At 30.5% G+C, this 72,089-nt stretch overlaps 3 protein-coding genes across 4 annotated transcripts; 1 reads left to right on the top strand and 2 right to left on the bottom strand.

Annotated features, from left to right (window-relative positions):
* The first annotated feature begins 33,611 nt into the window (after positions 1-33,611).
* Positions 33,612-40,517, top strand: LOC124544126 (cytochrome P450 4g15). Of its 2 annotated transcripts, none has more exons than XM_047122574.1 (9): positions 33,612-33,742; positions 35,710-35,935; positions 36,209-36,412; positions 36,844-37,023; positions 38,678-38,874; positions 38,984-39,268; positions 39,348-39,585; positions 39,667-39,852; positions 39,936-40,517. In XM_047122574.1, the coding sequence occupies exons 2-9, from the start codon at positions 35,725-35,727 to the stop codon at positions 40,112-40,114; spliced, it is 1,680 nt and encodes a 559-aa protein (XP_046978530.1). In that variant the 5' UTR covers positions 33,612-33,742; positions 35,710-35,724; the 3' UTR covers positions 40,115-40,517. The 2 variants fall into 2 exon arrangements, with proteins under 2 accessions (XP_046978530.1, XP_046978531.1); XM_047122575.1 differs by lacking the exon at positions 33,612-33,742 and adding an exon at positions 33,875-33,893.
* A 1-nt stretch (position 40,518) lies between these two features.
* LOC124544127 lies at positions 40,519-48,524 on the bottom strand. The gene is made up of 10 exons (XM_047122576.1): positions 48,312-48,524; positions 47,995-48,206; positions 46,732-46,923; positions 46,265-46,332; positions 45,403-45,577; positions 44,859-45,036; positions 42,758-42,953; positions 42,428-42,557; positions 41,124-41,304; positions 40,519-40,674 (listed from the first exon to the last, which is right to left on the bottom strand). The coding sequence occupies exons 1-10, from the start codon at positions 48,443-48,445 to the stop codon at positions 40,563-40,565; spliced, it is 1,578 nt and encodes a 525-aa protein (XP_046978532.1). The 5' UTR covers positions 48,446-48,524; the 3' UTR covers positions 40,519-40,562.
* An 18,615-nt stretch (positions 48,525-67,139) lies between these two features.
* Positions 67,140-70,059, bottom strand: LOC124544411 (putative odorant receptor 92a). Its single transcript, XM_047122945.1, has 7 exons — positions 69,333-70,059; positions 69,038-69,239; positions 68,743-68,839; positions 68,157-68,261; positions 67,991-68,079; positions 67,834-67,900; positions 67,140-67,196 (listed from the first exon to the last, which is right to left on the bottom strand). Exons 1-7 carry the CDS (start codon positions 69,949-69,951, stop codon positions 67,140-67,142), a joined length of 1,236 nt encoding a protein of 411 aa, XP_046978901.1. The 5' UTR covers positions 69,952-70,059.
* Positions 70,060-72,089: the final 2,030 nt, after the last annotated feature.

Below are 72,089 nucleotides of genomic sequence, written 5' to 3'. Positions count from 1 at the left end.
CCGAATATTACAGCATTCTAAACCTGTTTTTTATTGAATATAATTAAAAAACTCTTAATTGAAGGTTTTGTGCAAGATTGTCTGGAGAAAACCATCAACATTCAAGTTACTTTGCCTTCAAACAATACTATACTGTATATAGTTACTTTTTACAACTGTGCCGCTTGAACTATGTTTGACCAACTGTATATTAAAGTACAAGGTATATGAGGATTTGGATGAAGTGGTTGCTGGCTCATTGACGGTTAATATGGTCGAATGGATCCACTTAACAACAGGGCTACAATCTTTATTTATTTATTTTACATGGAAGACAGAAATAAGCAAAGATTTTATTTCATTTTTTTTAAGTTTCTGTAAAATAATACCAAATATCCTTCAATAATTCATAAAAAAATCAATATATATATATAAAAATAATTAAAAACAATCTTAATGAAATCTGTTATGAATTTAACTGATTAATTCAGCTTTTTTATTTGTATCTTTTTGTTTTGACTTCTATGTACCAGTAAGAAAATTGGAATAATATTTATTATATTTAAAAACCTGATTGTATAAGCTCTAAATAACAAGAAATTATTATGTCCATCCTGCTCACGCTCGTATACTTTGTACGAGACAGAATATTGAAAATAATGCACCTAATACACGCGGTATGTTTAAGCACAAAAAAATTTAGTTTATTTGCGTTGAAATGAATACGTTCTTACACAGAAAAATAAAGTAGTGGCAATTTTTTTATTAAACTGTAACTTATTTACATCTTTAAAATTAAAAGCGAACCAATTACTTTTTCATACATAGATTCTTATTAATAAATTCTTGTAATTGTGCATGTTTACAACCACTTTAAAGAAGAAAATGTTAAAAAAAGTATTGACATAATAAATAAAGCGTGGTTTGAATAATAATGGTTGTGCCCGAGGTGTAGAGGCGGTACAAAAATTCCCGTGATGCACGTAAGTTGGCCAAAGTGAAATGACCGCTGGTGACCATTTCGGTAGTTGCGTCATTTAACGTGCGAGTTTTGAATTCGAATTAAAAGTTTCTTAAAACTAACTTAAATTTTAAATTAAGTGCTTCGATCGTTAAAGCCAAATAAGTTTAAGTACTAATCGTTTTATTAAAGATAATTTTAAATAAAATACTGACGTAACTATATTCGATTTTCAAACCCAAGTCATTTAATGACGCATACAATCTTATTTTACATAACTTTCTGGAAAGCATAATAAGAAAAAAGAGCAAATACTATTTTCTTATTTTTTAATTCGTACATGTGTTTTCAAATAAATATACCTTACAGGTGTAATTAGTTGTCATAAAATGTTCTATATTCAAAAACCGTGTTTCATGCAACCATCGCGTCCAAGTTCAACAAACAGCTTTAGTCGTGGACGAAGGATGGAGCGACCCACTTGTGGTTCCCTGACCTCCGCGGCAACCTAGCATAGCATTCTGCGTCTCTTTCACACTTTTTGGTGTTAGGATACTATCTCTTTCCACATCGGAATATTTTCGCACGCATATTTGGTAAAATAGCATCGCAGTAACAGAAAGACATTTAACAAGATTATATTATTGTTTTAGTTATTTGTCACGTGATTATATTTCGAAACGCATAAATAGGTGGATGGTGTCTACTGACATCAATTATTAAGCATGGCAAGATTAAAACGTTAAGATTATTTTGTCTATTAGGTCTTCATTTATTTTGTTCGTGTTGCATTTTGTTTTAAGTTAATTCAAGCTTATTAGTTTTGTTATAGGGTAATTGAGTACAATGTCTACGTTCTACAATATAGGTATATTCTATAATATTCATTTAGTACCTATCTCGGTCGTATGTATGTATATATGGTTATATATAATGCGTTTTTTATTTACTTTTCCATTTTTGACGATAAATTCTTTTGTAATTACTGAAAACAATATTCAATGACTATACATAAAAACTTTTCATTATAAATAAAATAGAGGATCGTGAGTGATATAGCGTTCTCTTTTACTTAAGGAATAGCAAGACAGTTTTATATTTTTATAAAATACTTAATTAACATTTAGTTATTGTAACATACAACTTGGCATTGCATCCAATTCTGTGAATTTTATGCACGACAAATAACAGTACAGAATACCCCATGTATTCTGTACCGTATTATCTTGTATATAGTTATGTAATAAACCGTTACAGAATATATGCATTAAAGACTGCAATAAAAATGTTGAATTAATATAAAATGATTCGGCATTTCATAGCTTTAAATAATCACAAGTATAGAAAACTAGTTTGACTCTTAATAAATGTGCTTTTGAAAAGCGTTTTAGACCAACTATTTTTATATATATCTACCTGTGTAATATTCCGTATCAATGCTATGTCATCTAATTTGACTGGGTCGAATATATACTTACATATTTTAGTACATATATTTTTATCTTCATATTAAAATAAGGGTCATTGATCTCAATTTAAATTAAATACACAGGATAAATAAATTGAAATGACAAGTAAATTTTATAGTGACGGATAAATATGTAATAAAGTAAGATTTTAGTTACGAGATATTAAACCGGAATACCACTCAAGAACGAAGTGCATCATAAGAAAGTCATCCGCTTCGTAACAAATGAATTATGTTATTTTAGGTTAATGATCATTGCGTTTAATAAACTAAAAACCTCAAAATATCGGTTTTAAATATAAATAAAAGATATTTCGGTTCATGAAGTGGTAACAGTACCTTCATCGAAGATCGAACACCGCTTATGTAACTAAAAGCGAATGTGACAACAAAGGACGGTGTGATTTCCATGACACAACACAACGGTAACTGAGCAAGCACGGCGAAGATCCGAAAGAGCATAACTTTACCATATAAAGAAGGACACGAGCGAGCTGAATTTCATTTTCTAAAACTCGATTACACGAGGTGACGCAAGGCGGGCTGGAGGTCGGCTAACGGCGACAGAGGCCTCGAAAACGAAAGGAGTTCGAAACTGAAATTGAAGGGAGCAATCCCGTTATCCTGCCGGACTGTTGAGATGGAAAGCTCCCGTTAAAGAGGCGTCATGAGCTCCGAACATGCAACTATGACTCATGGGATAGATTCCACGACGCCCCTTGATCGCTAACAATAGTTGATTGTACATTCAGTACTTAGCAGTTCTCATTCTTCGTTCCTAGAATGACACTGTATTTTATAAATATATTCTATTTTGCTTTGCAATATACACACGCAACTTATATTTATATTTATTATTGTTAAAAACTATGATAACTATAAACTTTTTAACACGATAAAAGTAATGCCAACATTAATTACGTAACTTATTATTTTATTAATGACCTTAATGTGTTTTAGAATAATCTGCAAACCTTTATTAAAGGCAAAAATAATACAATTATAAATCGTGGAAAAAATAAGTCGTGGAAGTTAATTAATTGATTATATTGACTAGAAATTCTCATTAAATTTATATTTGAAATACTTATTGTGAAAAATACAGGAAATATCATTTTATAACTCTTATTTAGTATCATTAAATGTTTATACGTATTTGATTAATGTGAAGTTGTTAAAGGGCTCCGTGTAGCATTTTAGCTGCATAGTTTATGACTCTTAAAAGGAAATGAAAAATGCCGTGTCTAGTTAATCCTGTCTAGGTACGTCCGCAATGTCCTACTTCTAGGTAACGGTAGTCTCTTGTAGTGTAGTACTTTTTCCTAGGGTTCCTAGGACATAGAACATAATTATGAAATAGTCATTTCTTTTTATAATACAATAATGTTTGTCATATTAAAGAATTTTATAATTTATGTGAAGCATGAGACGTGATAATCAGTAGATTATCTAGTCAGTGGACTTAAATCAATGTATAATGAATTTGAATTGAGGTGATTGGGATTTGGGACCGAAATGGTACACTGAGCTCTATTCCTTATAAATCCATGAGCTTAATCTACTTCTGCGTGTTACCTAATTATTTCACATAAAGTCTTAGAACTACTATACCTTACCTTATTTATAAAACTGATGTGTTATCATTTACTGTGTTTGTTTATATAAAGTTAATGCATAAGACTACTACTTATGTTTGATGACAAACATTTAGCTATACAGGACCCTTCTGACTGTCCTTGCTTGAGTTTTTTAAGATGTTTATATTTGTAAGGAATTTACAGACAGCAACTACAATATTTATTATTGTATATATTTTCACTGCCGATATAATTCTAAATTAGTCTATTCTGAATATGCTATATCTAAACCTTATCAAAATGAGAGGAAGCCTTAGCCCAGTGTTTGGACGAGTACAGGCTGTTACTTTACTGTACTATAAATAATATTCCTATTAATTCACTACAAACGTTCTAGTTTTAAGGAACAAAATATTTAATAATCCATTAACACGTACAAATAATATTATAATAATAAGTAACGTAACTCAAATAATAAAATGTTTATAGTTCATTTATAATAATGCGCCTATAATATTATTATAGCATTTTTCTTTCTTACTACATTGCTCATACCATTTTAATAATGCTTTGTAATTTGTTTTTTCGTTATATTTTTATGTATTAATAATAATATATTAATTAAAGTAAAAAAAAAAGTAAAGTAAAGTAACAGCCTGTAAATTCCCACTGCTGGGCTAAAGGCCTCCTCTCCCTTTAAGGAGAAGGTTTGGAACATATTCCACCACGCTGTTCCAATGCGGGTTGGTGGAATACACATGTGGCAGAATTTGTATGAAATTTGTCACATGCAGGTTTCCTCACGATGTTTTCCTTCACCGCTGAGCACGAGATGAATTATAAAGACAAATTAAGCACATGAATCAGCGGTGCTTGCCTGGGTTTGAACCCGCAATCATCGGTTAAGATGCACGCGTTCTAACCACTGGGCCATCTCTGCTCATTAATTATAATATTTATAACATATACATATTACTATAAATAAATTATATTTACGTCTATAAATTAAAGAAGCAAATAATTAATAATTATTTGTTTGTAGTGTTACAAATAAAGTGCCATCTATACATCAAATTATGTACTATTTCTTAATTGGCTGCTAACAGCTAGTGTCAATATATTGTGGTTTCGACCCAAGCAGTTCTCTTTAAGATAATAAGATGGCGCTAGTTACCTAAAATTTTATGTATTTAATTCAATTCTATTAGCCGGTTTCAAATATGTTATTAAATATAGAGGTATGCTCGATATGTTTTTATATCGCTTAATTTAGAATTAACATAAAAACCTTGTTTACAGTTAATGTCAAATTTAAATAGAAAGAAATATTATATATATATGAACGAGAATAATAATAATATATTTTAAGTATTAGCATATACCAAGTGTCACTGTTGAGGTTAATGTATTTGAAAATAAAATCGATGACTTAATAAGCTGCCTATAGTTTAAAATAAAGTAGGTACTGCGATTTCTAGGTGACACAATAAAAGTAAAACAAATTGTATATAACCATTTCTATTGGTTTCAAACTTTTATCTAGGGAAATGTGTTTTGATTTTATTTGGAGTGGCACTGACGCTTAGATGATAGTAGTACATATTCACGCATTACCTTCAAATAGTAAAAAGAGTTATTTTACACAATTTAAACACGAAGCCGAGTATAATACCTCACTATCTGTTATAATTTGTTTATTTTTATTTAATAGATTGGCGGAGGGGCACCTGATGCTGAGTCGACCCGGCACTGTTAACATAATAAATACACCACCGACCTATAAGGAGGAAGGCCTATGACCTAAGGAAAGCCTATTTCCTTTTTGGAAATTCTTATGTTATACTAAATTTTATCTTCAGTTTAGTGGTTTGGCCGTATCAGAATAGAACACAAACGGATCGAGTTAGTAGTAAATAATATCATTTTAAGCATAGCATCGATAATGAATATTGTATATTTAAAAGTGTACACATGTACTTCCATGAAGTATCAATAAAATTTATCTTTAATCGCAAAAAATGTTGAGTACTCCCAATACGACATACGGGCCCGGGCCAGGGCTTCCATTCTCGCAGAGCGCTGAATACTGATACATTCGCTTATGTTTTATTTTTTCTCTCCTATATGGATAGTCTTGCGCTATTACAATTTTCTCCTAGTACGTAATTAAGTTTTCCTCGTGGTTCACTACATCCATTTCAAGGTAAGGTTAATCATGTGAATAACTACGGAATTGTATCCGGCTTCTTTCGGATCAAAGAAGTACAGCCATATATTTATAATTCCATTCTCATCCTTGTTTAATTACATTTAATTATTTAATGTTTTTGATGTAGATTGCCGCCTTATTGAATTTCCGATTTACCTGAAGCTATAAAATGGTAGAAAATGTCTTCTAATTGTATGTCGTCCTTGTGTTCCCAGTTAATAAATGTAGATTATATAACCTAGCCGGGATAGGCATACACCTAATATATTTATTTAATATACTAGGTCTCGACTTATCACTGTTAGAATGAAGGTCTATATTGAAGGACAAATATACAAACATTTATTTCAATTTATAAAATATTAATAGCCATATAGCGTTAAGAATTCGACTAGTTTTATGTTACGTAACATAAAATTGTGTTACCAGTTAAATAAAAGTAAAATGACTGTAATGTAAATAAGTAACAATGTACCTAATGCTCACGATTAAAGCGAAATTTAAAATTCTAATGTAATTTATAATGGACACTATAAAGTAACATGATCTGATGTTTAATGTAGAATAGAAAAAATTAAACCTCATTTATTTTCTTGGCTATTTACTATAAAATTAATGAGTGTAGGCTATATATAGGTTATATATAGGTCGGTGCGGCAAATGCAACAGTTTTCTACTAGGTACTAGTAATAGCGAGAAGTGTAAACTATTATTTTTATTTATAAATAATAAACAGGATAACATAGATATACATTTGACAAAAAAAGTTAATGTCAAAGAAAAATCATAAAATCAAGTCTTATTTCAAAAAAATAATAGATTGTTAAATTAATAATTATACATCCAATTAATATAATATTAAAAGTCTAACATAATTACGTTTACATCCTGAAATATAATCACTTTTTTATAATATAAGCTAAATCTATGTATATTTATTTACAGAAACGTTCTTTTTGTAAAACATACCGAACTAAAAAAAATGAATTCACGATTCATACTTCGGAGGTTTTGAGTACATATATAGCACTTTTATTATTATTATATAAGTTGTTCCGCTTGCCAGTTTCAACCGTTTTAAATTTTAACTACTCACGTGGCAATATTATTTGACTAAATTAAATAGGACACAGATGTTTGCAAAATATTTATAATTTTACCTTTTATATGATATAGCAATTTATTTTTCAAATTATATAAATATTTGTCGCTTTCTTAATGTTCATGGGATATGGATATATTTTACACTTTAAGATCTGTCAGCAGTATTGAAAAGTTTATAAAAATATTATTTTGTTGTCATTTTAATTTCAATGGGTTTTCGTCACGATGCTTACCTGAAATGAACAAATAAAAGGTGTAGAGGACATACAGTGATATGTAGAGGTGGAATTTCTATTCCCTCGGCATTAAGATCCGATGGATGCCAATTTTATACGTGATGCTGGAAGAAATTTAGGCGCGAGATTAACGACTTTACATACTCTTCTAGGCACTTGTATGCACTGCCTTCCCTTAATTTAGAATGGTCCTGAGAAAATTTTAACATAAAAATCCAATCACCTATTTTTGTACCATCTATGTTTCAGCCTTAGGAACTGAAGCCTTATAATATACTGGCCATTATACGAAAAAGACAGCAGACAATACGATAGAACAGAACCATTAAAGTAAACAAATTGATTTAGAGAGGAAGGCTGAAATAAATTATGGCTTTACTAGCTATTAATCAGAAATTGAAATATATGGACTTCGATAGCACGTTATGCTTTCACAGTAATTGAAATGTAAGGCAGTAATAAAAAAACAGAGATGTTCAGTAAGTTCACGATGGCGAACTGAATACGTTCAGACTCCTTATTCTATTTATAAATAAACTATTTTTAGAAATAATATAGCTACAGGTACAATTGAACAGGAAACTTCTTAAGCTATTTTAAGCTATTTCTGTGACAACTAAATGTCATTTTCAATAATTATTTTGCAATTAGCGCATCTCTCTCTTCTCTCTATAAGAAGCCTCAGGGAAAGATGTACGTGGAGTGCAGGAAATTCTATTCTATTTTTAAATTTATTTACATCCCGTTTTCTTTTTATAGTAGCATTAGACTTTTTTACACACGCGATGTCAGGGCCAGTGTTACGTACGGAGAAAAAAAATGGAAGTTATGATTTACTAGAATTAATTATTACAAAATTCATGCTAATTACCTTATTGAAATAACCTTTGATTTTTTTACTTAGCTGCAATTAATTAAAATTATTTTACGAGACTATTACACATTTTATTTTATACGTCCTCGGCTCAGCTCCTTCGTAACATTCGAAAACTTTTTAATAGCTAATTTAAATACTAAACACATATTCACAAACAATACTTGCTCAGTATAGAAGATATGCATGTAACATAAGGCATCTACCACTTAGGCTTTGTGACTGACTCGTTGATCTAGAGGCTAGATAATATAAACTCGCCGGAGTTCCTGCGTTTAAACCCAAGGTCTAAACGCAAGAACGACGCTTAGGCCTTTAAAAATATTTGGGTTTTCCTATCGCAAAATTCTCAGTAACAGCCCTGTGTCTGTAAGTTCAAACCTAGAATTAAGGTATTAAGAAGTACATAGGTACATTTCTGTACCTCACACAAATAGTAAGTAGTAACGCCGTGGGCAGTCCCGCTGAACTCTTTCCGATCGTATTGGATTTGCAGTACCATCCGCTTGCAACAACAGCCTGTAAATTCCCATTGCTGGGCTAAAGGCCTCCTCTCCCTTTGAGGAGAAGGTTTGGAACATATTCCACCACACTGTTCCAATGCGGGTTGGTGGAATACACATGTGGCAGAATTTCTATGAAATTTGTTACACGCAGGTTTCCTCACGATGTTTTCCTTCACCGCTGAGCACGAGATGAATTATAAAGAGAAATTAAGCACACGAATCAGCGGTGCTTGCCTGGGTTTGAACCCGCAATCATCAGTTAAGATGCACGCGTTCTAACCACTGGGCCATCTCGACTCACCATCCGCTTATGAGAGTTGATCTGTATTCGGTACATATTTGTGAACTATAAAATTTCCTACGTAATTGGAAGATTTTTTTCTTTGAGATTTGCTGTCGTGGTTGAAATGGGTCAAGATGATATCATAGTTTTCTTCACGGAAAAGGGATGGTAAAATGATGTGCATTGTTTTTGTAGGGTCATTTTGTGTTTTTAATATTTTAGTGACCACTTGTAGTGACAAGTTTAAGAAAACAAACCGACTGAATTAAAACAAACGAATACACTGACGATGGGATTAATAATATTTAATAATATCTACATATTACAATTGCTCCTGGCATAAAACAGGTAAGCAGAGAATACCGATGAAAAATAAAAACGGATTATTTTTAAAGCAAACAGGATCCTCCTGTAGATTTACTGATAGTACTGTGGTTGTTGTCAAGGCTAGGCTATGCATTCCTTTGAAGTACCACCTTTGACAATAAGGTTGACACCCATAGCTCATGAAGATTTGTAGTCACAATAGATACCATAGCATTAGAAATGCATCGGGTAACATTAATAAGAGATTAATTCAATAAAACAAGATATGCTTGAAAATTGGGTATAATTTAGAATAAAATCGGCTAACTTTTTATTACCAACGTTATGCACCGAGTTCCGTGTTTTATTTCTTACACACTCTTGTCAAATACGGGTTTGAACCGGCAATCGGTTAAAATAAAAAACAGTTAGAAAAACCTGTATTTTTTAATACTTATATTTAATCTTACGTACATTCTTATTCTAATATTAAATTTGTACGTTTTGTAAGGATTATTGACGTATTAATTGAAAAAGTCTCTGTAATCTTTAGTAAACGTATGTTCTTTTAGGTATATTAATCTATTAATTTGAATTTATAAATAACACTGATTACAAATTAGTATAGCTGATAAAATGTAAAATGATTTATATATAAAATGATTTATTTTAAGTTAAACTATTAAACATAAAAAATAAATGTAAAACATAATAATAATGAACAATTTGTGTAAGTAGTTAACGTATTATCACTTGAAAATATGTTAATATAAATCGAGAGCATCCATCGCAAAGCATCACTTGGAATTCGCACTAATCGACGGCGAAGAATTGAATTTCAGGATCAAATTCCACGCAACGATCCAAGCATCGAGGGCTGAAAGTAGGGTAAATAAACACAATCATTTACGCCGTTACAATATAAATAGAGATGACAAAATTTAATCAAAACGACAAGTCACTACGAATACAAACAGTAAAACTAGGTATAAATGACGTCACATTTTATGAACTTGAGATCCTGATCTGCATGTGAAGGTACCTCACCTGAAAATACTTTGGGCGCAGGACCAATAGCTGTACATGCTTAAATATTTTTTGGCAAAACATAAGCTATTTGTCAAAATTTATATTTTGCCAATAAATATAGACATGGAATATTTAGTATCGTATTTTGGCCTTGCCGATTTGGTAATGCTTTTGAAGCTTTTATAAATACTAATAATTATTTTTCCTTATAATTTAACGACTAAGTATAGTTTAAAAAACCCAAAAAAACATTAAATCAAGAATCAGCAAACTTTATTATTCTTACAGGTATATTTTTTTATATGATTTTTTTGTTTGTTTTGAAACGTGTTCTTTAACAAAAAGTAAAACTGAAAGAAAACGAATTAACATTGTACAATCCAACAAAAAAGAAAAATTAAAATATCAGTTTTAGGTTATTTCTATACTGAAGTTTTCAAAAGCGATATTTCTATCACTAGAGATTTTTAGACCATTTACCGACACACGTCTGACGTGTGGACCGAACGGCGTCGTTAGTAATAACTGCGGGACAATTCTACTAATTTATAAAGTTACAATACGTTTCCGAATCTGTTCCAATTTAACCTCGACGGAACCACGTCTGGATCGTTATGTCAGTGAAATTTCTATACGACAATCTTTTGATGTTTTAGCAGATTAAAAAACATGTATTATTCAAATAAAAATAGCATTTCATAACTGTCATTTTTGTTTTCTACAACAGAATATTGCTATTTTTAGTTCCTTTTTTCATTTTTTTTGCAGCAAAAATTTATGATTCTTAAGTTAAGTCTGAAGCATTCATAACTAAAAGCACTTTTAAAATATTCATATTTTAAAAGCGCTTATAAATAACACTTTCAATTAATTTTAAGCGGAACCAATGAAAGCAGTACTCAGGGAGAGTTTCCGACTACGTTTGACGACATGACTAAGAAACAACGTTTATTTGCTTCTCTATATATCTAAAGTTGTTGTAGTATAAATCCGAAATAATAAACACAACGCCTTACAATGTTGTAACATACAAATTGTTATTCATAATTTTCGCTCATGTTTGGTTTACTTAAAATTAACGTTTTTTGCTAAAGCTTCCAATTAAATTTTTATTTTACAGGATACGGGTACTTTGTAAAAAACTTATAAATATATGTTGGCACTGAAGCGCAACAGACGTATCGCGAGCATTATTCCAATTAAATGTTAATTTCTGATTCCTCTCGAACTCAGTGCTCTTTTAAATAAAATAGTATATGAAAACGCTTTTTTTTCTGTATTTTGCAGGCGCGGTTTCTATATAAGACATTGTTTACGAATAATAATAGTATACGAAGAAATTCGGCAACTCTTTTCTTCGTCGCCCTTCCGAGAAATGGAATCTGTACTGGCATATAAGTTCCCTTCCTCTTATTTTTTTCTTTATAGGTTCCTTTAAGCTAGGCGTGACAAGGCATTTTGACTGCGACTCCAGTCCAGACCAGCGATGTTCAGTCACTCCCTGACTGTACTGGCCATCTTCGCGTTTGGACGCCACAACCACTTACAATCAGATGCAGAGTAATAACTGCTCACTAGGGTGGATCAGAGGCAATCCTCAATTGGTTTTTTAGTGATTGAGCGAACCATAAAATATATAATAAATGGCCTTATATTATATATTTTATGGTACACAGTATAGATATGAAACATGCTCATATCTCATATACATATCTCATGTTGAGATGGAAAGTGTTTTACGGTTTTTAAATTTCCCAATACAGCAAATAGACCGTCAGCAGCAATAGAATGTCTCTATAAAATACAAATGATTAATCTGTGTGAATTGACTTTGATAAATAAAAAAAAAACATGTATACTTTTTAAACGCAGATAATTTCCTTTTTTCAAAATTGATTGTGAAATTAGAATATTACATAGTATATAATACATTACATAGAATATTATAATGGTATGTATCACGTGGTAGCAGATACACATTTTTATTAGATTTTGATAAACATGATGATGTGTGTTGTTCGATGAACCCTTACAAGTGCAAAGATACATAAAGAACTTGCGTTTGTATGACGCATACGGTGAATAATGTATTTTCAATAAGTGAATGCCTTTATATAGCACGTTTTTTGCTCACTTATTACGGGTTGCCTGTACACTGACGATAGGAAAGTTTTTCATAATTATATTCCATAGAGGTTTTGTTTCTTTTGTTGATTATCTTTAATCCCAAACGAGAAACACTTATTTATAATTCAATAACGGACGCAGACTACATTATGCGCAAACATTTTAAGGAAAAAATACGTCTGACGTATGGCGTTTCTTAAGACCGATTGCTTAACCCTTATTAAAAGTAACTATAAAATCTTTCGTCAGAAACTGTAATTTTTTCTTGTAATCATGGGTCTTGTGGCTAATTATTAGATCGCATGTCCCGAATTCAAACTTCAGGTCGGGCTGATAAGTTATTGGATTTATCGAGAAATTCTTAGTAAAACCCGGAGTCTGTTAGTTTAAATGTGCACGTGTTAGGTTCTTGCCTCGAAAATCATGTAAAATATTTGATCCTGAGTCTGTACTCTTTCCGGTACAATGACTCCGGATTTACCATTCCATCGAAATTATTGTTGTTGTTGTTGTATGCACTTGATAGTTGGCTAGTCTCGTTTCATATTTGCTTATGTATCATTGTTAATATAAGCAGTAGACAAAATAAAGAGGAGATAATAGTTAATCGACGTTATTTTTAGATAGCACAATTAAACCAAGGGTAACCTGATATTTTATCACAAAATATATAAGGCCTTTTAAGAGCTTATAGATGAGGCAAAATTACCAATTATCTCTGTATCAAATATGTGTCAAATTACAAAAGGTAATAATAGCACTCTATTGCCTTTTTCTATAATATTATAATTACTACACGAATGTTCTTGAAGTTTTACTAAATTAGCGAATGACGCAATTCTTGAACTTTATGATTACTAACTTTATTGTATAGTAATTAAAATATTCCACGTTTTATACTTAGATGATTATTTTATTTATGGCTCAATAATAGCCCTAAAATATTATCATCACAACTTTTTCATTTTACTCAAAATTTAAATTTGATAATATTTTTACAAAACACCAGTATATCTAACTGTTATAACCTGTTAGTAAATAATATAATAAATCATTATATTTATTTTTTTAAGTATTTTATCGTTCACACATGCGAGACATAGTCGGCTACCATAACTAAATATTATATATGTATTGTATATTATTATTTTATCTACCTAAAGGTAGTATTGAGAGCCAGTATCTTTCAATTCCATTTTACGCACATTGATTATATTATAAATCAATACATATACTTATTTCACACTGTAATAATTGACGTTATTAAAATATACATACATGTATGTAAATAAATATTATATACAATATTGTATGCATTGTTTATGTGAATATAATATTTTGATGTATATTTATGTGTGTTACTATGTTTGTTTGTGATCATATTTTCTTCACTTATTAATTATTTAAACGCAATATTAATTACTGCTCAAAACTATAATTAACTAGGTAAACGTATTATGTGAATTAATTTCGATAACCATTTAAATAGTTATACATATTCAATACTGTCTTACGTAAATTGTCAAAAAATAGTTTTATTTGTCGTTTAATTGGAGCATAAAAAATGAGTAGTGATTTTCCAAGTAAACAAGGTTCCACTAACACTGTTCATTAATAAATGCAATCTACTACCGAGTAGGTACCGGTTTTCCTTGCAAACTTGAACTCTTCGTCCTCACACAAGATACACAAGTTGATCATAATTTGCCTACACAGATACTCGTCTATATAACCAGATCATTTACACATTATTATTGAGTCATTTTATGTATCTCGATGTGATATTAAACATTCAATAAATTCGTTATTTTAATTTTATTTAGCCCAAGAAATACAAAGTAACTTTAATGTTTGTTAAATTTTTATAAGTCTAACGTTTTGTGGTTTCAGATGTATGTCAATTTCACATATTTGATAGCACGGCGTCGTAGTAGCTCTAGACGCTACAAAAACCATTTTCAAATTACGCGAAGGCTTCTCATTGAGGTCATCGTACACAAATCCCAAACTGAAGGTTAATCCTGGTGGTATTCTCTTGCACCTTGATAACGATAGATTGTTAAATTTAATTTGTTCTAAGTCCGGGACTAATTTATAAAGTTTTATATAAACGGGTTCTAGGGTCAAGTTATGAAATGGTATGTGTTGAGTCGTCACTAATCCTCGCTTGAAATCAATTCGATATGGATTTGGATATGATACCAGCAACCTTTCACAGACGTAGGATGCTGTTTTCTTCAACGGACTAGAAAAGTACTTGGAAATTTCTATAAATCGTTCGACTTCTGATTTCAAGGCTGCATTGCTTTGGGATTTTTTTTGTTCGTCTTCTATGAAGTCAGATCTGGTTTTCGTCTGAAATGTCGTCGAATGGTGAGCTTCCTCTTCAGCAAACAGTTGATCCGTTATAGTATTGATAGGAATAGTAGTTGGATGTTGTTTACTCAAATAATTTCGACGCATTTTTAGCAATTATTTATGTTATAGTTTTATTTTTATTAACGTCATTGTCATCAAAGAGAATGTAATCACAACAATCAAATAAAATTTAATCTATGTGTCTCAAAATATAATACAGTCGAATTAAACAATTTCAAATAAATCAGTACATTTGAGTCGCTTTTCTGTTAAAATATTTTTTATTTAATTATAGTTGGTATTTTTTCCATATTTAATGTTAATAATTGAATACAAAATAACACTACTAAGGCTGCGTTCTTGCACGTGTCGATAAGTTTTTGCATCGTTGAATGATTGACTCTCTAGTGATGTAAATGGAAAAGCCATATTCCATTTTGATACGATATATATCGACGAATTAATATTTTAAAACGAGTCCGTAATCATGTACCGTCATAGCTGCAAAAATTAGCTACGCGTTTTAGCTCTTCTGAAAACCTAAAATATTATGCCCGTTACCTGTAACAAGTGAGTCTTACCTTTAAAAAATATGGCATATAGTTATGTTACCCACATTTAATTGGGGCCATTCGTAATAAGTCGACTATTATATAGTATAATCAAATTCTGATGTCCTCCTGACCGATTGCGGTCACAACGGTCATTGTCGTTGGAGACTAGGCTCAGGAAACATTATAGAACACGTGTGCGAGCATGACGTGAGCTCTTCGCTTTCCAAGTTGAGCACGCTTCCTGCGCTGCGTCTATACAGTGCGATGTCCCGGTCTTCGATTGTCTATTGACTACGCTATCTCGACTCTCAAAACTATCCATTATTGAAAGCGATATTACTTTTTAGTAAAGTAATTAATTATTGAAAATTATCTTCTATTTTCTTTGAGAATTCTAAACAATGTAAATGAAAATTTATGTAAGTTCATGACACTTACTATAAATCACATTTCTAAAGAGCAAGTGATTTTATATATATATTTTTTTAATTATATTATACCTTAAAATGTTAACATATCTCAGATGCATAATTTGATGAAGACTTTTATGTCTCGTCACGGAACGTTTTTCCAACAAAAACAGTGTGAATAATATTTTCACATCCACGCTTGAAATAATTTGAGAGAGATTTTGTTCAGTGTATCTGACAAGCTAGTATGCACGCTGAAATGTTGGTGCTGCTATGTCCGTAATAGAATGTGCTTCGGGTAACACCCATGACGTATGTACAAAAAAACTCGTAACTTCATTCGCTTGCTCAATGCATATCCCTCGTTTGACGTTACACTGGTCATCTCTCGGGAAACTTTTGACGCTGTCTTTAATTACGCATTCAAATGCAAACCGTGCGAAATGCGTAAATGGCCGCGCGTCCACTTTCGCGCGTCATCACACGAGTGTGGAGCCTGCATTAAATGATGTCTCGTATAAGACATTAATTACATGTAACTTTTTATATCTTAAATTATTTATGCCAATTAAACTAAAGTCGGTACTTTGTACTTCGTTATAAAAACGATAAAATTCTGAATTTGTTTTAAAGTTATAATTTCAAAATATTGTTTATAATTATTATGTTATACATTTGTTATTTAGACGGAAGCGTAAATGATGGTCACCTCCGTCCATAGACATAAGTGCTGTAAAGTATATTAATCATTCTATATCGCGTATGCGCTGCCAACCTTGTGGACCAAGATTTTATGTTTCTCATGTTTGACTTTACCTTATGACTGACTCATTGACTCACTGACTCACTCACCCTTCAACCCGTACACAACAATACTAACTGTTGCATTTGGGCGGTAGAATATCTCATGACTTGGTGTTAATTACTTACACAGACTTGCATAAAGCCTGGGTAGGCTTTATTCAAGTATATTTAGTAATATGAGTTTCAGTTAAAAAAAAATCAAAATTAAACAAAAATCTGTTCCTATGGTGGTAGCATAGCAACATTACATTTCAGTGTATTATATTGTTTATGTATTCTTATGACATGGGCAGTAATTTTAACCTACATAAAAATAAGACCTCTTTGACACAATTTGGAATCTTAATCCTTATCAATACGATATATTGTTCTCGAATAAAAATATTCATAAAATACCATATTAAAAATGTAAAATTTAATATAAGCAATTTATCTCTGCTTTTCAATCTATTTCGTAACTCAAGTGTTTATCTTACATACAATAAAACAGTCAGTAGTTACGGTCAATGATTTTAAAAAGCAATAAAATTAAATGAAAAGTAACATTAATATTCCCTTTTAATTGTGTTGCACTATAATTATTATAGTCAAAATCAAAAATCTTTATTCAATATAGAAGTCTTACTCTTGTTTATTGATAGTAAAAAATCTATGGCATGGAAATTAATATCGCTGACCTGAAAAAGAACTGGCGTAAGAAACTCAGCGGAAAAGAAGAGTTATCGTATTATAATACAAAGTGCTTTGTTCCATTCGTGATGCGTTCGAAAAGTCATATGGAGATGCACTCGTTAAAATAATATATACGATTTATAGATATTGAGATTAATATTTTAAGAGTAAATAGAGATCTAATAAATCTAAAATTGCTAACCCTCGACAAGATTTTTCAGATGTGGTTTCAACAACAACAATAACAACAACAGCCTGTAAATTCCCACTGCTGGCCTAAAGGCCTCCTCTCCCTTTGAGAAGAAGGTTTGTAACATATTCCACCACGCGTTCTAACCACTGGGCCATCTCGACTTGTGGTTTCAGTTTTAAGTCGAAATAAATTGTTGTTCAAAAATATAAAATACTTAATATTTTTTTCGATTAAAAAAAAAATCACGGAATAACCTCGAATTATATACTTTTTTGTTACTACTTGTAATTAAGTGGGCTATGGACGTAAAAACTGGAATAATTATATTTTTCGATTTAAGAAAATCACGGAAAATTCTCTTTTTACAACATTATTATTTTGTTTATACTAGTAACTCTATACGTTAAAGACTTTTGAGAAAATATGTTTTAAAATAAAAAAATAAAAATCTTTCAAAATAAAATTTTCGCAAATGACCATAATTTTCTTGTTTCTTCGGTTTTCGGTTGCAATCGTTCTGTTCTGATAAGATGAGCACAAAAGAAGACTGCGCTTCTCCATAATTTGCTCGAGAAATAAAAAAAAAAATAACAAAAGGGACATCGAAATGCAATAATCGTTCGACAGACGTCTGTTAAATGGAAACAGAAATGAAATTTATAAATTTTATCTGGTATGTTTGGTAGAGCTTTGTGCGAGCCCGTTAGGGTTTGTACAGCCCTCTCTGATTTTACCGCGACTGCAATTAGTATTATACACATATATATACGTATACAACATAGGTATAAGCTTATAATACAAATAAATAATAATGATTCTGGCTTTGTCATTGACATACAAATATGCTATTTTCCAGCCGTAGTTATCTAAGAAATCATTCGAACATTGTGCATTAATTATTTAATTCTATGATATTATAAGCATCTTGCGCAAAACAATAAAGCTATACTATAAAAAAGGACTATCTCGTCAATCAATTGCGTATGGGCTGTTTTAATAGAAATTTAGTAAAAGCTAGATGGAGTGTGAGTATGTTACCCTCTTTTTACGCGCTTCCCCCACGTGATGGAACCTGGGAGGGGGACTCCCCGGTTCCCTGGACTCCGAGTGCGCCCAGGTCCGCCGGTGTTACCCATTAAAAAACCAGCGGTATCCTCTCCGTCTTTCGGCGGGCGCCACGGGATCGCTTGCGCATGCTACCGTGACGGGAGTATGTTACCTTAGCAATATGAATATATTATATATTGTGCGGCTATATTTAATTATTTTTTAACGTAAACTGACATCAACCCGATCCGGTCAACTTGGATTACATGAATTGTTACAGGCTAACAAATATGTTTCCGATACAAGAATAACAATTTTTATTGTGTATAATTTAGACGAAAATCCTGCATTTAAACATTTAAATTAGGCATACCCTTGTATTGGGCAATAATGTATTAATTTGAATTTATTTATCTTTGTTAATCTTAACCTTCTACCAATTGTATCCAGATTAAAAAAAATGTACTTCGTTCGTAAATTTAAATAATGTTTAATCAATTTTAAATATATAGGGTTTAGCTTTATTTAGGTTACTAAACAATAAATATTTCACGGATCTTGGCAACTTACACATTTGTAATTTACTAAACGAATTAATCAGTACTTTCAAGTGCATTATTCATCTATAGTGTTTTTTTAAAGTTTAACTGGGCTATTAGGAACTTAAAGTTTAAACTTAAAGCTCAAAGATAATTTTCGCTGAGTTTTAGCTCGATCTGTTGCCATTTCATATATTATATTAGACTAGCAAACCGGCCACGTGTTATTGTTCTCGATATACAATGAATGATATGGTATGATAATGTTAAGCTATTAACATTCCTCGAAACAGACTGAATATAATGGTACAAATTTCATATCAAAATATATAGAGGGTTTTACTTGATGTACAATAAAAAAAAACAGCTTCATATATATTTACAAAAAGCTAAATTTCATTTTAGAGATTAACGTAAGACGTTATTTAGACGATGCCTTTTGAGATTTTCAGGTCTGTAATACATACATAGGTCACATACACGGCCAGTTACATTCTTTGACGACTTGAAATTTAGATAGTTAGTTAAGATATTAATTTCTATTTCTAATCTTTACTGCTTTCAATATTATAAGTTAACAAATATAAATTATACGTACTATATGTAAAAAACAATTTTATTATTCTACAAAAATATACTGACGTTTTTTATGTAAGATGTTACTCGTAATCGGCCTTGATTAAATATATTTAATTCGAGGTTTTTAAACGTTATTATAACAACTGAATCACATTGTATGAATTAATATCATAGTTACTTACGTGTATTAATATAAGTAGGTACATTATTGTTTAAATAATAAAACAATCGGATAACTGGTATGTATTGAATAAAAAGCGAATCTACAGCAAAAAAATAAACAAATTTAGACAGCGACTATAAATTTTGCTTTGGCTTAATAATGTTTATAATTAAAATTCGCCCATAGTGAAATATTCCACGGCTAGTTGACGTCATAAGTGGAAACATACCAGTTATTTTTTTAACCTCAAAGATTATCTCAGTTTTTGCATTGTTTTTTTATCCTCGACTATTTCGACCTACTTTGTATAGTATTATAGAAAAATAAATTAATTTTCATTAAGTTGGCGCTTACAATGAAAAAAATCAATTCAATTATCACATTATATTATTTTGGAAGTGTATTAAATATAATAACATTCACAGTATATCTTCTTATAAATACAAGATGTGTGTTTGTATTGACAACACAATATTTATATTATATAATTAATATATTTCGTTAGTGATCGCGTAACTTTTGAACGATTTGATCGATTGAGGTCATGTTCGCGCTATTTGCTCGTATATATGTGTGTATGTTGCCTTCTCCTGATTGGTCAAAGCTAATCTGGGTACGTGCGGCGAGGCATGCCTCTATTGCGGCATTTGTTCGTAGTCAGCATCTTCTACATAATGATGGTGTTATCAATCACAGGAATGTAGATGGGTATTATATAGTGAACCAACAGGTACACAGAGTGTGAATTTAATACCAAGTTGGGCCGCAAATGGCTGTCGTGAAATGATGATGATTGCGGGTTCAAAACCAGGCAAGCACCGTTGTTTCATGTGCTTAATTTGTCTTTATTATTCATCTCGTGCTCAGCGGTGAAGGTAAACATCGTGAGGTCATAGAAATTCTGCCACATGTGTATTCCACCAACCCGCATTGGAACAGCATGGTGGAATATATTCCAAACCTTCTTCTCAAGGGGAGAGGAGGCGTTTAGCCCAGCAGTGGGAATTTACAGGCTGTTGTTGTTGTTGTTTGTTGAATAGATCCTGGTGTATTGCACGTGGCATACAGTCAAGCCTTCTCACTAAATTGCGCGAGCGTGTGTATAACCAAAATGTTTACTTCAATTTTTGACTACTTAGTCTAATACTGAATCGCGCATGACTGAGGCCTGAGACGCTTATCCAATCCATAGTGATTGTGAAATCAGTTTCACCAACGATGAAATTCGCTAGTGCCACTCATTATCCCTCCTCGAGCCATAGTTTTAAGCTAACAAAGAAATCATTAGTTAGTGAGGGGAGTAACAGATAGTGGTACAATCTATTTGAGAATATCTGACCGATAGCAGAATTCGCGAAAATTTATTTCTGCATTTTGTTTTATGAATGAACTTTGTCTTTTAGCCTGGCAAAATTCACAGTCTCCACACACTCGGGATTAAGGCTTATTTTCTCCACCAATGCAGGCATGATCCAGAGGACTTGTCTCACAAGATAGATTATGATGTTGTTGTGGATGTTATTGTTGTTTTTAAAACCTTGTACATGACATTGTACATGACAAATAAAATTAACAAAATATATAATATATTATGTGATACTAAATATAACAATAAGGAATGAACGTTTTACTAGGAGTCGGTATAAGCATTTAATGAACAATAAAATAGTAATTGCTAGTAAATTTGAATATATACCATTGTATATAAGACATTTAAATTTATGCATATTACAAACACAAAACATAACACAAGTTATGTTATAAAAATCAATAATTATTTCTGAAGCAAGATTTAATATGAAGTGAAAAAAATATTTAAAGCGTTATCGTTTATCATACGATAATTTGATGCCACCAGAATTTGTAAGCTTAAATAAGCTTACAAATTCTTGAATTTAATTTTTCAAAAAAGTTAACAAAATCGGGTAAATGAGTTAACCTGCCCTTTAAAGGTCAACCATTCATTTAATTAATTACGCAGAATAAAAAAGATTAAAGCAACATTGGAACGCTCTAAGATATTTTTTACGGAAAATGGTTCTATATATTTACATCTCCATTTTAAATTATTTTTTGTATTAAGTAAACAGTAGTAGGACTGTTGTTCTTCCTGTCTGCTCTGAAGGCCATTCTAGGTACGGATCTTGAGGATCTCTATAGCCGGGGTTTTTCCTCACCGGCTACCGCGTGTTGACGCGAAGGATTGCATTTAGGCCTGATAGGCCAGGGTCATATATGACCCAGTGGAAATAAACAGTGAATTTTAAGTCAATAAAAAAGTGCTATCCGGTTTATTTATTATATTGGAGCTTCAATAATATTGAAGCAAAACTTCCTTCGGAATATTTTTAATAATGCTTACTTGCAGTTGATTCACTATATGTTTACAGTATACAAATTTATGATATAGATATTTTCGAAAAAACGGCAATTTATTGTATAGACACGAGTAGGACAGGTAAATAAGAACATCTAGCTTCCTAATTCTCTAAGGTAATACATCTTTTCTGGGCCACGGAATTTTTTTCTATAAGATTCCACAATTATTAACATGACCTATAAAAATACACAGCTCAGTTCAAAAGAGCCTGGATAAGCAAGGCATATTACTCTATACAATATTATATTAAAGAGGGCGACTTACAATTTATTGATGTCTGGACAAGTTATACGTTATAATTTAAAGGGTGGCAAAAAGTCCTTAGTTTCTTGCCGGCCATAATCGGTAGAATCTCCAGTTTATCTATCTATCTTTTAGATGTCTTTACCTTTAATTTAACACTATGATATGGGGATAAAAGATAGTACATATACTCGTATAGGTTCGGCTTTATTCACTATTTGAAACATAGTAACATCTATTCGGGTTTTTGCTAACGAATTAAAGGCAAATTTTCTATTTATATTTGCCCTTTAAAAATATGACAATGTCTCCGAATATCGTTCCAGACTCAAGTGGCTTCATGTACGTCATTGCCGGAACCTGCATACGAAGAGTATGCAGGTTCCGGCAATGTTCTACTTTCTGAAAGCCATGTTAATAAACGCTGACAAAATTTTGGGAAATTGATCATTACGGATCATAAAATAATTTTTTCTTTACGATTCCTTTACGATCACAAAGTTAAAGAATCACCTTGTAGAAAATATAAAAAAAATCAATATCCAGGTATATTAAATATATGTGTGAAAATTATTACCTACGTAACAATCTAGACGAATTGAATTAATTTCCTTATATTGTAACATTTTAGTTTCTTAAAGTATTTTAGTACATAATGATAATTTGTAATATATTTTATTTAAATTTATGGATGTACTTAATAACAATAAAACATAAGCCAGGCTACGGGCAGCCTGGCTGCACAACACATCAAATATTTTACTCACAAGATTTCAGTGCTTCGTGTTTGTGGTAATAATAACAATAATTCCTCTCGACTTTTACAAACATTATCTTTTTATTAGTTTAAATGCGTCTTAATAATAAATACAAAGGAGACAGGAGCCCAAATGAGGTTGCTCTGTAATAAGTGTCTCCTGGTCTCCATTATTTTTATTATATAAATTTTATATTAGATACGAGAAACATCAAATATGACAAATATATTATCAAGTATTAAAAAACAGATAAAATAAGAAGAATGGGATCTCGTGAATTTGTGGTAATAACAATAATAATAGTGGTGGTGATAATAAAAACTCTAATACTCTAATACTTAACAATGTTCCATGGGATGGAACATGGAATATCCCACCGCACCATTCGAAAATAATAACACCGAATTTCACAATTAACATCTTTTTTTGATATCGATTATAGAAAACATGGATTATCAATATTTCTAGATGAAATTTTCGAATAATCGAAATTCTACTGTATTAACATTATTTTTGATATCAAAAGATAAGAAATAAGGATTACAATCGTGCATGATTAATATAATTGTTGAGTAAATAAACATATCTCATGAATACGGTATATTATTTCATTTATCCCGGAACCTAAAGTACTAGAATACCATTAACTAATTATTATCTCTCAATCACTCGACAAGTATTTATTTGTACGCAATAAAATAAAACGTGATTCTATGGTAGTTTCTTTATTAGAAATGTATGTGCATCTAATTAGTATAATGTATTGACGTGAAATAGTCGACGATGTAATGCTTTTTCCTTTCGTAAAAAATACATTTACTATTGAAAGTCACTCAATACATAAATTATTATTTAGGAAAAACTCGGATTAAAATTTTCGCGTCTTAACTCTTTCTATTTGTATCGGATTTCCCCTCATCGTATACCTAACTAGAGCTAATGAAAAGAGCGCACATTCTTGTATATTATAATATGCTCCGGGAAATTGACTTGTATTTTTTGACTAAAGGCCGCTGTGGCTGAATTCAATCATTATACGGTTAATATTTCTTACAGTGTCAGTTTTTATGAATTATTGTTACCATTTATCATTTGACTCCCTTGCCCATCAACCAATTTTAAGTTTATAAAAAAAGGAAAAAATATTTAGGAACATTTTTAGATTCAAATCATCAGTGGAATTTTCATTTATTCTCAACTCAGATACACACGCCGTTAGGTTTGATTAAACCAAACCGACGTGGGTGCTCGATTAGTATATTTTGCGTATGTACATAAATTATTCTTCAGACACAAAATTTATTTCACATTTATCAAAAAATATATTTGTAAGTCATGTAAAATAAAAATATCTGGTACAAAATAGCGTAACAAGAATCCGTCCGAACAATTACATTGCAAGTTAAATAAAAGGTTTAAATAAATAAATAAGACTCAGATAAACTCCATATGTTTAAAGAACAAAGAAGTATTCGATTTTCGTACAAAATACATATATATATATATATATATATATATATATATATATATATATATATATATAATTTATATTTATATCTGTAAGCGCATTAAACTCGTCCAAAAAAAGAGTAACTACTGAGTTTCTCGACGATTTTTCTTCGTAGAATTTTCATCCCAAAGCAGTGTCATCTTATGTATGTAAATATATATTTGTAAATTTCAAAATCAAAAGCACTTGAAATAGCCAACGTAAATAATGTATATTGTGATATTGTTACACAGCATAGTTATTCTACTCATAGATTAATTTAAGCGACCTTTATAAGTGTGTTATTAATACTTGTTTACATTTGAATTGTCTGTTTTTATGATAAAATTTCTCAGAAAGCTGAATTGTAATGGTAAATAAGTATCTAAATTCTGCTTCTAGAAGCTTCTAGAAGCAGTAAATAGACTATAAGAATATGTATGAGAGTTGTTTTTATATCTCACTAACCTATCTCATTTTTGAAAACTAATAGGTGATTCACACTGGTTTGATGGCCGTATGAATTTGTTATATCAAGGGGTCAATGTCATATTATATTTTCTGACATTTCACGATCGTGTTCCGTAGTGAGTTGCGAGTTTGTTCTTACAGAATAACTCAAAGGGTCATCAGTACAAACAAAACAAATATTTTTAAAATAATCTCAATTTAAATTGAATTTAGGAACAAATTAATTTCATATTTAATAATTACGAGTACGATTTTTTATCGTAGTTATATTACTTTTTCTGAATATTTATTATTATATAAAATATTGGAATTCCCACTTTTTATATCAACACACGTACTATTTGCGTGATATTCAAATAAATTTAAACCAGTTCTTAGTTCAAACAATTAATATACGAAGTTTGTGAATACTGATTGATTTATTAATAGTTAGTTAACGCACCATCGTACCCCATATTGAATGTTGTCTTGTCTTGTATTATTTTATGAGATTTTGGCTGAATTAAAAATATTCATGTATTAAATTGTTTTTTTATTATATTTTCAACGTTTGTTAAATGTAATAAAGTATTCTAAATATTTGTTGGGGAAAACGCGTTCTAGAGTGGAGACCGCGTCTCGGCAAACGTAGTGTAGGACGTCCTCAGTCACGGTGAAGTGACGATTTACGCAAGGCGGCAGGCAGGAGCTGGATGCGAGTAGCCGGAGAAAGACCACAGTGGCGTGCACTTGGAGAGGCCTATGTCCAGCAGTGGAAGGGAACGGGCTGATGATGATGATGATGATGACGATGATTCTAAAAATCCCAATTTGAAGGTTGTTACGTTAAATAAAAAGGAGACGTGACCACTGACCACCTTGTAATATCATTTTTTTTGAGTTCGTATAATATGTTTACAAGTAAAATGTAAATCACAATTATTTTAGTTATTCAACAAGCTTTCAATTCAATTTAAAATTAAAATGAAACAAAGTTAATTACAATAAATATAAAATAAATGTTTCAAATAAATACAATATTTAAATATTTAGAAACAGCTGACACGCGTCTAGCAACGCCGGTATGACGATGCTACTTAATTTAAAAACGTCTAGAGGTCTCTTATTAAATGGCGTTTAAAATAGTAAATAGCTATGTCAAATTTAAGAAATTTACGTGATACTTTCTCAATATTTAAAATCATAATTATATGAAATGAATTTAATATGTAGGTATCTATTACAACTGGTAGAGCTCGAAAACCAACTCTGTTAAGGTTTTTTGTCCCACTTCAACCAACTACAACAGAAAAGAAGTAAGGTCTTTTCAAATACTGTATATTTTATTAGAACAATGATTATTTAAAAATATTATTTACACCCATTTCCAGGATATATGCAATCTCATAATAACGTCTATGCGGTAGTCATTGTCATTTTTTACTAATGAGCTTACCTATAGATGACAATCATATACAAATTATTGTAAGAAGACAGAAATAGGACCGCAATCAACCTAAATTATATCCGGTATATTGTAATTCATCCCCAGAGGGACACAAGGTTTTAAGTTCTAGACTGACTCAGCCTTATTCTTAGCATCGTCTTTAAAAATCTTTTCTATTTGATTTGATGGTACTATTGTAAAAGGTGCTTGCATGTTGGTTTTAAAGTTTATCAACATATCTTTCCATTTGGAGGATTATTGAACATGAGTCTACTGACCATACCAACTAAAAAAATAAATTAAACATTTTTAATCACAGCGAAGAATGGTTACATTAACCGTTCCTTAACACCAGTTAGCTATAAACCTTCATATATATTCCTGCTACAGTTATACTGGCTCACTTATCTCTCAAGCCATCACAACAATACTAAGTATAGCTCTACCACCAACTAATTTATACATTATCGTGTACTATATGGCCCAGCATATAGAGACATCAATTGATTGAACCTCTCGAAAGATTGTCAGAAATATTTCCTATGTGAAAGCACTATGCACAGTTAATATATAACTAATCTAACGTAACGTATACCTTTGTCAAAAATTACTAGTTCTTCTCATTAAAATCTATAATCCATACCATTAATTGGATATACCGTAGCAACAAAAATTAAATATATACAATATGATGATCGAAGAAAAAAATTCATATATATGAAAATTAAATGGATGTAAAATATAATATATAGTGCAAAGATTAAAATTATCGTAATCTTTAAATAAATGTACAATTAAAATTGGGAAGCAAATCATTACTAACTCATATATTTTTAGCTTTATCAACAAAAAATTATATATAATGAAGTAATCTCTGCTGCCTCTAATTTTTAAATTAATATTTTAAAGTTTATAAAAACGTAATACATATTAATCATCTATATATGTTAGGGTCCTTGGATTATTTATATATTAAGAAAGAGTGATGATTTATAAATGACTAAAAAGAACGATTTATTTATTTTACTTGTATGCGTGCACTTAGCCAAGAGTTAACTTTTATTATTTTCAATGCGTTCAGTTTCGATAGTTTATCTAGACTTAATAATATTCGAAAGTTTAACAAATAGTCAAAATACGAGATTCAATGAATCTAATATAGAGTAATATGAGTTAGTATAAAAATATATATGGGTCATTGGATTTATTTAATTGTTAACAAAATACAAAAAAATATCCTGGTAACATCTTAACATAGTATAAAACAAAGTCGCTTACCGCGATATTTATTAATAGATAAAGTGATTCTAGAGGAAGGTTTTGGTGGACAATATAGTAAAGAAACAAGAAACAATTCGTGGTATAATCAGTATCAGCATTGCATGTGCATTGCTTGTGCAAAGCATGGGTGGGCCGCTAGTATTTATAAAAGTAAAAACGTTTTATATTCATACAATTCTTTCGACTATAATATTCACGAAATTATGTGTATCAAAATAGGTACGTGTTTATGACTACGTCCCGAATTGGTTTACGAGTAAAATTAGGTGGATGATATATTTTTAATAAATATTGTAATAAATTAAGCATCGGGTAAAGATTCGTATCCGCTTAGCCTGTCCAAGGACATCTTACTCCTCACGTTTCACTGCACTCCCCACTTTTTTTTTTCTTATAAGAAGTTTAAGCAAATATCATAAAAAAATACCGGTGTACATTGCCAAACAATATACGCTATTTTTTATTATTATACCAATTATAATATAATATTTACTGTTTGTAAAATTTATTGTACCCTCATCCTACAGAGGCTTGCTTCAAATGCGTATACTATTATTTCAGGTCGAAATATTCTTATTTTTTGTACAACATATACCCTGTATTACTTCTGTATAACACACAATAGAGAAAGAATTATTGACGACCTCCATGGACGAGTGGTGTTTGCACCGGTTTTCATGGGTACGCTACTCTGAGGTCCCGGGTTCGATTCCCGGCCGAGTCGATGTTGATTACCATTAGTTTTCTATATTGTCTTGGGTCTGGGTGTTTGTGGTACCGTCGTTACTTCTGATTTCCATAACACAAGTGCTTCAGCTACTTACATTGGGATCAGAGTAATTTATGTGATGTTGTCTCATTATTTTATTTATTTTTATTAGGTAATTACTTACTTCAAATTTTATTGATTTGGTATAGATTTAGTATAGGTAAGTATATATATCCGCTCTGGGTTTGATACCGCCTGTATCATCAATTTTCTCGCGGAATACACAGTATGGTACATTTATCGAAAATTATACAACATAATATAGATACTTTATATAGCTTATCAGTGCAGTCTGTATATAATGCCTGTAACTTAACTACAAACTTTAATTATAAATCGGATTAGTAGTTTTTGTGTAAATATACAAACAACTTACCTATTTTTTTTTAAATCTGAGTATGAGAGTAGATTTCCGCTCTCAGTAAACACGTGTAAGTAATATATTATAAGAATATGATACGTAAACAAGAGCTTAAATATTGAATACTATTGTTCTGTTCTCAAATACAAACTTTCGTTAATATTTTTAACTTCTATTTTCCCTTTATATAAGTAGAATATCCTTGTGGTAAAATGCTATTCTGAATTTTACCAATAAAAGCTATTTTTTGTATCATCATCCTCGTAGCTAAGTAGGTTTGCTCAGGATGTTTCCTTTACCGTCGAGCACAAAAACATTCATAAACATAAATTTCTCATGAAATCGTCGAAACAAAAAAACAAAACTCAAAACTGTAACAATAGATTTTATTATAGTATTTGGGTAGCCTTTATATGCTACACGTACGGTATGGGAAGGAGACAGGAAACCGGTTTTTTATAAAAATAAATTACACGTGTTTTTATTTTAATAAAAAGTATATACTTTTTACATACAAATTTACGTCACCTGTCATAAAAAATGAATTATTATCAAACTAAATACTGAACAGGTTTTGATATAGTACATCTTGAAGAGATCTACGTTTTTACGTTGAAATAGCAAAAAATATTTTGATAGAAAGGTATTCCTCCTTGCTAATTTGTATGGACGAAAGTTTGTGTGTATGTTTGGATGTTTATTAGTCTTTCACGGAAAACTCGACATGACCCTTGAAATTGCTCCGAACACCGAGAATAATAATTAGGTACGTAAAAATTGACATTGAAGCAATAATATTGAATTTCAAACAACATCAATAAATATATGCTAAGTTGAATAAAGTCATAATTGATGTTTAATATTAACAATGCTCGATTATTGTGTGATTTAAATTAATTCATATTTAGAAATTTACATTGAAACAAAATGAATCAAATCCATAATTCATCGAGATATTTCTACATATTATTTTTAAAGAAAAAAAAAACATACATAATAATAACTAATAAGATTAAATAAACAAGGATAAGTAACCTTTATAAAATAAAAGAATAGGAGGCTCTAGGTTTATTCTTGATTGCACCGACACATGCGGGTTTCCTTACAACGTTTTCCTTACAGCTGAGCACGAGATGAATTATAAACACTAATTGAGTACGTGAAAAATCAGTTATGCTCATCCGGATTTAAAGCATAACTCAATATTGAAAATCGATGATCTATGATCTGCTTGTATTTTCTTTGTCCGGGCCAAAACAGCTCAATGACCTAGACGCTTGCCTTTTTTTCAAGTCTATTTGAACAAGTAAAAATTGTAATTATTACCCTACGATATTTGAAATATGATAATTCTTGTTGGCAGGGCCTTGTGCAAGCCCGTCTTGGTAGGTACCAACCACTCATCACTTATTCTACCGCCAAATAATATTCCTCAGTATTGTTGTGTTCTGGTTTGAAGGGTGAGTGAGCCAATTTAACTACAGGCACAAGGGACATAACATCTTAGTTCCCAAGGTTGGTGGCACATTGACGATGTAAGGAATAGTTAATATTTCTTAGAGCGTCATTGTCTATGTGTGATGGTGACCACTTACCATCAGGTAGTCCATATGCTCGTCCGCCAACCTATACCAAAAAAAAATATTAACATCAACTGTTAGTAAATTAACAAATTATATATATTCTGAATGATTACAGATCACCCAAAATTCATCGAATATAATATTCTATACGACTAATAATAATACTCATAATACCATTACTAAATCGATTTAAACACGCATGAAGATCTGACGTTATATAATATTATATCGCGTTGTTTATTGTACCGAGAAACTAGAATTCCATAAGAGATTAATGTTGAATCAATTAACATACTTGCTAAGAACATAACAGCACTAATATGTTGATTTTAAATTGCTTTAAATCGGATTGAATCGGAAATAATTCGCAATAACTAACATGACTGTATTTTTTTAATTTTGAAAAAATACTAACTACTGTATTTCTTGCCGGTTTTTCTCGGTAGAATCTACTTTCTAAACTGGAGGTAGCTTCACTTAATTGTAAAATGGCGATTGAAAAGTGCTTGTAAAAGCCTGAATAAAGTTTATTTAAATTTGATTTGAATTATCTTCTGCAATTGACTAATGCTGAGATCTTTTTATCAATATTCGTGTATTTGCTAGACAGCTAACGTGTCTGGAAACCAAGTTAGTCAGTGGTCTTATGCTATATCTCTCTTGTGTCTTGTGTCGTGTCCGCGCGTCGTCATATAATATTGCAATGTCGGCTGACCGTCAAACACGTCACTTTCGCGTACCAATAGAGAATGCATCTGCACGGAGATATTGCACAAGTTTGTGCATGTTTCCTGTGCAATTTGTTTTTGAGTTTGATCTTGAAAATAGCGATTTTTTTCAACAAAATAAATACAAACAAAGGATAAACTTTTATTCGTGCTTTCACGTCAATCGATTTCCAAGTATAAATCTATAAAACTCATAAATATATTTATATACATTATACAATATAACATTCATTTTATCAGAAAAAAATTTTGTCACTTATTAGTGATAATTATTGAGATGTTATCTGCGATCTTGTAAATTTAACATTGAACTAAAAAATATACCGCAATGGTCTAGTATCATATCGATCTTGGCCTTTACATTTTGCTTGATTTGAGCCAAGACCGATTATTGATGTTCTAAGTAATGTATACGAATATATATCTAGTTAATTTATAATTAGGTCTTTTTTGAACTTTCTTTAGAATTATATTACATTATGAAAATAGCTGATCAAATTATCTACAACATTAATTTCGGCTGTGATGTCCTACACAACAGATTTGTCATAATTTAATAAAAATATAAAGCATCGAATAGTACGCAGTCATACAAATAACCATGTTTCTTATTCATGCGTATATTTGCGTGACCTAACTGAACTCGTACCTAACTTATAAATTTATGTTATATGTTTCATTATAATAAAATGGAATTCAAGAATTTCTATGATTTGCACATTAAAATCCACAAATAAAAAAAAAGCAATGGCAAATATATATCTTTATCATTACTTTAATTAAAATTATAGAGAATAATATCGTATAATTCTTCCCTTACGATCAGCTCTCCTGTAGTTATAGCCGCTTTAATAACACATAGCTACTTCTACCAAACATACTATTACTGTAACTACTACCTACTTCTTTCCTATCACATTAACGTAAATAGATTTATCCTTGCAAATAGTAAGATGCTAGAAACTACTCCTGGACATTTGGTTCTGGTAGAGCAGAAAAAAGTTTTTAATACCTATAAATATAGGTCATATTAAGATGTTGTAAGAGCAAGCTAAAGGAAATTTTAAGACACTTTAGGATGGCATTCGACTGTAGGCACTTGATAACAGTACTCAGTATTGTTGTATTCCGGTTTGAAGGATGAGTGAGCCAGTGTAACTACAGGCACAAAAGACATAACATCTTAGTTCCCAAGGTTGGTGGCACATTGACGATGTAAAGAATAGTTAATATTTCATACAGCGTCATTGTCTATGGGTGATGGTGACCACTTACCATCAGGTGGCCCATATGCTCGTCCGCCAACCTATACCATAAAAAAGTCACTGGTATTGTGGCTTTCCAGCCATTTGAAAGTAAAACCAATCTTACAAAAGTTGTCATCAGGCACGCGTAAAAAGACAGGATGCCTCCCAAAGGATTAATTTTTCCACCTTTTTTCAATCTACACGCATTCCAAATACTCCTGCCTACTCATGTAAGGTATTAAACTGGAAGGACAAATGATTAGATTAATGATTCTCTAGCCCTTCTTTTTAGCAGTTAACTCAATTAATTTTATACTAAAAACTCTTAACATTATTTCTTGTTTAGCTAAGTAAAACCTGTTTTTTTATTATTTAAAATATTCTAGTTCGAACGAATAAAACATAGATTAAAAAAAATATTATAGAACATGTATGGATTGACCTTGAAAACTCCTCAAGATCAGCAACAAGGTTAGTCTAACTATATAAATTATATTGAATTAATTAATATTATTCATTGCATTTTTGATATTATTTGTAATAATATGCTAATAGAAACTTTATTTTAAAATATGAACGAAACAATTAACTGTATAAAGTTAATAAAATCTTAGATGAAAATAACGTTGCATAGCCTCATTGTGAACAAGATTACTATATTTCATAAAATCGGAATGTGATATAGAGTAATTACAAAATCTTTCAAATCGATATCATTAAATTCCTTAATTTTTACTTTTTTTGTATGTGAATTATAAAATCGATATTGTGTTTTAGATATACGTTTAAATTCAATACATTATGAATCCGAGTTATTTTTTTGAGCTGATCCAAGCAAAAAGTTACAAACATTCGCATTCAAATAGAACAGATATTATGCCACAATGTCGTATTCGTGACGTCAAGCGCGTGTATATAGGTGGTTGCGCGGGAGTTTAGTAAATAGTCGGAACGCGTGATAGGCGCCCCTCAGAACTCAAAATAAATGACTTAGTAGTGAGGCCTTTGAGAGCCGGACATAAGTAAAGGTAGGGATTATAAAAAGTTTTATAAGTGTGATGTGTTAAAAATATAATTTTAATAGTCCTATTTAATGGATTTTGTTTCTATCTATAAAGGTGGTGGTTTTTTTTAATGTTTAATGTTTGGTTTGTATGACGACCAGATTCCCTCAATAAGGTAAAGAGTTTCATTAAATCTTTATTTTTTGATTTCATTAATTTTTTCCAATAAAATAGAGAGGCCATATAAATTTTCATACCAATAAATTATGAGCACCATTGAAAGTAAATTTTAAGAAAAAAAAAAATAAGATTCAGCCCCATGTGTCATAACTATCATTACTATGTTTTTTGTAATTTTAAAGTATTATATATTTTTGATTGTTATAATATAATACATGCATTTAAATAAAATACTTGTTGCTTGTATCTTAAAATAAACATTTTCTTAAAGAAAAACTTATTCAGCAATTAAATGATTACTTTTAATTAACAGATTTAAAATTTTGTGTTAAATATATATTTTTTAATTTACACTTGAAATAACACAACATTATTTCAATATCATTATTTTAAAATGGTCGTTATAGTTAATTATTAAACTAGTTAAAGTAAAAAAAATGCTTCCTCATAAAGTACCGATGTAATTATTTTGTTAGCTCATTAAGTTAGCCTAAATATACGATAAAACTAAAATTAAAACAAAATTATTACTCAAGAAATGCCAAAATTGTTCAATCTAATTTCAAATAAAAAGTCAGTGTAATTAATTATTTCGTTTTGTCGTAATAAGTTAAAAGAGACTGAATATTTTTATCGTATTAACTTTATATAGTAACTTTTAAAAATATAACAGGTTTCATGGCGAAGATTCAATACCAAAATTTTCCATTCGTATATAATGAAGCATAAATAATAGGTACGCTCGATCTAAGAAATGGATTATTTATTGAAATATTCTATAAGAGGTTGTAACCTCGAGAAAAATATTTAGAGGTATTTTGTTATGAATATAATTTAAATTGTTTTGAACCTTCATTTTCCTTATACACCTACGGTACGGCTTGCAGTAAGTCATGGAATCTTATCACGTTTTTCTTAGTTTTCTTATATCATTTAATGCGTATTTTCTCAACTAATAGAAGTTATTTTGTAATTGTTGTCATACATATTAATTTAGAATCGATTAAAGATTTATGAATATGTATTTGTTATGTGCCTCGTGTAATTTAAGGTACAAAGATTTTTTTTTCTATATGTTAACGTAATATATTTTAAGTCGCGTTAAGTTACGTCGCCTTATTTAACGCATATTTATAACCAAGGTTTCTTTTTTTCTCAAATATTTTAAAAATAAAGACAAGATTTAAAAGATTTCTTTTATAAATATATAATATTTATCAATTAAATACAATTATTATATTAGGTTATTTTACAAAAAGTTATAAAAATAGCTCTCAATAAAATGATGTGTAGCAATGCAAACTTTTATGTTTTTATCGACTAAGTATATATAATCGTATTACATTAAATATTGAAAATTAATATAATCTTATCCAAATTTTTATTATTCATGCTGTCATTTTGATTCGAAAATGAAGATACAGGAAAAACGTAATTAAATTTTTAAGAAATATACATAAATGTTGACGTACGTAAATGTGTGATAAGTAACATTATGAATAATTAATAAATAAATCAATCAAATATATTTTTGTTTTGGAGGTCAAAAATGTTCAAGATATTTATCGCTTAAATTTATTTGTTATTTGATGGATCATTAATTCCTTGAAAATTTAGGAAATTAAAACTATTGAATATTTTACATATGAATTAATTGTTGATATGTAAATTTAAAGATGATTTATTATGGACAGTATTAATTATATTTAATATTAACCAAAACTGTTTGCAATGTTACTTAACAATCATTTTACCTTATTTGTATACTATTTTATAACATAAAGGCTAACATATTACGTATATTTCATCAGAAAAACCATATCAAAATGAGTTACGCGGCTACTGAGACCGTCGCTAGTAGCAGCACGTGGGCAGCTACCAATCTTTTCTATGTACTGTTAGTACCTGCAATCCTTTTATGGTACGCGTACTGGCGCATGTCAAGAAGACATCTATATGAACTCGCAGAAAAGATCGCCGGACCAAAGGGCTACCCACTCATTGGAAATGCTCTGGAATTTACCGGAGGATCAGACGGTATGTGTAAAAATAGAAAATATTACATACAAAGTTTTGAAGTCGATTATTTTTTTGTAGAAAAGGTACAGCCACTCTTAGTTTTTTTTAGACTACGAGCCTATTTTAGAGCTACGAATATATCTCGTAACTATTTTCAAAAATTAAATACATACATGTATATTACAAAATTAAAATTAAAAATAATTATAATTTCATTTGGAAATTCTGATATACAAATCTTAAATTAAAGAAGGAAAAACAATGAAAGTAAATAATTAAAAAAATGTATAGATATCTTCAAACGTGTCGTCACGAGAGGAGATGAGTACAACGCAGAAAATGCTGTCAAGATCTGGATTGGACCCAGGCTCTTAGTGTTCCTGTTCGACCCTCGTGATGTTGAAGTCATCCTAAGCAGTCACGTGCACATTGACAAAGCCGAAGATTACAGATTCTTCGAGCCTTGGCTAGGAAACGGTCTGCTCATCAGTACTGGTAAGCATTACCATCAATTTCGCAAAAGTAGACGGTATTCACATATTATGTACATAATCCAAAAAGTATATAACCAAAAGAAGTTAATTGGTAAATACAAAATAGTTTTGCTTTATTCTAATAGCAGTAACCAAATAATAAAATTTGGAGTAAGGTCTTTGTATTTGTAACTTGAATACTGTTTTATAAATCTTTACCTACTTTTATAAAGAAATTACTCAGCGGAATAATATTTTTGCATAATTTCAAGAACTAAATATTGCGCAATAAATACAATACGTTAGCGAAATACAACTTTAAATACATAACTAGTAAAGATAGCCTACATTCTCAAACATTACGACGTCTCAATTGAATACTAATATAGCAGACACATTGAATGCTATTTTAAGCCTTATTACATTTGCTTGACTTTAGTGTTTTTATTTTAGGTCAGAAATGGCGTTCCCACCGAAAATTGATCGCTCCGACTTTCCACTTAAATGTACTTAAAAGCTTCATTGATCTTTTCAACGCCAACTCCAGAGCCGTCGTCAACAAACTGAAGAAAGAAACTGGAACCTTCGATTGCCACGATTACATGAGCGAATGTACCGTCGAAATCCTTCTTGGTAAGTATTGTATAAAAAAGTTCAGACTCAATAAAAATATAATACCAACGCATAAATAATTAATAGGAGCAGTAATGAAATGCAAATCGTTGCTAAAAGTCTAGTTTCAATGTCAATTTTTAATAACATTATAGACCTTGGCCGACTTTAAAAAATATAATAAAAATTATGTGTGAATATTTAGGCAAAATAAATAGAAGTCCTCTGCTCTATTCTAATTTCAAAAGTTATAATTTATGAAAAATGTATTTGAAAAAGGTCTCTCCGTCTTTTCTATTGCATGACTAATGAGCGGAAGCAAGGAAGTTGTTGACATCTAGTTTGCTACCTTCAACTTAGGCGTCGACTGACGTTACTAATAAGGTTTAATAATACTGCAGAAAATACTTCACGCCTATTTAAAGACAAGGCTGAATTGGATGCATTTATTAAATCTCGAGGTTTAAAGTATATTAATTACAGTATACATTCGTGATTTCCTTCTCACGGGCATTAGATAAACAAAATATTGAAACCGTCAAATCACTAGACACAAAATATTCTGGAAAGTATTTCTTAGCTTTTCAATCTCTACTTTCGCTTGTATTTTCAATAACAATACTTCGACGATTTATCGATTAGTTTAGAAAATTTTGTTAAAATTGAAATTTAAATAAATTCTTATTCTTTTAATATAGTGCAACGTTTATGCTTTTGTATTCACTGTATATAATAAATTCTTATCAAATAACGATTCTATTTTACAATAACATTTCACGTTTAATCTCACGTATCGAAAACACTCGTGTGGGTGCACGTTATCTTCGATGTTGATTACAAATGTATCAATAAAAATTAATGAAATTTCAATTTCATAGAAAACAATTTTGAATATAAACTATTCTACATAATTTTTGACACACGGCCACGTCATATTGATCTCTATCTCAAGGATCGGCTACGAAATGTGTGTGATATAAAAAACAATTTGTACGCCAAGTCACGTATACGAGTATCAACACTGACCGCCATGCTCCAACGAACTGTTCTTGAGAATTTACCCCACTCCATCACACGTTTTGCAAAACGAGGCAGAATTACCAGTCTATAAATTAATTATCCTTATACACAGGACTAAATGGTTGTTTAGAAAATCCTTCCGTTTCTTCGAATTATTATAATCGCTGAAACCAGTTTATTAAATTATTTTTACGTATACATTATTTTATCATAACGTATCTGTTTTACGAGGAAATCATTTCACATATTATAATCTTGTGTCGTATTGTCGTTAGTCTTATTCTTGTGCAAGATAAATCATTATCATTTAGAAAAACATCGATAATGCTACAATATAATCTGTGTGTTTCAAAATCGGCCTTACTGTGCAATGTATCGTACAAGTATATCAAGTAGTTTAAGTCACCATGATGACATAAGGAAAAGTTAGTACACATTAAGTGTCAAGTTTAGCGACCCCCCACAGCCACACGTAATGCTAATGGGCTATAATCACCATCTGTAGGCAGAGTATAATTGTCCATTACTATAATGATTACGAAAAATGAAATTTAATCAAGGACAATGGTATTACTTTTTAAATAGAAATATCGAACTGTTACTTAGGATTCACTTTGTTGTTTTGTAATTATAAGACTTAATTCTTTGTCGACAGAAACCGCTATGGGTGTCAACAAAAGTACCCAAGACCAGAGCGGATTTGAATATGCTATGGCAGTCATGAAGATGTGTGATATCTTGCACTTAAGACATACTAAAATTTGGCTAAGACCCGACCTGCTCTTCAATTTCACTCAGTACGCTAAGTTGCAGCACAAGCTTCTTGATGTCATTCACGGTTTGACCAAGAAGGTATACTTTTTTATTTTTTCCTGTTTTTTTTATGTATGTATAAGTGAAATATGACGTCATTAAAAATATTGTGGTTAAAAAATGACTTAATGTTTGTATCTAAATTTAGGTCATTAAAAGGAAGAAGGAAGAGTTCCAGTCTGGCAAAAAACCAACCATTGTAGAAAGCTCTGATGTTTCGGAGACTAAAGATGGCCTACCGTCAAAAGTAACATCTGTCGAGGGATTATCTTTCGGTCAATCCTCAGGACTTAAAGACGATTTAGACGTCGATGATGATGTTGGTCAGAAGAAACGTCTTGCTTTCCTTGACCTTCTCCTGGAAAGTGCTCAAGGTGGAGTTGTAATTACTGATGAAGAAATCAAGGAACAAGTAGACACTATCATGTTTGAGGTAAATATACAATACATTTCTATAAACAAATTCGTTTATTTTTATTCTCTGTAATTTTTAACATGACAAAATATTTTAGGGTCACGACACCACAGCTGCTGGCAGCAGTTTCTTCTTGTCCTTAATGGGAATTCACCAAGATATCCAAGACAAAGTTGTTGAGGAATTAGACCAAATTTTCGGTGACTCTGACCGCCCAGCCACCTTCCAAGATACTTTAGAGATGAAGTACTTGGAGAGGTGTCTAATGGAAACTCTTCGACTTTTCCCTCCAGTACCAATTATTGCTCGTCACTTGAAACAGGACGTCACTATGCGTAAGTTAATATAATCTTTTGTAAAAATACACTTAGGAAAATTATTATAATTAGGACTAAAACTATTTTTTTTATCTAAAGCATCTAATGGCAAGAAAATACCAGCGGGTGCCACAGTTGTTATTGCAACCTACAAACTACATCGTCGGGAAGACGTCTATCCTAATCCCTCTAAGTTCGACCCTGACAACTTCCTGCCAGAGCGCTCTGCTAACCGTCATTATTACGCTTTCGTGCCTTTCTCTGCTGGACCCAGAAGCTGCGTCGGTAAGATAATAAATTTAACATTATTAGTATACATTGTTTTTTTTTATTATTATATTGTTATTTTACTATATCTCGTATTATAGGTCGTAAATACGCCATGTTGAAGTTGAAGATCATCCTTTCAACCATCCTGAGAAACTTCCGAGTTCACTCCGACCTTAAAGAATCTGACTTCAAACTTCAAGCTGACATTATTTTGAAGCGCGCCGAAGGATTTAAAGTACGCTTGGAGCCCCGCAAGAGGATGGCAAAGGCATTCTAAACAACTGTACCAATACAGTACAAAAACCTGAATATTTATTGTAACTGTGTGCACATTTTTACAATATCTAGAGTTAACATTATGTGATACCAGTACTGACTAAATTATTTTTAATTTAATTACTAAGAATGATAATTTATCAAAGGTGGCAGAATTTATTCATGGGATCGAAGGAGGTACGACAAATGTAGTTTTATTTTGTTTTCCTTTAGCAATGATGTGTTGTTTTCTGGGCAAGCACAAATTCATCTTAGGCTGCATCAATACTTAGTATTGAGTGTGATTGTTATCAAGCGGAAGCCTATTGTCTACAAAAAGATTTATATGTTGTAAATAGTCAATTGCATTACATGTATATTACGAGGATAAAGATAAAGCAATAAATGATAAATAACAAAAAATATGCATTTTTTTATTATACAAATTAACAAAGTTACAAGAAAAACAATTAAGTCATACTACTTCGAAGTTTTCTTATATCTTCAACAGTGTCTATTCTACCGAATAATGTTTCAGCATCTGAAGTAGCCGTCATCAAATTTTTCTTATCAAGATGAATTCTAAAACAGATTTAAGAAAAATATTATTCACATGTTTTATAATAAATTAGCTTTCAGAAAATAAAAAAAAACACAATATACATATGTTAGTTATAGTAAATTATGTCCTTAACTTGAATGCAATCTGAAAAATATTGACGAAAAAATAAAACATTTGCCCTCTGCAAAGCCAAAAATATTTTACTATCGAAATGAATTTGCTAAATGTTTCAGCACAAGGCACCACTCGGTGGAACTTTTTTGCCACAAGTCTTATAGTTGGTATCAGAATTATTGATTAAACGTGAGGAATCATTCAAAATGTTTTAATAATGACTGCATAGGCAAAGACTGGCACGAGTTTAAGCCCATAAAATTTGTTTAAATTATATAAGCACGTTTTCTATTACTAGAACCCTTTCAGAAGTTATCATAAAATATAAGACAAACATTTTACATGTGATACATACTGCAATACATCCAATGGTGTCCGATTGTGTTCAGGGCAAATACATGGAACTAATTCGTGATGTTGCTTGGTAACCCACCAACCAGATCGAGACAATTTCCATTCGATCATTTTCAATTTTGCAACGGAACATTTACCTGACTCTCTTATCAAGTTAAAAAATGATGCCATTAATTCTTGTCCTAAAAAAGTTAAATCATAATTTATTGTACTTAAACGAAATCTTTATAAAAAATGATAAGTAGGTGTTGTTATTAATAAAGAGATACTTTGGTAATTCCATATTTTTTAAATATGGTTAAGTTATATTTTTTGGATTTGTAACATAAATATGATGAGCCAAGTGTGAATAATATGTCTAAATATTTTCGTCATTATTAATATTGAGGAAAAAAAGTAATTATTAAAATTTATTGTCTATCACATTTAAGCTTATTATCATAGTTTTAAATACAATTTAGCTCGACTACAAGGTTACATAATATACTATATAGGACTTTAGCCCAGGAAATAAAAAGAACATTGTATTATTATTAGAAACGGTCCTATCCAAAGTCCGAGTAACAACAGCTCATAATATTATTTAGCATCAGATATGAATTCGGTTGATTTTTTTTGTGGTTTTCTTTCCAATACTTCGTCATTAATGAACCAATTTTAATTGTTTTTTTTCGTTCCATTTAGGTATAAATTGGATTAATTAATTTGAAATTGGTTATTATTTCGTTAAAATTTTATACTATTGATATATAAAACCTTTTGTTATTTAACACATCGCAAAGTAAAATATATTTTTGACTTCTTAAATAACGCTAACTAATATCTTATCGTGTTTAAAAATAAAACACTCATTTAATTCTATTTAATATATAACTGGAAACAATTGTACGAGAAATACCTATATTATTCATTGATCAGAAATGATGATGAATGGTAGGAAATGAAATAATAAATATTTAATAGAATAATGAACATTAAATGACAAAAAGCATTGGAAATTGCAAATGATCATGTAAAGCAAGTGTTGATCTACGATTTAGATTTTTTTAATTTAAGACATTATAACTGATTATGTATAACTAGCGTCCCGCTCCGGCTTCGCAATTGCATTGCTGATACTAAATATACTACAGATTTTTTTACTATATTGTCTATGTATTATATACAAAAACCATCCTCTCGAATCACTCTATCTATTCCGCATCACAATCCGTTGCGTAATTTTAAAGATCTAAGCATACATAGGGACAGACAGCGGTAAGCGACTTAGTTTTATACTATGTAAAGATTATATAAAAGTTATACCAGCTGATATAGCCATCATCAATCTAGATTGTTCCGCTTCTTCTTCATAGATTTCTATGGTATCGGTTTTGTAAATAACATCCAACTCGCTAGACGTCTCTTTATCCTTTTTGGATACAGTTTGTTTTGGCTATAATTATTCGAACAACTCATAAGAAATTAAATTTTTAAAATACTGAACGAAATCTACTTCAAAATAAGGACTGACAAAATTAAAATAGTGTTAAATACACTCTTATGCGTAACCAAAATTATTACTCAATAAAATTTACAGAAACTTAGAACGCTACACGTAGACGATATATTTCTTTGTAAGCTAAAAAATCATACATTTTGCCAATTCAATCCCATAAAGCATTGAAACGCTTCAGTGAGATGTTGTGTGCCAAGTTCGGGTCTCTCCCGTCTCAGATGCAACTCTCCCAGAAGATGTAAGGCTCGACCTAGCTGTCTCCGAAGACCATGTTCCATTGCTAAGGCACCCATTTCTGTAAGTAGCTTAGCTGCCGCTTCGTGCTCGCCTAGTCTAATGAACGATAGAACAGTAAATTAATTAAAACATTCATGTATGTTAAATATGCACATGACCCATGATAAATATCGACATATTATATTGTTTTGTTCCACGTCAATTGAATAATATGCAGAATTCTAATTTAACAAATTTGCTTATAATAGAAATGAAAAAATAACATTAATTAACCTGTAGAACACTGTTATATATGGCTTTAGTTAATCTATTTAGTTTTAGTTACGTACATACTTAGCTATCTACTCAGTTTTACTAAGTCTCGATAGATTTTGGTGATAATGATGAGTTTTTTTTACATAAAAGACTATGAAGAGTAAAATTGTAAATAGTATTAAAAGTATCATAATTTAAATCACCCTGCTACTGGTAAGGAGACCTCCTTTTCGGAATGAGGATGAAGCTTATTCACTACGCTACTCTAATGTGGAAATGTCCATAGTAGGGCTTCCTCAGCTCAAACATTCAATATAAATCACGTCTTTATAGACTTATCCAAATAAGTATGAAAATATCTCTGAATAATTTTAGAGGAACAATTTACTCGTGTTTTTAAAACGTGATTTCATTATTCCTTATTCAATAATTACGCAATCGCTTTTAGTATATACTTATGATAATAATCTAATTATGTACATATTATTGCTCGTATTGCAAAAAATTAGACCAAAATAATACGTGACGCGCATTACCTCTGACACCGCATAGTTACCAAAGTAATATATTTTAGGGTATTTTTTTATACACTTCAAGCTAAGACTTCGATGGAGTTACCATGAATCGAAATATTATTAAAACGATTTCTATTGGATTTAAAATATTGTAATGATTTAAACATATCGATTGTTATATTATTATTATAGTTATTCAGTCACTTTGAATAAGTCATTCAATTTAGTAATTATTTTAGATAAAAAATATTGTTATACGTTGCCCAAAAAGTATTATTTATTTATTGCCAAACAGTAACACAATCTTTATTTTAGGTTCGCAAATTAAGAACAAAATTTTCCAGTGGCAGCGACTTCTTCATTCGAAATATACTTTATTCAAGTAGGTAACCTTTACAAGTACTTTTGAATAGTCATTTAACAACTATATTAGTTGAAGCTACCATTGCCTCGGAATGTGTCTTTGTTGCGCAGCTTTCCTTTGTTTTATTGGTATTCGTGGGATATTGGATTCCTCATCTGGTGTGGATAATATACGGTGAATGTATTTTGGTGACGTAATTAGGATGACCTAATTACGTCACCAAAATACACTCACCATCCAAAAATGGAAATCTATAATAGGGTCATCCCTATTATAGATTTCCATTTTTGGATTGAAGATCCTTAGTGATGAACATTTACCACCAGTATCAATCGCGTATTCGCAGTTTTCAGTGTAATAGATGCAGTTTTTGATGTGAGACCGTAGAAGCAGTGTTTAATTTAACTATCAATAAGTAAGTTTCCATATTTAATAAAGGATCCTATCGTGCAGTTGTAGCTTTTCGTGGCATATCTGATGAGGATGACCATATATTAATCTATTCCTTATACCTTATATATTATAAAGGCGTTTTATCCTTCTCCTTTGCCGTACCATTGGTCTTGAAGATATTCCTTCCCTGCCTGTGTGTATTCAACTACGGAGTCTAAGGTTATATTTAGGATATTACGATACCCGATATGATTTAAACGCCAGAAAATTATGGCTTTACTATCCAGTAAAGCCATAATTTTCAGTCATCCGACTATACTTGATTTATTAAGACAATGATACATAACGTGAATTGGTTGATAGGAAAATTGTACGGATACATGTTAACTTAAAGATATTATTTGGATTAAATCGATAAGAAAATGTACTAAGAAAAAGAAGTTTTATATTGATTAAACAGCACATAACATATACCTTTGCATGACAGCGGCTAAGTGCATCTTCGTTTCGCATAAACCTTTGACGTCACCACTTTGTTCATAAATTTGAAGCGCTCTTAGAAAAGTTTTGTGTGCATTGTTCAAATTATTCATCATTAATTGACTAACGCCGATTTCTATTATAGCCTCAGCTATTTTAGGCGTATCTTTTGCTGTAAAGAATAAAAATATTTTTCAAATAAAAATATATAATTTTAAGCCAATACTTGGTGGTAGGCTTTGTGCAAGCCCGTCTTGGTAGGTACCACCCACTCACCAGTTATTCTACCGCCAAATAACAGTACTCAGTATTGTTCTGTTCCAGTTTGAAGGTTGAGTGAGCCAGTGTAACTACAGGCACAAGGGACGTAACATCTTAGTTCCCAAGGTTGGTGGCACATTGACGATGTATGGAATAGTTAATATTTCTTACAGCGCCTATGGGTGATGGTGCCCACTTACCATCAGGTGGCCCATATGCTCGTCCGCCAAACTATATCGTAAAAAAAAAATTGCGCTTTATTTACTTAAGTACTTACCATCCCTTGCTCTACGTTCGGCTAGTCGCGAAAGCCTCTCTGATTTAGCGGGATCGACATCTCGACATAGTCGCGCTTTGCTAAGTAGTACTCGATGTAGTTGTATTGCTGTTGCGGAGAACACGGTTTCGGATGATACATCACCGCCTTCATCAGATTCAATTAGAAGCCAATCCTGTTTATGATGATTGTGATCACAAGGCACTTTTATTTTTCAAAAGAATGTACTTAATTTTTACTTAACAACAACAACAACCTGTAAATTCCCACTGTTGGGCTAAAGGCCTCCTCTCCCTTTGAGGAGAAGGTTTGGAACATATTCCACCACGCTGTTCCAATGCGGGTTGGTGGAAAACACATGTGGCAGAATTTCTATGAAATTTGTCACATGCAGGTTTCCTCACGATGTTTTCCTTCACCGCTGAGCAAGAGATGAATTATAAAGACAAATTAAGCACATGAATCAGAGGTGCTTGCCTGGGTTTGAACCAGCAAACATCGGTTAAGATGCACGCGTTCTATCCACTGGGCCATCTCTGCTCTAATTTTTACTCACTAGTCACAAAATTACTATTGGATTTTAGAGGCTATAATGTTTCCTTGCAACCATGGTACTAATTGTTCTTGCACTATAATTACACATGCTTACTTTGACACCGCGTCAGTAAGTTTTATTCTTCGCTTTGATATATTTTTTGTTGATCGAATAACTATCAAATTGATATCAGAAGGGCCAACCAAGCACCACTTGTACCTTACTCTCGTCTCATATATTTTATAAGTCAATTGTTGGACTATACTGTAAAGTTTAACAATAAAAACAATATTTGTCAGTGTCGAGCCCCGTTTGAATATGACATACCTTTCCGATAGCACAATCCCTAACTTCGGTGAGGATGACAAAAGGCTCTTCGGGATCTGCATCTGGAACTATTTGATTGATTCATATTAGGTATAAGTTGTAGGTACACTACACAAACGAATATTCTTAAAATAAAATCTTGAATATTCGATTATATATTCCTCGATTAATATATATCAAATGTACTGCGTAGTTTAATAGTTTACTACGTCATGAGCTACGATTAACTACTTTTTTCTAAGGCATAGTTGTTTTATAACAGTAATAACGCACAATCAACTCCGCGATAAACATACCTAATTGTAAAACTTGTTTTTATGAACAAAAAATATATCCTGTGCATATTTTTTACGTTTTAAAATTTTAGACGTTATAATATATCATCGTGGTTGTTCTGAATTAAAGTATTATGAATTAAAGTATAAGATTAAATAGAATCAATTAGCCATTGTTTTTCTTTAACTTACATTTATCAAGCAAGAAACAAGCGTAGTGATATTTACAACAGGCTTTCTGTCGCCCTCCGTCTATTAAATACTGACTAGAAACCGCTATGGACGCCAAAAAGAACTTTTCGGCGAGCCACAATATTCCTTTTCCTTTTTCAGAGTAACATAATGCGAGGCTTAATAGTTCTAAGCACTCTTTCTTCGTATTCTCTAAGTGGAAAATGTTGAAATATTATAGCACTATAGGAATAATGGTACTATAAAGTATACACTAGGCGGCCGGATTAGTATTAGCCCGTCCGATTAGTAACCGCATTCATCACATATTGCTAGTAGTAATGCTTACGGAAAGCAACATCACGCTTTCCGTTTTGAAGGACGAGTGAGCCAGTGTCACATTAGTCACAAAGAATAACAACTTAGTTCCCAAAAAATTCCCGCGTCTCTGTGCTTTGGGAATATACAGGTGCTTATAATTTCCATATGGTGATGACCTTCACAATAAAGTGGCATATTTGCCAGCCCGCCTACCAAAACAAAATTAAATAAAAACTTTACAATTTTAAGGAAATTAGAGCCAATTGGCATCAGTCGACGAGTTACAGTATTTAAAATGTAAATAACATTATCTTCATTAAATCTATCACATTAAAATTTTTAATAGTTCCAGTATATCATTAACTTGTTATACTTTGACCACATACTCATATAATCTAACCTTAAAATTAATTCTTTGCCCAACTAAATGAATAAGAATTAGTTGTAATAATATCTTTGAATTATCTCTATATTACGTTTAATTTAAGGAAACAAAACCAATTCTAAACCAACGATGTTAATGGCACAGACTTGTATTTAGTAACGTTATAAAAAATAACCGGTCGGCATTAACTTCGTAGCAATTTAATTGACTTTATCGTATCATTTTTGCACGATTTATGAAGGTCCCCTCGGGTCTATGATTTTATAGCTAGTCAGGGCTTTTATATATAATGTTATTCACTTAATGTTAATCAATTTCCTATGTATTTGTTTTAAATTTTACAAATACATAATTTATACACTACAGTGCGGATTAGTGGATTAACATATGGCAGAATTTAGCTTAAATTAAACACAAGTAGGTTTCCTTACGATTGTTTCCTTTACCGAGCACGAGATGAATTATAAACACCAATCAAGCACATGAAAATTAAGTTGTTCCTCGATTTGAACCCGCATTATTGGTTAAGATGTACGCGTTCTAACCACTGGGCTAACTTGGCTCTTATAAAATACAACCTTTGTCACGATATTTTTCAGCTTTAATTAAGCTGGCACTTATATGTTCAAGGTAATCTTCCTTCTTCCTGAGATCCACCACTATACCAATGTCATCCTCCGCCAAAAGTTGTATGTTGTCATAAATGAGATCTTGTAAGTAATCCGAGGATTCAGAATATCCGCTTTCTCTCAGTTCCAAAATAAGGCATTCGTGTAGAGGTAACTTGCGTCTAATTGACAAACAAAATATTGTACGTTATAGAACATCGACGTTATTATCGAAACGGGAAGCAAATGTAAAGGATATGTTAATGTTATGAGACCTTTGGATTTACCTTCGAATACCTTTAGCGTCTAATGCATCTAAACTAAACAAGGCTCTATTTCTTAGATTTTCCAGACTATTCTGTGTCATACAAGCCATTAGTTTTGGTAGACGACGTTTTCCCGGCAATGTATCACCTTCCATGATTGTTTTATGATCTCAAGGTAAATATTAAAAATAAACTTTTTTTTATTTAATATGACTCAAAATACATATTTTTAATAATAATAATTACAATGTTTTGACTTTTTGTCAATGATTTATAAAAATGACAATTTTTTTTTTTTTTATTTAGACACATGTATGTAGCAAAGAGGTATGTAGCACGTACAAGAAATAAGGTATAATAAGTCCATATTTAAAATATTTCAAGCTCATTCGAAAAACTGCGAGTGTCTAACTGGTCGTTAGAAATATAAAAAAGCGGCGTAGCAACTTTTAAAATTTTTATTGTGGGCTTTTATTAGTAGTTATCATAAAAAGTTTAAATATTTTAATAATAACGGTTTTTTAAGGTTATATCTGTTATTTCTCTATAATATTTATAAATAGCAGTGCCTGGAAATATGTTTTAAAGCCATACGTACTAGATATAATTTAAATTATATTACTAGTTATTTTACACTAGTTTCAATGGATATAAAAGTAATATATGGTTTTACGATAGAGTTGTTTTGATATTTAATGATAAGCATCTAAATCCAAGACGGTGGAAACCCCAAACGCTGCGCTCCGTTGATCTCTTAAAATAGATAATTTTGTATCGAAGATTCATTAATTTCCATCTCTTATTTGATCTGTTATTTACAAATGCTCAATTTTAATAAATAAGTATTAATGAAGACTCAATCGAAGTAAACAGATACGTTTTATTAAGCCGGATACTAACTATAATAAGATAATTATGAATATGTTAAATATGCTTCGCTAGTCCATTCGTAATAAAAACAAGGGCGGAGCTGTTACGAGAGAACTCGCTTAGGGTCAGCGAAAAAAAACGTAAAAGTGCAAATATCGACCTTATAGATTTGTTTACGTTTTTAGTAATACTTGTAATTAAAGATGTTCCGACCAGTCAGCGGCTAGTTGGTAGAGCCGACTAGCCTTCCACATTCGTAGTCGGCGACTAGTAGTCTGCTTTTATTATATATATATTTCCTAATAAAATATATATAGGATGAATTATATTATTTTGTTATAATTATTGCAGTGAAATGAATTTTAGATAAATTAAACTGGTAACACTTCAATATACATGAATAATTACTCAATTGCTATAAAATAATAATAGAGGAGAGTCTATTTTTGACACGATGAAACATTAATTATTATTTGAAGCCAATCACTTTAATCAATTTAATGTTTACACAAAAACATCACTATGACGTATGCAAAGCAAAAATCTAGAGGTTGATTTGCTGGCTGATTAGTCGGGCAACGTTGTAATTGGTAAATCTCTAGTTTCTACTTAATAAACTCTACAAAAAATGTAGTGTGAGACAAGTAAGTTAATAAATTATTACTTGCGGTTGCCTTTAATTAGCTCCATCAATTAGTCTTGGTAGTCTCTTGTTGTCAGGTTAATATAAATGTTATAAGTTGCTGGTAGAGAGATGATAGGTAATAAAATCGCGAGATTAAAAACGCGCTGGATACTTGGGCAATGTGACCACCGCCTTACAATGCCAAATAACTTCTAGAAATAATTATACTAAAACGTTTTTTGCGTGTTTTTATAAATTTTGAGGGGTCCATTGTAAAAAATGTGACTACCTACAACAGCATAGTTCATAATCATATACCGTAAGAAATCTACATCAATTATCTTAAGAACATGTTATGTTTAAATATGAACTAACACAAACTTAACTGAGAACCTTAGAAAGTAATACGTAGACAAGTAGGCATTACTTTCCCCCTATTTAAGAGCCTCCAAATTATAATAGTACACAAAAGCCGATTAAAATTGCTATTAATATTTATCAGGCGCTATACTATAAAATAATATAATATTCAATTTATTTGAATATCTTTGATACACATTCAATTTGCATTCAATATACTTTTTGGCTATTTGACATGTATCTATATAAATTTACGAAACAAAAAATACAACATCCACTAATGGGTAAACAAAAATATATTCTTTTGAGTTTAAAAACAACTATTATTAAATAATATATAAAAAAAAAATTAAATCCAGAGATTTGCCAAAAATATTTGGCGTATTGCCTACCTTTAAAATTTGGTATGACTGACAGACGTCATAATTCAAATCTTTTTTAACTAATGTGAACAAAGGGTATGTGCGAATTCTCAGAATCATTTGTTTTATTTTGTTTTAAACTAGTTATTCGTGCCAACAGTTCTACTTCACTATGTGTAGAAAAAACCGCAATAATATGTATTTATAAATATCTTTCGAATATAATTGTCACATTTGTATGAACTGTTTTTCATTTATAACTCATCAAATTCAAAATAATTAAATAAGGGAAGATTTTGGACACAAAAAACTTGAAATCGAAACTGAGCCCAATAAAAAGTATTATTATTAACAAAAACATATCTTTATAAATGATACTAATTCATTCAAATAATCGAGTAAAAAATCTCCGTATTCGTTTTTTGCGATTATCGATAACATGTAAATTTTTAGTCAGTAAAGATGAATCTCTCATGAACCAAAAATATTATTTAAATTAAATAACGTTAACGTAGTTTACCTTCAAACAACTAAATCATTCCTTCTAAGGTCAATGTATCAATGTTTGATCGCAAAAATGTTTTAAAATTTAGATTCGTCTATTAAACCTTAAAACAAGTAATACTTCACACATTCTGATTACGTTTGGATATACATATTAATACAATGTATGTACTTTAAGTTCTTAATCTATTTGATAGGGTTTCATGCAAGCCCATGTGGGTTAGTAATATTTTTTTCATTAGAATCGAATGCCAAATAGCAATATATAACAGCAGTTCGGTATTGTTGCGTTCTGAAAAGTGAGTAGGCCAACATATATTTCACACACTAGGGACATAATCATAACTCGAAGCTCCAAAGGTTGAAAAAATAAGCGCGTTGTGGCAAATTGAGTTATACTCGATACGGATCGCAAAAACTGTTGTATCTTTTTACATTTGTATCCGCTACCCCTCCTCGAGGGTAATATTTTATGGTGGCAATCAAGAACCCGTCCCCATGCTCTTCATTAATGCCTGCGGCAACGCGATGCTATCCTTTTCAGTGGGCAAAAAACAAAACACATAAGTCCCCAGACCCAAGTCACGACTTATCGTTTAATTCGATTCTTCTCCGCAAAATCTGTAGTTACTTAAACAAACATAATTTTGTTATATACATAAATGGTAAATATGTACGTACCTAACAAGTCCATGATCTTATCGCGCATATTAATCACTGCTATCGTAACCTTATAAAAAGGTAAGTTGTTAGTTGTAGCTGTTCGGATATCTTGTACTAAAAACTAGTCCATTTGGTATGGTTTTTCATTTCCTGATATCTTAACGTCGGCCAAATATGTTTCTAGTATTTTAATAATAATTATAGTGTATTCATAGTTTTGTGAGTCTACGCGTGATACTATGTATAAAATATGTTTTTGGTGTTGAATTTTAAGTTTAAAGTAAAGCCAAATTCATATGAGAACACGCTAAATCAAATGAAGAGCCTTTATACATAAGTCTCAAGTATTTATTTGTGGATGTATATTTCACGCGATTATAAGGTGGTTGTAAAACGTAGTCCCTATGTTAGATAATAAAACAAGTTATCGTCTGTTTTTGTCTTATTCTCAAAGCCATTACAAAATATTTCACTTAACCGAAATAAACATATATAGGTTCAAGATTTTGATTATGTCTTGTATGACCGACACAGCGACTACAGTAGACAGTTTCAAAGGGCATACTGAACACACTATTGCACAAGTACGTGCCCAAATACAGGTGAACTATATTTTTCCTTACATTGAAAATCTAACATGACCGGAATAAGTTCAGATGTTTGAATACGTGCTTTTCAAGGCACGGGATTGTACGCTCTTTGAACTTCGAGAATCCGAGCTGATACTGAGTATGTAATTTTTGGTCATAAAAAACGCGACGAGTTTTTGTCGACCTAACCTACTAGCCTAATGCGGTAGTCAAAAAATTACTTCTACTTATTTATATAAAAAATAAAGACACCGTACCGTATCATATTTTATTATTCATGAACCTAATAATAAAACAAATTTTAAAACAGTAAACACTGCTATTGTAAGAAACACCCCTTATAATATTTATCCTGAGGTAGCAAATAGACCTCAAATTATAAAACATTAGTGCTAGCACTGGGTCACTAACCTTTCAAATCGGCACACACAAATACCGATTATTAATGTTTGGTTCTAGAATAATTGTTGAGCTTCTGGTACTCACCCAAAGGGGCCTGTACAAAGCCGTTTATAATTTTGTTTCCTCTATTACCATTTTATACCATCATAGTTTTATATATTATTATTATTATTATATTAAATATACCAACAGTTCATTAAAATACAAATGTTTTATTGATATGTATCTTATTTAATGCGTATAAAATGAATCGTCACTTTCTTACAAACATAAAATGATATTAATTACTGAACCTTCGACTCGTCTTCATAGAATTGTTTGCGGTAAGACGGACTAAAACATAAAGGATCGCTGACAGGCGACAAAAGGAAAACAAATTACCGTTATACTTTTCTTGTCCTTTGTTAAGTATGATACACCCAGTTCATTTATTATTATTACTACACACTACCCATATTATTGGATTTATGCTTGGTGTAGTGATTTTGGTAAGTGGCTGTTATACAATTGCGCTGATTTCAATTCGTCCGATTACTTCAGTGACGTTACCTGAATGTTTACATCGTTTCTAGAATTTGTTGAATAAAATAATACAACGACTGTTTAATAGCATTAGAATGTCAACCTTTAAGACAATGTTATGTTTTCCACATAAAGCTCGATCGTTTTAATTATTTATGTAACCGACTATCGACCGACGCCGGCTTCGCACGGGTGCAACACTGATACTTAACAGAATTAACTACAAAATTTTCCTTCTATATTTAATATATTTTTCATGTATTATACACGAAAACCATCCTTTCGAATCACTCTATCTATTTAAAAAAAACGCACCAAAAATCTGTTGCGTAATTTTAAAGATCTAAGCATACATAGGGACAGACAACGGTAAGCGACTTTATTGTAAACTATGTAATGATAAGGAAAACGTTTACTCGCAAATTATCTTACAGATTTATGCAAATTGATGTTTTACTATGTATTCTGTTATAAGATATATAAAGATCAGAGTCAGTCTTAATACTTACTGCACATAATTTTATAGAAGGCTACGAAAAACAAACAACATTATCTAACAACATTTAATCTCGGTAACAAACCAACTTTATTACACGAAAACCTATATTAAGGCGCCGCAACGTCGGCCCTAAGCTTTTAATTCAAACATTACTGCATAAACTTCAATCATTATAGTACATGATTCACGAGAAAAATATTTTGTTAAAAAATTATCTTTGTAACCATTCAACATTTTGTTATTCTAATTAATTTATAACGATTATGATTTTTTTTTTATTTGAAGCATGCCATGTAAGACCCGCAAAAAAGATATTCTACCGCGAAATATTTAAATGAGTACCTTCTTAACATGTATCCTAGCGAATATATTTTATGAAGAGTGATTGACAGTGATTAATCACAGGCACATATTACATACCTTTGTTTATAAGCAGGCTTGATTTATCTTAAGTTTAAAATTAACATTATCTCTCATAATATTTAAGTATATTGAAAAATACCAAACCTTTGCTTCTTTAATAAACAAAGGAGAATATTCTGTAACACTTATCAAAAATCGGCTAATGAATATGAATTATTTTTACTATGTGATAGATGCAGGACTTTCGACAATATTCTTCACCACAAATGGTATGGCTATTTGATATATGAGAACAGCAAACGTACTCTAAGGATAAGTAATGATAGATTTATGTATGTGTACAATTAATTTCCTTTGAATATATAAATCATCTTCAAATTTCACATAAGGCAAATTGAATAATATTAAATCAAGTTCTTAAAAATACTTAAGATTTTATTTTATTTCATTAAAACGTTTATTGTACAAAGCTATGTTTTTTTGTTAAATTTAATAATAAAATAATTAAATTATGTTTTTTTGGTGTTTACAATATTTGATCGTTTGTTTAGTATTTTCTTATCTCATATCCAAATATTCTTATATATTATCTTAATCAAACAATATGATTTATTTCAATACCAGATAGAAGTCATGAAAATGAGCTCGTTGAAAATGTTATATTTACAATTGAAATTTTGAGTTTTTGATATTGTGTTGGTAATTAAAATATAAGCATTTCCGTAACGTGTCACTAAAGGGGTTCCTGTTCTCATTAAACGGTCATCAATCATGCTTTATCCTACATATAATTCGTCACCCGCCTCCGACAGTGCTTTGAGCTGATATACCGTAACTGCATATTTTCTTTAACATCAGGAATGTTAAAACTTGCATAAAGATATACTTATTTTTAATAACTAACGACCTGTCCCGATTTCACTCGGGTGTAATTTATTTCTAAAGAATATAAGTAGGTTTATTTATTTATTAGGTTGCAAAAGGTAAGTATGTTCTCAGTGAGACATAAAAATTTAAATTGATATAAGTCGTAATTTTAATGTAAACCATATAACAAAATATTGTCATTTAATATTCATGTCTTTTAGGATTCGAATTTGGGTAAAGTTAACTGCGAATGTTGAAATTTGATTCTTACGGCCCAGTTATCCGCCGAAGTAATAAAGATATTTTTTGCTTATTAAACAATAATCACAAAGTAACATAACTTGAAAAGGGGGAAATCTTCTATAGTAATCATTTGAGTGTCACTTCTGCTTTCGAATGAATATTATGACTGATAATTTTTATCCATTATTATCTATATTATTAGAATAAATAATAACCTATGTTTATTACAAGTGCACCGAGATAGATACATGCATGCTGTTGGGGTACTTTTTGTAAATATTAGCCTTTTTACTTCCGTTACCATTTTTTTTATATCTCCCAAGGTTTAGCCAGCGTTAACTATGTCATTATATGACATAATTACATATATTTTTTGAAATTTCATGATGAGTGTTTTTGAGATGTCTGACGTAGTAATACCGAATAAGTTTACGACATTTATGTATAATAATAACGATAAAATATCAATTATTAATAATAAACTGTACCTTCATACAAAAAATACATATATAAATATAAACTACAGTCTATAATTTTAAATCACTTATTTTAGGAAGACATAACATTTACGTGGATAATTTTGTAAACAACAGCTGATAATTATTCATAACAAATGGCCCTTATGTTATTTGGGTTAAAGTCTATACAATAAACTTTTCTATAAGAAACCTGTAAGCCGCTTAATAGATATTTTAGTTACCATTAATTTAAATAACACTATTCCGGTTGAGTATAAATATAGGAAAAGGAATTACTAATCACCTTGCGTGTCAATTAACTGACATTCTTACTTACTTCTATAGGCCTATTTGAAACATGCAAATGAAAAACAGGAAAACGTTTGCACGAATCTATGAGGGCTTTCGTTAAATATTTTCATAATAATGTAAAAACTAATATACTGAGGTAAATTCTGAGCTTAATACTACATGATTTTATTACAAGAACGGACTGAAACCGACTTTTGTAATTAAGAAAATATCAAATACAAAAAAGATTCATCATTGTCTTTCATTCATTAATCTTGAAAGATTTTCTAATTGATAATAATATTTTTTATATACATAAGAATTATTAACATTAAGTCCTTAAATATATAATATTTGAATTAAAAATTGTTTCTGTATAAATCATGATCGCGTGATTTCTTGTCACCATATGAATTCTAGCTGTATGTCCCCGTTGAATCGCAATTGCGATACTCCGGACAAAAACGAACCAGCAATCCCATCACCAAAGAGGCAATAAGACGAAGTGTTACTGAGTGTACTTTTAATGAAGCTTTTTGCGCTACATTACACTACACTTCTTTCATTGTTTGAGAATTAAATTCTCACTTTCACGCGATATAGTATCAAGACTTTATTCAACTTGTTTAAAAATATAATATCGATATAATTTTACGGTTCAACTGCTCTACCGAGACATGATAACGATTTACGATTTAGTGCTTACGCTTATAAGACATATCTAAAGCAAAATCAAATTAAATACTGAAACATAATCGATCTTACATAATTCCTGGCTCGACAGGATCAAAGCAAAGTGGGACAGGGCTTAATTCAATTTTCGCCACAAAGGGACCCCTATAAAACTAAGACCTAGTTTAAATTTAGATTGAAATATATGGTAAAGGTTTTACGAACAACACTATATAATCTTATATTTGTCAACAATAGACATACGATTATGTAGTACTACAAAGTCAACCTATAAATTTAATTACTGATTTTGACAATAGTATTTTGAGGAATATAACTTTGGCAAATTAACAAATAGTGATAGTACTTTTTTACCTACACAATTAAAGCTTAAAGTTTTTCCTTTGATATATTTTAAACTATGAAACAAGATAATAATATAATCAGCACAAAGTGATCTCGCCGCCGGTATGTGCTATGTCAGCACGTATGCCCAATGTTTTTTTTCGTATGCATTTATTCATACGACATTAAATCTATAAATTTTGCATACAAACTTCTTATGTACATAGTTATAGTGTCAATGTTCCTGGGAAAGAGAATGGAACGTCAATTTTCTTACCACACCGACATAATATACTTAAACTTATTAAAAGATGTATGTTTAAGCAAATAAACAATGAGCAATACGTCCGTTGTGATATTGTTCGCCCAGTGTTTGAAGTTCGATCATTCTCGACTTATCATCTTCTTACTACTAGTCTAAATTCTAATATTAACAATAAGAAATAACAAAGCAAGCTACCAACAGAACTTACGTAAATCTTTTGTCTCTGTGTATTTCTATGTACCCGTAGTGACTATTACTTAGACTCTGGAATCCGACTCAAATAATCCGAACTCAATTAAACAAAAAATTGCTTTAAATCTTGATATTCTTGTAATATAATTATACACTATTACGTTGTCATTAATAGTTGATAAGTGAATAAAAAAAAAAAAACAAAAGAAGATCACAGAACATTCGATTTTACACATTACTTTTTCTTTTTGAATGTTGAAAAAAAAAGGTTTTATGTATGGCAAAATAATGTTAATTAAAATTTAATAAATTTAGATGTTTATATAATATAGATATAATAAAAATAAAGATCGCAGGCGCGAACACGTAGAAATACATAAAAGTGTCATATCAATTTGGGTTTTGGTGTTTTTATGTGAAATCAAAAACTTGGATGTATATTTTTTTTGGAAAAAATATAAGTATTATATTGTTTTATATATATAAAATTATCTATAAAACATTTTTTTCGGAACAATCGTAATAATTCTACGATAACAATGACACGACATTTGTTTGAATGGGTGGGTGGTCCGCAAACAAAAATTCGAATCGGGAAATGTTTTCCTTAAGCTGTTACTCCTTATTACGCGTGAGAGAAGGCCAGGTCAATGCTTCACGCTCCATAAATACTAACTTGCCCTGCCTTATAAAATTCTACATACGAAAAGCCTTGGCACATCTTCAAAATGGATTAACAAAAATAGGTCACACCTTGTGTTAGTACACATGTTACTATATCGACCACAAATTCATGTAAGAAAGATTAATAGTTCGCCGTCACGAAATCAGTGTTACAAAACTTGTCGTCCATAGCATCATTACTCAACATTACGAAACTTACAATTTTTTCTTTGGTTAATAATCTTTCACTGGTTAATAGAATATGATGTGTAAAACCAAAGATTTAAATCGTTAGATGCGCCCCTGCCATAGTATAACCGCTACAAAATGTGTCAATCCTCAAATGAGTGAGCTTACTCATTCGCTACCAGTGTTCATTTATACGCAGTGACAGTCAGACGTCATCCATTGTAATTAATGCGCTAATTATAATCCAAAAAAAATCGCAAAATGCCGTCATGTGCCTTTCGAAAGTGCAATCACAACTCAAGAAATAATAATAAAGCCCAGGGTGTAACATTTCACTCGTAACTATTTATATTTATTTTAATATTGAATTTATTTTATTCCGATGTCCGAAAAGACCACGAAATGAAAGAAATTGTGCGACAGAGAAAGTAGTATGGCATAATGTATGTAATTAACAGAGATGAAACTATTGTCTCAGCACCATTCTAATAACTAATATAACTAGATACACGGAAGTACTACGGAAGTGGTTTGGAAAGGGATCATCTATAAATGGACATTAACAGCGACAATACTGTGGTAGCGTCGGCATATTATGTTTTTTAAATATTATATTTAAAAAAAAATGTTTTAAAATTGCATTGTAATATTTTTGTAATATTAGTCCGTCAAAGTATATTTTTGCTCTTAGAAATCTAATAGCTTAGTAAATGATGGGTGTTTTATTAAAAATGGTTCAGTGGTTCAGTCAAGAGTAACTAATTTGGTGCTGGAATAAAATTTAAATAATTGAAAATACCTGAGGCGTGTTTACCTACGAAATTTAGTCGAGTTTGTCATGCCTAGAACAAACAACAACTTGGATCCATAAAATACAATTAATTAAGTCCGTAATTAAATGTTACGCCTTTATCATTTTCATAAAAATGTTCAGAGAACAAACCGGCAAAAGTATAATAAATTGATTTTATTTCATGGAGAATAAATATTACGCAAAAAAAATGTAATACAATTTTTATAGTACAATTATATTTTTTTTTTGTTAAAATTAATAGTGTTTATTAATAAGGTGTTGTATTTTTTGCAATTTCTACAAATTATTTCCTTTAACATCCTAATTTCTTAAATTTTACAATTTGATGAATTTGTTAACCGTACTTTGCACGCATTCGTGTGAGTGCGTAAGCGACTTGTCAACACACGCATTGTAAAAATTATTCCACAGTTTTTCAAGGTGAGGGCGCATCTAACGATTTAAATCTTTGTGTAAAACTAGAAACCTTATATATAATCGAAAACTTTTAAAACAGCGTCATGATTACATAGCATAAAATAAAGTCGCTCACCGCTGTCTTCCCTATGTATGCTTATCTTTAAAATTACATAACAGATTTTAATGTGCTTTTTTTGAAAGGTTTATATGTATAATAAATACATGTACAACATAGTAGAGAAACACTAACAGTTGTAGACGTACGTAGCCGGGGCGGATTGCTAGTAATCTTAAAACCAGTGTAATCTACACTTAAATTTTACTTCAAATATTTTGATGTTGTTTAAATTCAATAAAGGTTTCCGCTTTAAAGCTGCTTATACGTGAAATGAATAAACAAATAGGTAAGTATGTTGTAATAGTCGACTGGATTCTTTTCATTTTTTTAATACTAAATAGGAACAATCTGTATGATCTCTGTCGCTTCTTATATTATTTGAATAATTATTGTATTTGTCTTATCAAATATTAAAGCGCGACCATATCACAGTAGAACTTCGTACAAAAAATTACTTGACTTTAGGAATATAAGCAGATAGTGAGTGCGAGAATGTATTATACGTTGACTTATTAATCGCGTTTACTATTTAGCCGACGCGTATTGCTAATATTTGTAACCAGCATTATCATTTGGGCTACAGATTTACGAAACAAAAGAAGCACTTAAGAATATTACGTATTAATACATATTTATAAGCATGTAGACAGATATGTTTGTAACAAATTCCGGCTCGAACTCCTGCCTTTTCAGCTGTCATATTTACTTTTGTAGTAAAATTAATGTTTATTTTAAATATTACTGTTATTCTGTAAAATAAAAACGCACAGTGTTGACTACACTGATCATGTCTAATGTCAAAACAAGTGAGATAAATAATAATCAATACGGTGCAGTGACACCCGAAAGGTCTTGTAATTGTGGTTAGGTATCTTTCCGTGATAAAAATGTATGTGCTATTCAGGACTACGTATATTCTCCCTCTGTGCCAAATTTCATAAAGATTAGATAACAAAAATACATCCTCAATTAAATCTTTCGAATTTATAATTATTGTAAGATTGATAAAACTAATATGAAGACTTACGAATTACACTATCCCCGGTTAACCAGAAAAACTGAAAATATAATTGACCAAAATTACCTTTTACGCTTACTCATCATATAAAATAAAATTAACGATACTGGTTAAGCTCAATTTCTACTGTAGTTTTATTTTCAGAGGAAATTTTCATACCTAGTACAAATATTAATACATACTTTCTGCCTCGTACAACCGGCCGCCGGCGGTGTTTCCGAACCTACATGTCTCCGAAACCTTCAAGAAAGGAGCCTACACATTTCCCTAAGACCGCAACGCAAATGCAAAGCCCTCGTTATTGCAGATATCTATGAAAGGTGGTAGTCGCTTTCCATCAGGTATGCCTCCTCGCTCCAAGCCGAGCCTCTTGCTCGTACCTTTGGCATAAAAAGTACTTCAAACATTATGATTACGAGTTAAGAGTTTTCAATGAGTAATTATACCACCAGAGAAAAACAAACAATTAGTTTCTTCTAGTTAAATTATACTTTGAGTTTCTAAACCTTTTTCTAGTATCTCCTGGGAAATAAGATATTGCAGCTGTAACGAGAATGCCCTTGGGGCGAATTTAATAGAGTTAGAATTTACTCATTTCCTCTGAGTCTGTAATACTTTTATATTAAAGTAATTCCGAGCTTTCTTGAAAGCAAAATAAAAAGACTTAATAATATATCTAAACGAATAACTTCATATAATACATAACCATCTCAATCCTAAGTCCACTCTTATTCAGTTAAAAAGTTAATCATAACGAAACATACATATTTTATTTGGTTATTATCAAGCTGAAAAAGGTTTCAGCGAAATATATGTATAAAGTTAAGGAACTTTATACATACATTTCCATTCGTACAATTTATGTCAGAAATTACTGTATACATTGTTTTTAGTATTAATTTGACTTCTATTGTTTTAAATTTCTGATTAGTTATGTATATTTATTTCATATTATATTTTAAATATTATTAAAAGAACAATACAATGTACATTTATTCAATGATAAATACAGTAAAATTATGAATAAGAGATACATAGACTGTGGAAAGGGCTGTGCAAAATCTTCTGACACAGTTTTTACTTAAAAAATATCTGAGCTCGTCATTTCAAACTAAACTAATAAAAACAAATATTTTATTTATAAAACAGAAATACTTATACAAAATAAAAGCGGAGATATAAAGTGTTTTATTTATGAAAAGCGATGCAGTACCACACCTGTTTCTTTGACGCTTACTACATTCTGACTATATATACTATATTTTAATCCTAATAATTTAAAACTAGTGTTCTTAAATAATCCTTACATAGTTCATCATAGATCATTTGGTGTATACGCTCATTCGCCATAATAGTTTAAAGCTTTATTAATATACTGCTGATTCAGCGCCGTAAGCATTGCATTAGAAGAAACAATAATTTACTTATATATAGCAATTTAAATTTTGAAAACTTACGTAAAATTTCCATACACTTTTTATTTTATGCAATTACTAATTTATAGTAAATAGTTATGGCCTTAATGTAAATAAATATGTTAATAAAAAGAATGATAATATGGATACTTTATTTAAGCGTTTCAAAATAAACCCTGCATATTCATACTGCTAAAAAAGCACAATGTTTTTTTAGTTTTTTGACGCTATTAATAATGTTAAATGACTACTAATATTGTTTTTAATTAATACATTATATTACAATCAAAATTAAATTGCCATTAGTTTATGTAAATTGTGTTCAGCATTATTGTGTGGTCATGTTTAATGAATAATATAAAGAAATACATAAATTATGAACCATTTAACAATGAAAGGAAATCGTTCAAACAGGCATGAATATATTTCTATGTGACACATTTTTATACGATATTAGATATACTTAATATATTTGTTAGCACATATTATTTATTGTACATGATTCTTATTTTTATATTTTTCCAAATTTCATCAAATTCCGTTAAGCGGTTTGGTTGTGAAAGAGCGACAGATGGACAGACAGAGTTGCTTTCATAATTATAATATTAGTTTAGATTTTGAGCTGAAATGTATACAAAAAAAAACAAAGAAATATGATATGTGGCTTTGTGCAAGCCCGTCTGGGTAGGTACCACCCACTCATCAGTTATTCTACCGCCAAACAACAGTACTCAGTATTGTTGTGTTCCGGTCTGAAGGGTGAGTGAGCCAGTGTAACTATAGGCACAAGGGACATAACATCTTAGTTCCCAAGGTTGGTGGCACATTGACGGTGTAAGGAATAGTTAATAATTCTTACAGCGTCAATGTCTATGGGCGATGGTGACCACTTACCATCAGGTGGCCCATATGCTCGTCCGCCAAACTATACCATAAAATAAAAAAACGTTAGGTATATTTAAATTTTATTTATTTAAATAAAATATATATTTATACTTGGTATATTTTGGCAAACAAAACTATATTTTTATATTTCTATCTTAATTTGACATTAACGAAAATACGAAGTCAATTAGGAAATTTGCCAAGTAACGCTTAGTTTCTTCCGCCGATCCTTATGAAAATATTCTCGACTCAGTTTAATTGTTAAGCAATATTTAAATTAATGAATAAATTAGAATTGGTCACAAAATTATTTGCCTATTCGAACAAGATTAAAGACATACATATTTGTATGAAATGATAGCGCCGTCCTATTTTATAAAGCAAAGTTATAAGACATCATAATTATTTTCGCTAACTTGGTTTGATATAAAATATATATATTTAAAAATGCATTTTCGTGGTAGTAAACCAAATACACCTTAAACCTTCCCCCGATAACCTAATTAACTGATAACGGGGCACTTTAACCAGAGTATCATATATTCCATCTATTTCGGTAATTAGCAGGCCCTTCCAACTCCATGGAAAGAAGCGCCAAGCTCATCATCAAGTTTTGTATCATCGCTGAATCGCCAGGTAGAACGTGAGAAAAAAATTTTTGCAGGGAGATAGCCAGTACTCTGCTTACACTATTGTATTATATTAAATAATTCATCGACTTTTATTGTATATATGGGAGAAGCATGTCCGAGCCCGTTGTTAAAAAAACATGACGTCAGCATTGTTGACGTCACGAGTGTCAGGGTTTCGATCTTTAACCACCCTCGGTGATATGAAATTAAATTCAGGAAATAATCTTCTCTGATTGATTCCAATATGAGGCGGTCCGATCGTTCCGACGGCTCGACCAAGCCTGTCAATACCGGCGGGCGCTTGGTCTTTTATACCAAAAATAGGTGGGTAGACTTATTCACTCAACGTAACAGCTGTTTACAAATACTAAAATATTTCAGACTAATTTCAACAATTCGCTAAAAATTATTAATTTAACAATCAAACAGTTTTAAATTATTAAAATAATCAGTTCTGGACAAGTGTTTTCTTTTAAATTCGTGGTTTCCGCCTACATATATAATATTCCATCAATGTTTGAAAATTGTAGGTACTCATCTTTTATTTAGGATGAATCCATGTTTTATTTATTTTCTCTGTGTGGTATACAATAAAGTATAAAGTAAAGTAATGTAATTACATACAGTATGTGTCATATTAATATAACTCCATATAATAGCAATGCATATGGTAATATAGCTTTTAGCTAGTTAAATGTAAAACTGTCATCGTCATAAAACCTCTTAGTTACAGTTGTAATTATTCTTTTTATATCCCATTTGTTACTCTGGACATAACTTTTTTTTATTTCTTGAGAAAGGCAGTCAAACGAAGATCTACTTAACGTTAGTGGTCACTATTGCCTGTTTATATTGGAAATTGGCATTATGAAAATATACGTTAACCATACATAAGTGAAATAGATTAAAAAATACAAGAACAGAAAATACTTAAAACAATGTACTAACAAACTGAAATAGTTCTAATTTTGAATTTATTATAACATAAATAAATCATCAGAATATTTCTATAAGCAGCGAATTAAAAGTGTATTAATAAAAATATTATGACAATTGTTTGTAAATTTAAAATAAGGTTATTAATACAGTTTTGATATAATTCTTATACAATATAAATATATAGAGAAACTTTGATTGCTAGGTACACAAATATGTTATAAATTAAAAATGAAACTGCAGGAGAGTCAGAGCTAAGCTTAATATGGAGCTTTTATCGATGGCAGGTATTGAATGTATTCAATGCAATAATTAAATTTAGTATTGTTTATATTTTCAAATGCTTCCGCTATATTCCACTTTATTTATGTTATCTAAGATATTGAACAGCGATAGAAGAAGGACGTAGATTGCATTTCCAAGTTTGTGATCTCATTCATAGAGTTCATTGACCCAGTATGGGTGAAAATTAAATATTTTCATACCTCATTGTATCTTATGCCTCTTTTCTGTATAATACTATGAGTGAAGCAAAACGATGATGCTGACATTTAATTTAATTTTAAATAATGGAATCGGCTGCCACTGGGGTCTCCTACTAGTAGGAGCATCGTATTTACGGTGCACTGTTTTTTGATAAAACAATATAGCGATTATTATACTATAAAGAAAGCTTGAACTATAAAAGAGAAAAAAATTCATAGGTGGTATTTATTTATAAGAGTTAAAAATACGTCACAAATTGTTTTTACGCTTTTTGTAATTCTAGGAAACCATCACACAAATGTTACATCATTTTTTTGTAGAAATGAACGACAGCCTTGTTTATTTTTATGTTAGTGAAGACTATAATTATTGATATGTCAATAAACAACGTGGTAAGTACTAATAAATCAAAAACTAAGTTATATAAAAATCTATCTGTATAGATTCGAAACTATTACATAAAATATCTAAATATCAAATACATTTACCGGTAACTGTGCTACCGCAGAACTATCAGGCGGTTTATATATAGAATACACGAATTTAATCAACGTGTTCTCTTGTTTCCTGCAACCGTTGAAATTTAATACACAAAAGTGCTAAATAAAATAGTTCAACAAAACTAAACCAAAATAACAGCAGATGTGCATTACTTGACTTGAAACTTTCTTAATATTGGCTGTTTCATAGATAGAGAATAAGTATGGCAGTGTAGTTTGTTAATCACAAATAATACTTTTACTTTTTCTAACAGAAAGCTATACAAAAAATATAGACACTTGCGTAATACAACGTCCATTAGTATTCTCTCCGAATTTCCTCTATTTTATTATTTTTGTCTATGATTTTTTTTTCTTATTAATAAAAGAAACTAAGATAATGATTTTACTAAAATCATATGAAATGGTGTTAACGTTTTCAATTACACTAATGATATACGTGTACACATGATATACGATTACAGCAATTTGGTCGCACCCCCACTAATTACAGATAACACACTGATCAAATTACCTCTGATTGAATTTTTGCTTTAATTAAGTCTTTTGGCAAATTTCAAAAAACAAGCTGCTACATTAATTTATAACGTTTTCACACAAAATAATAGCAAGGTCATTTAATATTTATGTAGATCATTCTTGCAAGCGGCAAATTCAATTAAATGTTTTATGATAATAATCAGTAAAATAAACATACATAGCTTTGACACAACGAAAAGTAAAAATTTCCTAAATTTCGGCGAACATTCCACTCGTTCACGTAAATTTATTTGTTACGTATCAATTCACAGCACACGTATAATTTAGAAAGTATACAAAAATTTATCTGCTCTACATTACGATAAGTAAATCAACTTTATATTGCGTACAATATCATTACGCGTCATTCTAAGGAGCTTTTAAAAAGAAACAGACATAAATACACTTTGGATACAACAAATGGTTTAACTATCAATATTCTTTAAGTGCCAATATGTATTATTAGTACGTACGTCCATAAGCAAGAATTAATGATACGAAACTGCCTCGCTACGTTTACGTCGAGAACTCATTTTCCGAACTATTTACAGTACTCTTCTTTCAAGATGACTTAAGTGCGCTGTAAATCATGAAATTTACTACCTCGTACAGTGATCATCGGGAATGTTTCTTTTATTATTGTCTGTGACTCTCGCCGCTGAGTGGAGTGTTTCGTCAAGAATTCCGAGTATTTGGCACGCGGTGAAACAAACTACCGCATGGCTGCATACTGACTAATTAACTTAGACTATTAATATGTGTAATTATTATGTTTGACAGTAACCAATATTAAAATTTGAACACATTTTATCATTTTTTAATTCAGATATAAGTAAACAATGATATATTTATAATTATGTTTTCGAAAAAAAATTTTAACTACCTATAGAAAAACTGAGAGCTTTATAACTTCAGAAATATTAATATTTAATAATAAATATATATGTAGTCAAAAAAAAAAAAAAAAAACAATTTAAAAATTTAGTTTTTATTTGACGTACAATGAAAATTTATAACGAGATTCTTTACTATGCAACAAAAAAAGTGTATGCAAATAACAGCTGAATCAATGAGTAAAACTGAATACTCACATCCAATGATTGACCCACACATGACAACACGTAAATTTTTTTTAAATACTATTGAAGTAGTAAATAATTATTTACAAGATCAAATAGTTGGTTACTCGCGATATAGCGAAGTCAGCAAAGCAAAGTATGACCAAGATGAACTTAATATCTGAAAAAAAAAATATATGAGAATATGGTTTAATGCTGTTTCTTTAAATAAATTCTAAAGCAATGCTAAACAATAGTGAATACAATGCGATATATGAAGCATCGTTATTTGGCTTCCTTTCAGCTATTATTCTCGCATATTGAGGAAATTTATCGGGTGCATTGCACTTATATTGTTGAACTAAAACAATAAATCGGCTGTACTACCGATTGTAGATTGTATATATGGATCATATGAAGAATATAAATAAATTTAAATATCTACGTGACGTTTTAATACGATATATAACAGTTCAATTTTTCTCACATGAACTTTTTTTAACTACAGAAGCATTACAAGAAATTTTCAAAAAAATCTAGTAATCTATACAAATAATAAAATTGAGGTGTCTGTTTGTAATGTTAAAATAGCCCTTTTTTACTCAATACGTATGAATGTATGGTACATATACCAAAATAACATTTATTTACAATTTTTGTCTGTCTGTCTGTTTATTCCGGCTAATCTCTGGAACGACTGGACCGATTTCGACGAGACTACAAATATATTTTTTTGTTTAATTTAAAAGCGTACAAGGTTGCGGGCACAACTTGTATATTAATACATTTATGTAATATGGATAAAGGTATATATTTACTTTAGTGAACGTTTTGAAGTTGACATCAGAAAACTTGAGCGCTGTCATTTTACATGGTTTCCGAGCTCTGTAACGTAGACCACAATTATAAATTTGTAAAAAAACCTGAAATTTACACAATAATACCACACATCTTTTGCATCATAATTTCTTATACCTGGCAGATATTATCATCAGATATGTTACAATGGACTTCTCTGCTCTATACCACTGACAATTGTAGGCCGCATCAGTAACTTTCATGCTCTGAACAAAAATAATATGTTCACAAGAAAAATCAATAATTACTTAATTATAATTTTAAGTGAGTATAATTTACTCACATAAATCATAATCATATCGCCATAGTAGCACAGAAAATATATTTGTACAAAGCCCATTGTAAGAAACTCCAAGAAGGGCACGACTATAGTGAAGTCTTTAATAGCCTGAAATTAATGAGAGAGATAACTTAAGCGAACATTTTTTTTTTTATATTAAAATTTTTAATTTATTACAATTATTGAGGAAATATACCTAATGCTGTAAAATTTCTGGTTAATAATTCTTTATTCAATTTACTTATACGAGCACCCAGGAAGTTTTCTTACACTTTATATTAATTATAGGTAATGTTTTCAATTACACATATTGGACTCAGTTTGTGTATCAACGAGGGTTAGCTAAAGATATCTACCCCTAGTTGACAAACCTTATATGAAAGGGATACTATGAGATTATGAGATGATATATAATATAAGTTAATTGTTTTCTATATTTATGAACATCTGATTATTTTTAACTCCGTTAAAGATACACTGTACTTTAATAAATGCCTATACTTACATTTTTACACTCAATTTTAGTCAATATGGGTCGTGAAAAAAATTTCATACAAATTAATAAATAAAATATGAATCATTGAAATACCGTGACGTTAAATCCGGTGAGGCATATTAGCAATGTACTCGTAATGACATTAAGCAGAAAAGACTCTGTATAAATAAATTCCATAAGATCCACACACCTAAAACACAGGAAACGGTTAATTTATCAGTTAACAAGTCAAATTTAATTTCCCTAATCAATAAAGAAACTAAAACACCAGAACATTCTTTTATTTTAAATGAGTTCTTTAATTGCTACCAGTTTTACACTAACTCGTATAATCATAAAATTTAATAATCTAATAAATTCAAAAATAAATGAAACAAAATGTTTATACTCAATCAATTTTCTGTGACGATCGATTATATTGTATAGACTCTTCTTAAACTCCTCATCCATTAATTGAATATTAAGGTTGTCCTTGAAGGGTACAACGTTTTCCAAATCATTTTGGAGGACATAAAATTGGAAAATTACAAATGCCGAGCAAGCGTAATATAAAAAGTATGGACCCAGAACTGCTAGTACTGCAAATACCGCTGAAATAATAATTATAAAAAAGTAATATTTAAAACTCAACAATTAGACCGTGAACACCTATAAAAATTATGTATACTGTCACAGTAACTAACCTGCCCACATTTGATGAATGTAAGCAATCGGCCAAAATCGTATGTCAGTTGTATCGAACGGATACAGCAGTAAAAAAGGCAATACTAGTTTAATTTCACCCTCATTATAGTAATTCAAAGCAATAGTTATTAAGGGGCTTATTCCAAATGTCGGTACCCCAATGGCAATAATGATGGTCAGGCTATTTACAGCAAAATAGAACATTTTCATTTGACTTTTTAAAAATCGAATGTCGACTTCTTTCAGTTTGTTTTCAGCGGTTATTGATTGAAGAGTGCGTATGGCTTGTACTAATTCGCAAACTTGACGACCGTGTTTCACGAAGTAAAGCGTTTGTATATTACTTTGGAGGCATAAAGCGAGACATGGCCCTAAGTTGGTAAGCTGTATAAAACTCTTCCCTGTGACAATACCGTGTATCAGCCATGCTATCTGACTAATTATACTAGTAGTTATCCACAATGTATTCATAGAGAACCACCACATAACTTGTAAGCGTTTCCAGATAGTTCTGCGACCGAGATAATCAAATTGCAGCCCAATTGGTTTTAAGTATGCTTGCACCTTCCGTATTGCTTCATCGAACAAATCTATTTCCCAATTTCTTTCTCCCGACATAATGCGTCATCCACTTCAAATGTATTTCTTTGAAATAGTATCATCTAGTCTTTGTCTAACATATTTATATAGCATTTTTTTAATTAAGTTATTATACAATTAACTTTATTCCAATTATGTGTAATAAGCGTGATTTCCTATTCAAATATCATGTAATTATTACTTTAAAAATTAGGTAATGTATAGGTAAAGAGAATATTTTATTATTCCATTTAAAAAATCTTCATTAATTATCCACTTGTGTACATGTTTATAGGTACAATTATAATTTTGAGACAAATAAATGTTTATTTACAAAAATGAGAGGCGCAATAATTTATACTTTATGAGACAGTAATTATTTTTAAACGTGACCTAAAATTAAAATGAACACATTTAAATTGACTCATCTTAAAAATAAAGCGCATATGAAAAGATTTAAAATAGAATTCGAAGGAAAATATCTGACAGCAATCTTATAAATTGCCTTGTTAAATGTTATGTCTTGTAAAAATCGTTAGTTTTAGTTATCTTTATTTCAGATATCTCCTAAACTCGACACATATAATATTAGCTAGTAAATAAAGTAGAATAGACAAGTCGTCGTCCAAAAAGTTAACATGAGATGAGATGAACAGGTTTTTATGAATGATATATGAAACAGGAAATGAAGGAACGGAAGTCATAACGAAACGAAGAGAGAAAAGTTATTTTTATCTTTATTCCATAAATATATAGAAAAAAAAAACAAAGAAATATTTCTCTTTTGTAAATAAAAGTTTATCCCGGAAACAATTTTTTTCATAAAAAATACTTATTTTTATGAAAAAAATGCGAAGGAATCGTGCCAAATCTTGATGGCTACTTATCTTAATCTGTAATAGAATATTTTAAGAATAATGTGCCTATGACATGAAATGTTTATATTTTAATCATGAGATAGTGCGTTTATTTTGAAAACTATTAAAAACAAATATTTCTTGCAAATGATTACTGGTGTGACAGATAAAATTAAACATATGTTTCATTGTACATAAAACACCCACATCCTACCATTACTTTATAAGAAAATAAATATAAAACTTCGTAAACGTTTCAAAAAAAAGAATGGTGCAATACTATTTTATGTTTTCAAACAACACAAACGCTTCTCTGATTTGCAACTCTGTACTTTCGGTCTACCTGTTTTCTGCGATATTTACATAGTTATAAAATTAAACAAGAAACAATTATAGAACAGTGTGGTAAAGCACTTCCCTTACACTTTATCTTTGTTGGGTTTTATAAACATTTACTCGAGTTGAGAATTAAGTAAACTGAAGTCTTTGATGTTTTTACTTGCCTTGATCATTGACATCGAAATGTTATTCCATAAAATCTAAATTTAGTGGTTCATAAATATCTTAAAGCGTCGACTTATAAAAATTTTATTCTTACATTGTAAACAAACAATATGTTATATTATTTTTTGATTAGTTTGGCAATAAATCTGGTATTAATTTATACGGAATAAATAACACCAAACAAATCAATCATTTATGTGTACACAATTACTTGTCTCAGATTGGATGAATCAGGTCAGTTACGATGCCTATTCATAAATATTAGGAATTCATCATCATATACGGAAATGACTCATAATACAGTTATATATCGACGATATATTTTATAAATAAATATTAATGGTAAGCTACATCTAGTATAGTATTTAAGGTTATACATATATATAAGGTTGTATATAAAAGGGTATACATTATTTTTTTATTAGTGATATTTAGATAATTATAATCAACAATGAATTTTTAATTTCAAAAAAGTCCAAAAAGTCAGTAAATCGTAAATACTTTAAAAATAAAAATATATTTACTATTTTGTGACAGAAACTGAATCTGTACACTTGTTTGTTCTCCTTTATCAACTAAATATATACAAATTAAAAAAAAGAACATTAAGACTGTAAAGCTGTTGGTCTTGCACGTGAACTCAAATCGTGCTAGAATGCTGTGTCTTCGGATTATAAGAGTAGAGTGGACTTCTAAGTACATTGGTACACAAATGCGCTATAACATTATTTCCCATGTTGTCTTGTATAAGTTTATATAGCTCATGTGGTCGTAAATTTGTACTTGTATTTGATGCTGCAAAAGCAATATAATTGC

This window comes from Vanessa cardui, chromosome 4, assembly GCF_905220365.1.
Source record: "Vanessa cardui chromosome 4, ilVanCard2.1, whole genome shotgun sequence".
NCBI lineage: Eukaryota > Metazoa > Arthropoda > Insecta > Lepidoptera > Nymphalidae > Vanessa > Vanessa cardui.
This window is presented reverse-complemented; position numbering and strand designations above follow the sequence as displayed.

Bases quoted from the DNA above. Each gene is read 5' to 3' on its own strand.
- LOC124544126 (XM_047122574.1), top strand. From the start codon at position 35,725: ATGAGTTACGCGGCTACTGAGACCGTCGCTAGTAGCAGCACGTGGGCA. The intron at 36,413-36,843 runs GTAAGCATTACC...TTTTTATTTTAG, and splicing joins CGGTCTGCTCATCAGTACTG to GTCAGAAATGGCGTTCCCAC. The intron at 39,269-39,347 runs GTAAATATACAA...AAAATATTTTAG, and splicing joins TAGACACTATCATGTTTGAG to GGTCACGACACCACAGCTGC.
- LOC124544127 (XM_047122576.1), bottom strand. From the start codon at position 48,445: ATGGAAGGTGATACATTGCCGGGAAAACGTCGTCTACCAAAACTAATG. The intron at 46,924-47,994 runs GTTGTATTTTAT...TTTTCCACTTAG, and splicing joins TGAAAAATATCGTGACAAAG to AGAATACGAAGAAAGAGTGC. The intron at 45,578-46,264 runs GTATGTCATATT...CATCATAAACAG, and splicing joins GGGATTGTGCTATCGGAAAG to GATTGGCTTCTAATTGAATC.
- LOC124544411 (XM_047122945.1), bottom strand. From the start codon at position 69,951: ATGTCGGGAGAAAGAAATTGGGAAATAGATTTGTTCGATGAAGCAATA. The intron at 68,840-69,037 runs GTATAAACATTT...CCTGTGTTTTAG, and splicing joins CGTCACAGAAAATTGATTGA to GTGTGTGGATCTTATGGAAT. The intron at 68,080-68,156 runs GTGAGTAAATTA...ATTTTTGTTCAG, and splicing joins GCGATATGATTATGATTTAT to AGCATGAAAGTTACTGATGC.